Source organism: Ipomoea nil, unplaced genomic scaffold, assembly GCF_001879475.1.
Source record: "Ipomoea nil cultivar Tokyo-kokei standard unplaced genomic scaffold, Asagao_1.1 scaffold2653, whole genome shotgun sequence".
Classification (NCBI taxonomy): domain Eukaryota; kingdom Viridiplantae; phylum Streptophyta; class Magnoliopsida; order Solanales; family Convolvulaceae; genus Ipomoea; species Ipomoea nil.
In genome coordinates, this window is record NW_017619081.1 from 1,184,507 (window position 1) to 1,256,595 (window position 72,089).

The following is a 72,089-nucleotide window of genomic DNA, read 5'->3' on the forward strand; positions in this document are numbered from 1 at the left end:
ACCTATGAAGCAAAAATGTAAGTAACTTGCTAGCAATCCGGGTTGGATGTCCATTGTCACACTTGAGAGTCTTCGTTAAAATGGACGTGGATACCTTGCTAGCACTTAGCTGTTGCTTAAGAAGTCTATGTATCTATACTGACTGTCGAATATTGGGTTAGCACCTAAGCTACTAACGTGGCGAATGTGCTTCGAATATATAAACTTGAATAAGGCTTGCCAATAATACCCATTCTTGCTACCAAAGAAGAATCAATTAGTGGAATAGACGACATGATGTAAATTTTTGAGTTTCATTGACACCTTCAAATAGTACTACCAAATCTTCATAGTGAATGAGGATAAAGAGGTGATAGCATTTGTAACCCTAGATAGGGTATATTGTTACAGGGAGATAACCTTTGGGTAGAAAAACTCAGGGTGGGGGGGGGGGGGGGGGGTATATACATTCACTAAGATGATGATTGAATTGCTCAAGGATTTCTTGGAAACATATGTGAATGATATGCTAGTAGGCCCGGCCCTGAGCAAGTGCAGGCTGGGCCCTTGCCCAGGGCCCACACTTGGAATGGGCCCACCACCTTAGCTATCCAATTACCTTTTATATATACTGTAAATATTTCATATAATAACTTATCATAAACTTTTGTTATTGAAGTGAACCCTTGTTGAGTTGGTAGGGTTTATGGTTTCTATGTGTAAAGTTAAGGGATCAAACCCATTTATATGTGAATTTGTATTAAGATTTCCTTCCTCACTCTTTATTAGATAAATTTGGGATATTATTATATAGTATTAAAATTCAATTTGGGATATTATTATTATTATTATTATTATTATTATTATTATTATTATTATTATTATTATTATTATTATTATTATTATTATTATATAGTATTAAAATTATAACTTATGAAATTTTTGAAATACTCATAATTCTTTATATGGTAGTATTTGTCACCCCAAAGAATCTAAAGCCCCCACCACCAGGGTTTGAACCTACGACCATCTATAAATAATAATAACCGAGATGTCATCACACTACATGATAACTTATGAATTTTATTTGTATTTTAAATTTGTATTTTATTTAATTTAATTTGTAACTTTGTGATTGTTTGTTTTACCTTTCTATAATTATAGTGAGATTTGTGATTAATATCAAATTTTAAACTAATTTCTATTCGAGTAATTTACTACTTATATTTAAAAAATGTGTTATTTTGTGAACTTTATAATGAGTTATTTATATTTCTAATTTGTATTTTTAAAATTTAATTTGTAACTTTGTAATATTTTTTACATTTCTATAATTATATATATTGAGATTTATAATATAGATTGATTTGTGATTAACATCAAAATTTGAATCTATTTCCATTTGAGTAATTTACTACTTATATTTAAAAAAATGTGTTATTTTGTGAACTTTATAATGAGTTATTTATATGTAACATATTTTGTGATTTAATTATGAAAAACATTTTAAAAGATAATTTATTTATTTTTATTATGAATTATCTAGTCAATATCCTTTCAAAAAAGAAATAAAAAAATCTAGTGAATGTAGTTTAGAAGTCCTATTGTGCGTCATCATTCAGATTAATATAGAAAAATTTGAAATTGATCTAACTAAAAGAAAAGAGTATTTATAAATTTGATATCAATACAGAAAATGTGTGATTTATTATGTCTTTTTTATTTGAACTATTTTATTCAATTAATTATGTTTCATATTTTATTATGAATAGTTATCTTTTATCAGGTTTAGAGTATTTTTATTTATTGCTCCCAATAACTAAAATTTATTCTGTATAAGCTCATTTGATTTTAAATTATTTATTCGTTTTTATAAAGTATAATTCCGTATTTATGAAAGCAATGCATCTAGAATTGTTTTCATGTGTATGTATAATTATTAAAAACTTGTGAATTATTTGACATTAGTATTTTTTTCTTATTTAATTTAAATTTTAGTTATAAAAATATATATTACTTTAATATAGGGCCCATTTTTGTTGCTACACCCTGAACCTATAAAATGATAGGACCGGACCTGTATGCTACTAATGAGTAAAGATGATCGGTTCCACTTGAAACACATGTGATGAAGACCAAACCATGCATGAGCCCTTAAACTCTTAAGGTAACTATTTATTGGGTGTGTACAACATTGGTGGACCAGCCATGAAAGCCCAATTAGAGGCCCTATTAATGAAGATGGAACTCTAAGAGTAATTTACATGCATTTAAGGGTCCGTTTAGAAAGCAGAAAAATGACTTTTGGAAAATATTTTCTGGAAAATGAGTTATTTTCCAGAAAATATTTTCCTTTCCTGTGTTTGGATGCACAACAGAAAACAGTCTTTGTGTGTTTGGTTCATTTTCCAGAAAATGAGTAGGAAAATACACTTCAAGATTTTAATGGTTTTAGGGAGTTTCGGTTCCAGAATTTATTTAAAAAACACTAAACATTCGATTGTTTCCTTGCCAGAAACCACAAACAATAAATTTATTTATAAAAAAAAAAAAAAAAAAATTGGATTGTTTCCTTCCCGAAACCAAACAAATAAAATTGGATTGTTTCCTTCCAGAAACCATCGTCGCCGGCAAAATTGGATTATTTCCTTCCAGAAACCAAATCAGTGCACCAGACCACAACACTCGCCGGAAAACTATCTTCGGCAGACTTCGAAGGCCATGGCAAGCACACCGCTTCCATCGTCGCCGGCTCACTGCACCAAGGCGCAAGCCTTTACGGGCTGCTCAACGGTACAACCAGCGGCAGGTGTGTGGACGTGGACACCATCACGACGCTCATTTGATTTGGTGTTCTTCAGGAGCTTCCACCGTGCTCCGGCGTTCATTTGATTTGGTGGATGTGGACACCATGGCGCAAGCCTTTACTGCTAACGTTACAACCCTCTATCCTGCTTGGAAAACCAGCAGCAGAAAATGACTTCCCCTAAAAAAAAGGGGAAGTCATTTTCCTTAAAAATGGGTCTATTTTTCATTGACCAAATTCTATTTTCCATTGACTTGAGCATTTTCCTTCTTGTCAAACACAGAGAAATCATTTTCTGGGTTTCCAAACACACCCTAAGTTGATTTGAATGGTTCCCACATCAGTCGTTATATCGTGCATCGCGGTGCATAATTAATTATGCACCGCGCGTCAAAACGGTGCCGTTTCTGCAGTTATAACGAAGTGATACTATAGTGTGTTTAAATCGACACTGTCTTACGTATTATTTTTATATTATCAAATGAAATTGTAGTTATATCAAAATGATATTGTAGTTGTGGTGAAATGAAACTACAGTATATATAAAATGAAACTGAATAACATTTCACATATTTGAGTGTATGTTGTACAATGAAGCTGTAATTATATTAAAATGATCATGTAGTTGTGTTTTAATGAAACTATAGTGTATATAAAATAAAATTAAATAACATTTTCACATATATGTGTGTATAAATATTGAATGAAACTGTAGTTATATCGAAATGAAATTGTAGTTGTGTTGAACTGAAACTGCAGTGTATACAAAATGAAACTGAAGAACAGTGTTATTTTTTGCGAAAATTCTATTTCTTTTCATTAAATAAACTGACGTCGTTTTAATGCGCGGTGCACGATATAATTTGCGTTCCCACATCATGCCATAATGTGGTCCATATTCCCTAAGTTCACAAGGATTTGAGGCTGTTTTGGAGGTTTCTTGGTCACCACTTCACATTCAAGAAACTGGCAAAAATTATTTCCCACTTAAACTAGGAGGGTGCTTCGTTATTTAAGTTATTATCTTTACTGCTGTTTTAGTTGGACTTTTAGCAATTTTTGTTTTCCCTTTTCCTACCCTATTTGGGATTTTAAACATGCCACTTAGCCCTATATAAGATGTGTGTATTTTTCTATTAGAGGCAAGTTTTTAGATGAGTAAATTGCTTTGAGTTTTCTTTACAATTGTGTAAGAATACTTGTGCTATCGTGAACGTACCGAGTAGTGTTCTTGATTTGTAGACCTATCAAATCAAACCTCCTTCCTAGTGTTGTCAATATGGGCTGGCGGGGCAGGGCAGGCCAAAAAAGCCCGCTCTTTGGCGGGCCTAGGTTTTACTGGCCCAGCCCAGCCCGTCCCCAATCAATCATTATCGTGTGGACCATGGTTCATACAAGTTGTGTGGACTATATTTTGTATACTGTAAAATAATGTATATTCAGTACAAAAATAATGTACATTATATTCAGGGGATGTACATTATTTTTGTACTGAATGTACATTATATAATATAATGTACACTCAGTACAAAAATAATGTACATTTAGTATATTAAAAATATATTTTGTTATGATCCATATAACACTGTGTTGATCATTGTCCATACAATAATTTGCCGAAGTAAGAATGGTCACATGTTTTGTTATAAATTATGCCCTGGAAACGTGTTCACCATGAATGGTGAACACGGGTCCAAACAGCGCCGTTTTTACGTTAAAAAAAAAATAAAAATTCACTAATGTGGTGTTAACAGCGCGCGTTTGGTCAGATTATGAATTTTCTGTTATGAGATTATGAATGTACTGTAAATTCATAATCTCATAATAGAAAATTCATAATCGCATAAAAGAAAAACATTTATTAAATTATGAATTTTCTGTTATGAGATTATGAATTTACTGTAAATTCATAATCTCATAACAGAAAATTCATAATCTCATAACAGAAAATTCATAATTTATGAACGTTGAAGAAGCTTGCGCTACAGAGGAGCAGCCATGGTTTCGGACAGGAATGTGTAGGCATGGTTCCAAAGTGAATGTACAGGCATGGATTCATAATTTATGAATGTCCGAAATCATTGCTCACCTCAAATTAAAGTGAAACCGCAAAATGTGAAAATGAAGAAGAAAAGTCACGCAATTAATTAAGGAAAAAAAAAATAACGGTGCACTAACACCGTTGAGACCGTGTTCACCATGGATGGTGAACACGGTTCCATGGCATAAGGATTGCATGTTTTGTTCGGCCCATGATTTTAATTTCAGAATGTTGGGCTGGACAGAGGTGCCCAAAAGGAAAGCAACTTCAAAATCTTCAAAATGGGCTAGATACTGGTGTCGAGATTCCAAATGAAATGTCCATATTTTTGACGAGAAATCCCACCGTCATTCAGCTAACTAATTGAGCATAAGAGCCCAGTACTTTTCATTTCAATAGTTATGTTATGCAACCGAATGCACCATGCGCATGGTGCATACGATCCAAAATAATGTTGTTTTGATTAAAAATGCACGTTTCACTTTAAAAAAAAAAAATCAGGTTCGATTCTCGGCAATAGCATTATTGTGGATATATAGTTATGAATTTCTGGATATATAGTTATGAATTTCTGGATATTTAGTTCATTCATTGTGGATATTTAGTTCATTCATTCACTGTGGATATATAGTTATGAATTTCTGGACATATAGTTATGAATTTCTAGATATATAGTTATGAATTTATGGATATTTAGTTCATTCATTGTGGATATTTAGTTTTATCATTGTGGATATTTAGTTCATTCATTGTGGATTTTTACTTCATTCATTCACTATGGATATATAGTTGTGGATTTTTACTTCATTCATTCACTGTGGATATATAGTTATGAATTTGTGGATATATAGTTATGAATTTATGGATATATAAAAATCCTATTGCCGAGAATCGAACCTGATTTCTTTTTTAAGTGGGACGCGCATTTTTTTTAACTAAAACGACGTCGTTTTGAACCAAATGCACCATGCGCATGGTGCATTCGGTTGCACAGCATAATTTGCGTTTTCATTTTCCACCTTATACCTGGACTTAAATTAGATTCTTTAGTTAATTAGATTTTATTTTTTCAAAAGATGATAATTGATTTAAAAAAAATTGGCAAACTTTTAACATTAAACTAAGTAGCTTAGTACTCTAATTCTTTATATATTGATGGATATATTGGAAATGACCCAATAATAATAGAAACCCAGGGTCCGGAAATGTATAATTCGAGTTGCCCAAGAAGAGTCTCAAGTTTGGAGCCTGCTTCCAGGCTCGGAATGATGGGCTTTGACTTAGTCTTATAGCTCATCGTATGGGTCTGGCTTAGTCTCGTGGCCCACCACAAATTTAACACTAATTGGTTGAGATTTCCTTGGCATAAATAGGCTTGTAATTTTCTTGTTAAGACATCTTGATCTACCTTGTCTGAACGACAAATCCTTTGTAATAGCTTTGCAATACGAGTTAATACAATATGCAGTCCCCGCAACCTTAAGACATCGTTTTACCTATTTTTCTATTTACGTTCTTAGTCGGTTTTAGTAATTCGGGCTACCCCGGGTTAATTAAATCCATCATATATAAAAAAGAAAAAAAATACGCGGTGGCAATTTCATAGTTTTCTACAACATGTATATTTCGGCGTTGCACTATGTGCTAGTGTGTGGTACACTTATGAGTGCTTTTGTGGTGCACTTTGAGTGATTTATAGTGCACTTTGTATTGCACCACTCAATGAATTTATTGAACCAATGACGTTTTTTCCCTTTTTGGTGTTGCATCACAGATAACTCATAAGTGCACTATACCACCCATAAGTGCACCATCGAAATATATCAAGTTTAATTTTGTGGTGCGCTAAGTACTGGTATGTAGTGCATTTGTGAGTGCTCTCTACTGCACTTTGTATTGCATAGGGATGTCAACGGGACGGGGCGGGGTGGGGGCGGGGGACATGCCCCCATCCCCGCCCCCGACTTTCTTCCCATTCCCCGTCCCCGTCCCCATCCCTACGAGGATTATTCAGGGACGGGGAATTCCCACCCCATTAATAAGTTATAAAAAAAATAAAAATTAAACATTAAAAAACATTTAAATAAATAACGCATATATGTTCATTCCCAACTTAAAGTAGTATTCAATATTTTACAATTAAACATGTTATTTAAATATGCATTTCAAAAGCATGACATACAATGACAAGAATGCTTCTAAAATTATATATATTATATACAAAGTACTACATATGTGTGTGTTGTCTCTCTCTCTCTCTCTCTCTCTCTATATATATATATATATATATATATATATATATATATATATATATATATATATATATATATATATATATATATATATATATATATATATATATATATATATATATATATATATATATATATATATATATCGGGGACAGGGCGAGGCGGGGAGAGTACTTCCCATCCCCGCCTCCGTTCCCGGCGGAGAATTCAAAATTGTCTCGATCCCCATCCCCGATTCTCTATTTCTGTCCCCATTCCCGTCCCCGTAGGAGCGGGAAATCGGGTTCCCCGTCGGGTGCAGGTACAATTGACATCCCTAGTATTGCACCATTCAACGGGTGTATTGAACCTACCGTTTTTTCTTTTTCTTTTTTTTTTTTGGGTTATACACTGCAATTCACTCATCAGTGCACCACATACTAGCACTTAGTGCACCATCGAAATATACATGGTGCACAAAATTACAAAAATGTCACCGTGTTTTTTCCCTTTCTATTGATTTTCAGTCACTTGGTGGTGCACCACATAGCATCAAGTAATGCACCACAAAGCACTCATAAGTGCACCGGTCACTAGAACTTAGTGTACTATCGAAATAATACTTACTCGTTTTTTCCCTCCGTCTAATTTGAGTTCATCCTACGGGTCTAATATGTCTGCATGATCGCATGGGAGAGCATAACCACATACGAACTTGGATTTATATAGGTCTATGCTCGATCTGGTGCGTCGTTGTTCTCCCGTACAGTTGTGCGGACATATCAGAACTGTAGAATAAGTTGAGATAAGATAGATGAAAATCAATAAAGATGAGAAAATACGTGGTTTATAATATATAATTTATTAGTATATATAAATCAATTGGATGTCACATATTGTATATGAGGTCGTTGGCATATTGTCGGAGGAGATAATAATAATGAGTAAAAAAATTAAGTGACGAAGTGATTACTTGCTAATTAATAATGTATTTTATTGTGCAAGTTTGCTTTATAATATTTTTTTTAAAAAAACTATCCTTTTCAACAATATTTTGAAATAATTCACGTCTCTATAAAATATTTCTACATGGATTTGCATATCTTGCATGCTTTAGATTTGATGACCTAACCACAGGGACGGAGTCAGAAATTATGTTGGGAGGGGGGGGGGGGCAAGTAGGGATAGATTCAAAATTTTTTTCCAGTAAAGACGAAACATTAAAACAAAAGAGATAATTTTTAAAAAATAAATAAATTACCTAAGAAATATAGTTGTATAAAATATGAAACATACGAAGTAATTAATTTGATAAAATAATTTGAATAGAAAACACATTATAAATTACAAATCTCATTATTAATATAAAAGAATGTTATATATACGTGTGTTGAAGCCATAAGGAAGGAGTCAAAAAAACTGTAAAAATATGTTAATGCCAAAGGATTCAAACCCTTGACCTTTATTATAACCAAACATATGCTCTACCAACTAATCTAACTCATTTCTTGTTGACATTTAGTAGACTAGTAGTTGCACATGTGCGATGCACCGCCATATATATAGTATATGGAATATACCGTGTAAAAAATAGTAATTGAAAATATAATAAATTTGAAAAGAAACAAATTGAAATTTTATTACACATTGTTGAAGACTTCTTTGTACAAAATATTTTTTGTCTTACTTAGACATGTATCATTTTCGCCACAAATCAATATTTTTAAAAACCTTGGATTACTAACTCTTGAAACAGCTACGTACATTTGACCATGGTTAAAGACGGGTCTTTTTAAAAACAATCTCACTTTTGAAAGAGTTTGTCCTTGGCTTTTGTTTATTGTCATGGCATAGGATAGCATCAAAGGAAATTGCTTTCGTTGGAATTTGAAAGGCAATCTTGGATTTGACGGTGTAAGTGACATTCTGGGAATCAATACTCTAGTACCTGCATTTGTACCGCACCTAATCTTTCCAAAACGTGATCAACTAACCTTGTTACAATTAATCTTGTACCGTTGCATAAGCCAAGAGTGTGATCAATATTTCTCAAAGCATAACCGGTGACCCAACTTTCGAAGTCAAAGCATGATTGGGTACTCAAGAACATCGCAGACCATTCAAGAATTCAGGAGTGTGCAAATCCGCTAACATATCGGTATTTGAATCTGATTTACAAACTGAATCACAACTCAAGTAAGTCCTACCCTCAGCTGGATTATGATCATTCATGTATTTGTTAATGCTATCTACCACATCCAATGTTGGAGCCAATATAGCACTATGCTTAAGATATGACAGATCCTCATTACCACGTCCAAAGCTAGGGAAGATGTTATCAACAATTGTAGCAATAGGATCATCATCAGACCTGAGCAAAAACTCATCTGGAATTGTAAAATCTGCTTCACCATCACTTGAATTACCAAGTGTACCGTCACCTATATTAGCTATCCAGTTTGCAAACTCTTCAATTTGTTTAGCCTCAATCGGTGATTATACACTTCTTAGGTGTAGATTCTTAGTTAGCCTAAATACTTTACAGGATCTCCAAAGATATGACGAATTTATGCTCGCCCCAACAATATCTTGTCTTGTGCCTTTTGGAATTACTTGTAGAATTGCCTAAAATCACCACACAAAATAACCGTTTTACCACCAAATGTCATATCATAACTATTTGGATTTCTAGAGCGCAACAAATCCCTCATAGTTCTATCTAGGGCTTCAAAACAAAATTTGTGCATCATTGGAGCTTCATCCCATATGATCAACTTGCTTTGCATAATAAGCTCAGCCAATGGGGTTTTCCCGTGTTACGACCCCTAAGATCAATTAAATCATTTAATCAATTACCCAAAAGAAAGAATTAAATCACAATAATTAATTAGGAAGGCCCACCATAGTCCACGGGCCCTTATCCCTAAACCCAATCCTTAGTCCCAAAAGAAATAGAACTAGCAAGCCCATAATATTAGTTCCTAACTAGGACTCCTAAATATATAAATAGGGACTTAAGAGGCACCTAGAAACCCCCCACAAGAATAACGCCCCACCTCCCCAAAGAGCTCCAAGAATCCCCCTAGAAGAAATCAAGAAAACAAGAAAGCTTAAAGAAAGACCCTTCATAGCCAAGGAATTAATTAAGGCTAAGAGGTAACCCATGTCTCAACAAAACCTATTTTCATAGCTATGATTTCCCCCGTAGGATCCCCCCATATTATTGTGTATTGATGATTTGTGATGTTATTATTGATGATTGATGGGATAATTCCATGGGTGATCTTGATATCGGGAGATTCTTGATAATTATGGTGTTCTTAACGATTACGTGGAGTTCTTGATAATTATATGTTGTTCTTGATAATTGTATGGCGTTCTTGATACTTATGTGTTATTTGTACCGAATCTTGTAATTAGAAGACGAATCGTATTCTTGTTGGCATAAAAGTGATTAGAACCCTAGGTTGTATCGTATGGAATTATTCTTGGTATATTGGGTGGGAATTCGCATGATTGGGTGTTTATTACGTTTAGAAAAGCATGATAGGTTAGGTGCCAATTGTTTCCTGATTTTGATCCGTTAATTGTCTACGTGTGTTATCAATTGCGTTTGAAAGTGTCCAAGCATGGTTTCGGGTTCCACAAAGGTTCCCGGGGCGTTTCTTGATGAAAAGAGTCAGTGGGGGGTAGGTGGGGGTAGGGGACCCGCCACCTACCCGCGGCCTCCTTGGGCAACGCCGGCAGCGGGCAGCCGGCGGGCGGGCAGCTGCCTGCCGGGCACCCGCTGCCCGGTTTTGTTACCGCCGGCGGGTGATCCCTCACCCACCGGCTACTCGCTGGTTTGCACCCCAATTGGGGATTTCGGCTTCCCCGTTTGATGTTTCCCCGACCCCCGTGGTGTCCCAACGGACTCCGTCTATCGTGCCTATGTCTAGTCTGATATTTCGGGTACCGTTCGTAGGTTGTATGAGTCTTATATATTGCATGCTAGTTGAATTGGTACCCCGCTGACCTAGGTGAAAGGAGTATGAACCCTTTAGGACTATTCTTAGCATGTGAAGGATCACGCATAGGTTTTGTTATACGTTTCCTCCCCTTCCCAATATGTTTATGTGGGTTGCATGTGCTTGCTACGTGTTATGTGTGCGTGCCACCCCGAATTGGTTGAGATCAATCAGGCTATACGGGCAGTCGGGTGGGCTGAGAACCATACCGGCTGTTAACCAGGCTGGTAGAGACCGGTCAGGTATATAAATATTATATAGGACTAAGTTCCACTATACGGGCAGTCGGGTGGGCTGAGAACCATACCGGCTGTTAACCAGGCTGGTAGAGACCGGTCAGGTATATAAATATTATATAGGACAAAGGTCCACTATACGGGCAGTTGAATGGGCTGAGAACCATCCCAACTGTTAACCAGGCTGGTAAAGACCGGTCAGGTATATAAATACTATGTAGGACAAAGGTCCATCAGTCGGTTGCGATCGGCTCCTCCGTAAGGTGAGACGGGGCAGGGTGTTGCGGGGCCGTGTCAGAGCTATATGCGCTGACCCTCATGTATGGGCATGCGATTGGTCCTGTGGCGCCAACAAAGTGTGCTATGTGATGAGATATGGAGGAGTTGTGTTTATGAGTATATTGGGGGACGTGACTAAGGGATTTATGCTGGGGATTGTTTACATTGGGTTATGATTATTAATTGTGCTCAGCTTTATCTGTCTTGCCTGTTGAGAATTGTATACGCCTGTTATAACTGTTGCTTGGGTCTAGCCTTATCTGTCGAGTCATTCCCGGTTTTAAAAGCTAGAGTCTCGTAGGATATATCTCCATGCTTCAAAATGATTTTCGTATATCTATATGTATTGTATTTCAACGCGTTGGAGTGGGTTACCAGCATCTCTCGCTGAACAGATATATTTGGCTTTCAGGCACAGAAGAATAGGTCACCGGAGCGCGCTAGAACTTGGAACGTAGAAGTAGATAGTTTCCCCTTCGGCTTGCATGCCATGGTTATGCATTTACATTACTAAGGATATTAGATAGTTAGCCTGTGCACCTGGGTTCTCTAGCTCAGGTGTGGCATAGCACCCCGTACTCTTGTATTATGTTTTGAGATTTAATGGGATTCCACCTTTATTTTATAAGTTTTAAATATCTTGAAAATCTGGGGTGTTACAGGGGTGCCCTAACTTATGTTGCAAGTGGAATCTTCATTGACAGATATAGGTATGGCGAACCGAGAATGTGCAGTCCTGCCACCTGGTAATATGTTGATTAAAATGATGTGAAATCATATTTGTTACTCATCTATTGTGACTGAAAATGTAAATTACATGATCTTATAGGCAATGATTGCAGATTTGTTAATTTGCATCATCTCCAAATTATGTGTCTGTAAATTTTTGTATGATTTATTCAAGTTGAGATCTTAGATGTTCATTAATTATAGTTGTCAAAAAACTTTTCACTTCAAAAGTTATCTGGAAAACAGTTTATTCTTTATTGAACTTGCTATGACTGTTGCTATTTAATTTCTTCTTTAAATAATGGTGTTCAGAACTGAGTAATGATGTAGATTCTTTATTGATTATTTCTGAACAAATTACTATCATTTTTGTTCCCAGAATCTGGCCAATGATGAAAAAGATTTCTGATGCACAAAAGTTGTTTAATTTCTATTTGTACATCTTTTTAAGATCAAAGCATTTGTGGTGTATTAATAGACTTCAGCTATTGTAAAAATGCTTTTTGAAAGCACTTTGTAGTATATTCTTATAATTTAGTCATCTCGACAAGTGTTTATTTCCCAAACTTTTTCCCCCTTTTGCAGCTATAATTGTTCACTTCAGAAAATAAAGCCCTAAAATTTCAACACTACAAATTAATGTAAAAATTATAAGTTTTAAAAATTCTCAAAACTCATTTTTATATATGTCAACAAACTTCCATTTAACAAAATCCAACTTTTTAAACATTCATAATGAACTGGATATATAATTAGAGAAACTTGTTTGGTTCATTAAGTGCCATTCCAATTCAATACTTTAGTTCCAAAAGAATAAAGAATTAGTATTTTACAATTTCTAATACACAGTGGAGTGCTTATAACCTAGTCAGAAAACTACAATCCTGCTAATACACATTCTAATATAAGTTTTACAATTATTAAAAACTCATTTAATTCCAGCACCCAACCCGGGTTGTCAACAACACCTGACCTGGCATCGCATGAAAAGCCAACGGGCAGAACTCCAACGGACAGAATACCAACGGATGGAAACGTTACAATGAGACATTTACTACGCTCATTCAAGACAAGGAAATAATTGCTCAGCTCCTCATTATAATATAGCTGTTACGTACCGTTAGTAGACATGTATAAGTAGATGATTCTTGGATGAGGAGGGGGGACACTAAATTCTGTACTGAAAATTTGCAATACAACTATTGTTATTCTCATATTATATTTCCGGTAGCATACTTACCATCATTGGTGCTTTGGTAATCATAGTCCGCCCAGGTTATTTGCTTATATCTTTGAATAGTATCTTGTAATCATGGTCCGCCCATGTTATCTACTGAAACAAGTTCGTTATCACCGTTTACAAAGCGAAAGCGTGTTCAAAAAAAAAACAAAAACAAAAAAAAAAAAACAACAACAACAACAAGCGAGGGCCGAGGACTGCCTCGGCCTCGGCCCACGCCTCGGCCAGAGCTAAAGCCCATCTCGGCCTGTATATATATATAAAAAAAAAACAAAAAAACAAAAAACAAAAAATCAAAGGCGTAGGACGAAGTGCCAAATAACGAATCTATTTCGAATTAATTTCAAAGTGTGCGAAAGTAATTGTCTGACAACGGTATTTCAAGCATAAAATCAAGCATAACAAAATAAGAGGATAATAGTCACATTATTCCAAGCAAGCTAAAGAGAGGGACTACTCCTTGTCCGTAAGATCCTCGTTCACAATCTGCTCAAGAGGAGCAAAGGGAACGCCGCTGATGTCGACACCAAGGAACTCGTCCAGAGGGGTACACTCACGGGTAGCATCCTTCTCGGCAGACAGGCCTTCAGCTGCATCATTCTTCGCATCAGGATCAGGATTTTCTTCTATCACAGGCAAGCCGAGGACCACTAGATCGAAACCTGGAATCTTTTCGCGCAGCATTGGGAATATTTGTTGTTGCTTTGCGTACATCCCAACCTCGAAAGCAACTTGCGCCTCGGCTTCGATCGCTTCCCGGCGAGCTTCAGTGTTGAAGAATTCACGGACAGCTTCAGGGTTGCTCATGTAGCTCATCACATCCTCCTTATACTTGGTGGACCGCTTATAAATCTCTCCCGCCTCGCGAAGGGCAGCGACATGGGTAGCGCGAGTCTTCTCATGATCCTCCTGCTCCTTCTTCAACGCTTCCTACTCCTTCCTCAAAGCAACTATAAGTGCTTTGTGTTCCTTCCTTAGTATCCCTAGCTCACCTTCCATATTGCTTAGAGCTCCTTCCCAGGCCAACAGCAGGTCCTTGAGGCTTTTATTGTCCGCACCGAGGCCTTTAACATCCTCGACAAGTGTGTCCGTCACTCATAGGCGCTGGGCATGAATGACTTGTCCCTCCAGCATAGTCTGCAATACTGCACAAAGTGAGATATGCCAAAACAAGGAAGACGCAACCTAGAGTGGGAGAAAACTAACCTCAAAAATATGTCGAAGATACCGCTCTTGTAGTAAATTCACATCCATGGCAGCGAGGTAATCAACATCCGCAGTAGGCGCAATACAAGAGGCATACTCAACCGCATTCAGACTACTCTTTATTATGGACGCTCCTGGAGGCACATCCGCCCCCCGCCGGATCAAATTGGTCCGGACACGTGAACTCTGTTCCACGGAAGCTTCTCCCAGCTCGGGGGGCTGAGGATACGGGGCGACAGCCTTAGGCGGGGTAGGAGTAATGGCCTTCGACGCGGCAGGAGTTGCAGTCGGTGGCGGCGGCATCCTCACCTCCTCAACAGCCACAACCTGGCCCTTCTTCCCCTTCCCACGAGAATTGTCAGCCATACTATTCTCTGTCTTACTCTTCTTGGATGGAGGCTGTTGTAACCGCACATGTACCGATCAGTTCTCGAAGTCATGACACCTGCAGCAAAGGGAAACAAGTTAGAGTTAGTAATCAACACGTATAGCCGGGAGGCGACAGAAGGGTACCCATAGGTGCAAGGGCAGCCAGTTGAACTCTCACAAAACCCAAACTTTCAAACTTCCACTCGGTGGTGTAATCAGCAATCTTTAAGGAACCATCCCTCATCAGCTCATTTACAGCATGGCTAACAGACGGACTACTATCCATGAGAGGGAGGCAACGTAGTTGAGATCCCCACTTAATCTTGAGGGACGAAGAGCCAACAATAGAAATAAAATAGAACTTGGGTTTCCAATCCTTATTGTAAGAAGAACGGTCATTAAAAAGTTTCTGGTACGGCCTACTAGAAACGATAACGAATCCCTTAGCCTCTCCAGATGACCTACCGACTACGAACATAACCTGGAAAAGACTCAACGTGAGTTCTATTTTTCTCTCCTGACACACTGAAAGAAAGCCAGCAATGGCTTGGTGGCCATTGGGGACAAGTTGGCCAGGAACTATCTCGTAATAATTAAGGAATTCTACAAGGAAACGATGAAGGGGAAATCGAAGCCCAAGTTGCAAAGATAAAAGATGGACCCCAAAATACTTAACGTGAGGGAGATTGGCAATACTAGCATCGAGCTCAGGAGGGAGGGCTAGGACATTGGGACCAATGAGACCTTTGAAGTCCTCCTAGTCTTGGGATTCCAGCTGAGGTCGCGTGGACAGGACAAGAGAGTTATCGAGAGGGGAGAACGAGGCCCTGCGCCTTTTTTTTTTTTTTTTTTTTTTTTTTTTTCCGGACGAGTTTCAGGTGTTGACGAATTGGATGGGTCAGCATCATAAGGAACTGGGGGAAAATCCTCATACATGGGAGAGTCAGTGTCATAGGGAAGGTACTCCTCATCACCGTACAGAGGGAAATTCATCATCATCAATAGAATGTACGATATCTCTAAAAAAAAGACACTAACCTGGTCTACAAGTAGGCCCGCAATACTCAAGGACAGGACTGTCCTGCCAAAAAATAGACAAAAATACGAATATGCATGTTTAAAAAAAAATAGTTGCGAAGGCCGAGGACCGCCTCGGCCACAATCGGCCGAGGCGTGCGCCTCGGCAACAGTCGGCCAAGGCGCACGCCTTGGCCAGAAACTGGCCAAGGAGCATAGGCCCAAGCCCGTCTCGGCCGGCATAAAAAAAAAAATTAGGTCGAAGCCCGTCTCGGCCGAGGCGCACGCCTTGACCATGATCAGCCGAGGCGCATGCCTCGGCCACAGTCGGCCGAGAGCGCCTCGGCCACAATCGGCCGAGGCGCGCACCTCGACCAACCTAGGCCGAAGCCCGTCTCGGCCAGCAGAAAAAAGAAAAAAAATAGAAATGTAAAAATAAAAATAGAGTGCGAAAACTTACAAAAGTGGTGACAAGAGTTGGTAGAAGAGGTGCCCAAACTGCTCTGAGGGCTAAGGTTTATATTGCATGGATGCACGCGATAAAAAAGTAAAGTAAATATTTTAGATGCAAAGAAGGCTTTGGAAACTACAATCATATATGGTTTGGAAAATAAGATCATATATTCTAGATTGTCTAGAATTCTATACAGTGTCAGAATGATTCAGTTTTACTCTCAAGCAAACTCAAACGCCTGCCAGACTTGGGAGTAGGGGGGCTGGTGACAGAGTAATGGTGCCAGCACCCAACCCGGGTTGTCAACAGCACCTGACCCGGCACCGCATGGAAAGTCAACGGGCAGAACTCCACGGACAGAATACCAACGGATGAAAACGTTACAATGAGACATTTACTATGCTCATTCAAGACAAGGAAATAATGGCTTAACTCATTATAATATAGCTGTTACGTACCGTTAATAGACATGTATAAGTAGATGATTCTTGGATGAGGAGGGGGACGCTGAATTCTGTACTGAAAACTTGCAATACAACTATTGTTATTCTCATATTATATTTCCGGTAACATACTTACCGTCACTCCTCTTTAACACTTGTCACCTCTTATTAATTTAAAACTATTTTTTAGTTCAAGTTCAATTCAGGCATCAGATTATAATAAAATCTTATGCATTATTTATAAACTTTCATGACCTGAAGTATTTTTTTTAAGTATTTGCATATATGAGTAATTAGTCCAACCAAAGTGAATGCCATTTTGAACTGATTGTGACTATAACCTTACAAATGATTCTCTAATTTTTTTAATGTCAATTTTGACTTTTAACTTTTTTTTTTTTTTGATGTGGTTTGGTTACAGAACTCTGTAAGAGAAGGTTTATTCTGAGCAAACATTTTATATTATTCTATAGTTAGTTATGTTAATTTGTGGATTTGTTAAATTATCTGATGCCTACTTTGATTATTATATCCTAATTTTGTACAGTTTTTAAAAATGTTAAGTCATTTTTGGGAGTTGGATTGTTTTTGTTTGCCATTTATCTTATAAAATGCAACTGTTTATGTTAGATAAGAACTGTTTGTTTGTTTTTTTTTTTTTTAAGTCATTGTCCAAGCTGGAATGATATCCTTATTTTTTTTTTCTTAGGTTTGTAATATATCATTTCCAAGTTATATAGGCATTAGACAGACAAAACACTTAAATTAGGTAACATAATGTGAGTAAAACACACCTAGTACATTATATCTCAAAATTGAGTACCTTATAAGTTATATTTTCAGTGAATTAGAACTACAATTCACTGAACTTAGGTTACATTTTTTTAGACAAACAAAATGGCTTTAAAGCCTTCTCATTGTCTATACATACCAAGACACATTCTAAGTACTATAATTCCAGATGTTTGTCTTCAAGCCATTCCAGCTCCAGGTAGCTCTGATTGTACTCATGAAACTTGCCATAAACACCATTGAAGTAAACATCCTAAAAGCATTGTTAAACACAAAAAAAAAAAAAAAAAAAAAAAAAAAAAAACCAGCTAATAATAGCAACACATGTAAAATAAGATAACAAAAAACAAAATATAAAATAGGATCACAGAATAATAACCTAGGTAAATAACCAACAAACAGTTAAGATGTAGATAAAAAACCATTGAAGTTTCTGTCCTGAAAACATAGTTAAACATAAAAGAAAACATAGACAATAATAGCAACCAAAAACAAAGTATTTAACAGGACCACATAATCATAAAATCCAACAGATAGATTGTCTTTACAGTTTTGTTTCAACAAAACAGTAAAGGGGATGTCAAAAAAAAAAAAAAAAAAAAAAAAAAAAAAAAAAAAAAAAAACTAAGCATAGTTCAAAGTGCTTAAAATGTTCTTCACAAATCTTTATCAAATACTTCAATTCATTTTTTCCTTCGTAATGTCTGTCCCCTTAGACCTTTTGCTCCATTTTGATGATGAAAACTGATCCAGCAGTGACCTTTTCGTAGTAGGTGAGTCAGCTTTAGCATTCCCTTGGATTTGTGATGGATGTGTATTAACAGGACTATTGACATCTTCTTCTTTAGATGCTTCCTGCAAAACATTAGGGAATAAATTAAAATTTCTTTTCCCAATGACTATGATGTATAACAAATAATATATGTATTTGAACTAAAAGTAGGTCAACAAAATTCACCTCTGAATGTTCAGTAGTGTTCTCATCCTCTTTTATCTGCTATGACATGAGATCTTTGTCTTGATCTTCAAACAATCTGGCACAGTACGCGGATAATAAATCCTCATCCCTTTGGACCCTCATTACATTGAAAACTGGATTAGTCCCTTTCATTTGATCTCTTTTAATCCGCACTTTAAACACCATTTTTAAACCAATCAGTACTTACAGCTCAGTGGGGATGTCAAAATCAGCCTGATAAGTAATAGGATTAGTGAAAATAGAATTTATATTCTAGAAAGTTTATACAATTTTTAGAAGATTAGAAAGTACATTTTTGTACTTATCATACAAAAGAGCAGCGGGATTGCCAACCAATTCTGCTACTTCCCTATCCCAGAGCAGGAAAGGGGCATCTATAGTTTTGTCTAAGGCTCTAACCAACACTTTTTATCTAGATGTACCTTCCTCATAGAGTTTTTCACACTTTTCACAGATTAGGGACCCTTCAGTATTTTTAAGCTTCTTGTTACAGCCATGTGTCATGCAAGCCATGTAGTACCACTCCCCTCTTGAAGCCTCTATAGCCATAATTTCAGCAGGCACATAGTAATCCTCATCCTGAAAATTTAGTTAGATAAAATAAGTTAAATATAACATCATAGATTTCAAAGAAAGAATGCATAATGGAAAACTAACCCCTTGCAGCTTATAGAGATCAAAGATTGTTGAGACAATTCTTTCACCCTTTTGGAAACTATCAATCCCTGTGGACCGTGAATGAAGAGTGACAGTGCTCAGACTTTTAATAGGAGTCTCTTGAACTTTTAACCTGCAAAAAAAAAAAAATAAAAAAATTCAGAATATTTAAGTTGTTTAGAAGTGATAAATTGAAGTAAGTATATGCAGTATATATACTAACTTTGATCTGAAGTCCTTGAACTCATCAAACTCAGCATTAAACCATAGCTTTGTTGCATCATATGAAGATGTTATTCTCTCCTCACCTATAAAAAAGTATGTAAAAAAAAAAAAACATAGCATTGTTGACATAGTAATGCAAAATAAGAAATATGTTTAAGGTTAGAAAACTCACCACTCACCACCTTGGCTCTACAACATTGAATAACTACAATGACTGGTTCCTTCGAATTTGAATTGTAGTATGGCAGTAGAGAGTCAACATGAGAATCCCACAAGGTACACATCAAGTAATTGTCACTGTTTTTGGTAGGTATAAAGTTTACTAAATAAGTTAAGTAAATACATGAAATATACAAGTAGGATTTAGGCTAAACTTAATTAATCTACAAAGAATTAGTTTTGACATGATTCAAAATAAAACATACACATTATCACAGATTTGAAAGTCAATCAGTCTTGTTGCTTTCCCACCCACAATCTTGTCAACAGGATTATAGATCTCCACCACACGACCTATAACATCTGCAAAATATTCAAAGAATATAAGCAGTTATTATAAGATTAAGCAGTTCTAATAGTAAGAGTAGAAGTGTATTACCAATGAGCTTCTTGTCATTAACTTCCTTGGGATCTTTCAAAGAGACAAAACTGGTTAACCGAAACATAAGAAGGGGAAAGCCTATAGAATTTATCTGTTTGACTTCGATTTTATAATTGAACTTGAGCATATATTTGTGTTGTGTGACCTTGTACAAGTAATAATTTGTAAGAGCATAGAAGTTCTTGATCTCATAAAGCTGCCCTTCTTTTATAACTTCTTTGTATTTGACAACATCTTTGTTCTGAATATTGACATGTATATAATCTCCCTGCAAAAAAGTAAACTAATACAGTATATAATCAATAGCATGGAGTATTTGCCTATGTACTTAAATATGTTTTTCTTGCATCTGTTTTGCAGAATGAAGTAATAGAGATGTAAACATGCTTTTGTTTTACAATGCAGTAAATAAAAAAACTATAAAAGGCTACCTGGTCATCATGAAGCAGACACTCCATACTCTTGATGGTACTCCCTCCTCCCCTCATTTCAGGCACGTCATAGACCCTTACACAACGTACTTTAATGCCTCTCAGCTTGTGGACAGGGTGGATATCTTTTATAGCAATAAACAGGGAAGACATTTTAGAACTGTTTTGAAGATACTTAATGGTGATGGCCAGAACAGGTTCATTATGGCCGAAATCAAAATCTGAAGGTAGCCTTTTATAGGCACAAATCAGAGATTTACATTACTAATATCGAAGAGTTTTCATAATGAGGTAGTCTTGGAACACCACCATGTTATTAAATGTTGGTGTTCATTTAAATTTAAATTCTTTATCTTTATAATCTGAGCATTTTTTATCTACTTTGTATTATTCCAATGAATTTGTAATAATTTGCCGGTGCACTTGATATTATTTCAGATTTTTTATTTTTTTTTATTTAGATTTAGATTTAGATTTTTTTTTTGAAGGTCAATCTTGCGATTGTATTAATGAATCAAAGCCGAAATAGCGTCAGGTGGGATAGCATCCCAGTACATAGCTTGATCCTGTGTAAATGCTAACGTAGCTAAAGTATGCGCATGTAAATTAACCTGTCTAGAGATGTAATCCAAAGTAATACGATTAAATAAAGACATAAACGTTCTGCACTGGTCAATCGTGACCCCAACGTACGAATGGATCGGCGTGTGATGGTGTCGGATAATCGTAGCCAATTCCATGCAATCCGTGAGTAAACTTATTGATGTGTTGTTTCGTTCAACTAGCCAGGATAGTGCTTCCTTGTATGCCTGGGCCTCCGCCATAAGTGGTGAAAAACAAATCGGTAAATTGCCATTCCTTGCTGCCACAAAAGATCCATCTGGCGCTATTATTATCATGCCGTACGTAGCCTCGCCCGTGTCGTGCCGGAAACCCGCGTCTACATAACACCTTAGACCGCCCTCCCCTATACCGTTCAAGTGCTCCGATGCCGCTGCCAGCTCGGTTCGGCGGACATGGGCAGCGCCATATGCCTGTAGTGCTACGGTGGCTGCTCTGACTAATTGGGCAGGCCGCATCATTGATCCCTTCCAGACAGCTGAATTCCGGGTTCTCCAAATATAATATAATATTGCTACCATTAACCGGGTCTGCTCCTCCGTTAAGACCGCCATAGCCCCTTTTAGCCATGTTGTAAAAGAGTCTGCAATAATATTAGTAATAGGCAATTGTGTTATATTCCAAACAAGTCTAGAATATTCACAGAGTACTAAAGCATGCATCACATCTTCATGATCTAAACCACACATTGGGCATGTTGGGTCCACCTCCACCCTTTTAAATATCAAGTTAAGGGTTGTTGGCAAAATGTCACATATGGCTCTCCACAAGAAAGTTTTCCACTTGGGGGGACTTTTATTTTCCACATTGCAACCCATTTATCAAAATTTGCTGGATTATTCACATAATCACCCACAATATGCCTATAGGCATTCTTTACTGTATATGTCCCCTTGGGGTCACTCATCCAATACCATGAGTCCTCATACTCAGGATTCACAGGGATCATATTTATTCGCTCCACATCTTCAGGAATAAATAAGTCAGACAAGATATGTGGATCCCAGGTATTAGTCTGTAAATCAATTAATCCTGCAACTCGTGCCTCTCTCAATTGCTGTGGCATTTTTGTTTGAATCAACGGGCTAGGATTATCTCGTAACCACGGATGTCCCCATATTAAAGTTGTCTGCCCATTCCCAATTCTCCTTCGCACCCCTGAGACTACCATTGCATGAGCTGCCATTATACTTCTCCAACAGTAACTTGGGCAATTACCAATAGTTGCATCTGTAAAACTGGTTGTGGGATAATACCTTGCCTTATAAATTTTAGCCACGAGTGATCCTGGGTCCGTTAAAAAATGCCATGCCTGTTTACCCAGCATAGCTAGATTAAAATCCCTTAGTTCTTTAAAACCCAGACCACCATACTTCTTTGGTATGCACAACCTGTCCCATGCCTTCCAATGTATACCCCTTTCTCTTCCATTCCCCCACCAATATTTATTCATAGTTCGCTCAATTGACTGACAAACTGTCTCAGGTAACAAAAAAACACTCATCGAATAGGTAGGCATAGATTGCGCTACACTTTTCAATAACACTTCCTTACCAGCCTGAGAAAGTAACTTTTTACTCCACGAACCAATTCGTTGCCTGATCTTTTCCTCCACATACGAAAAAACAGCTCTCTTATTTCTCCCAACAAAGGAAGGTAGGCCCAAATATTTTCCAAAATTGGGTGCTTGCACCACCCCAGACAATCCGCTATCTGCACCCTGTCAGCCTCCTAGGTATTTCTGCTAAAACATATATTTGATTTATTATAATTCACCACCTGGCCTGACAATTTCTCATACCTTGCAAGGCACTGCCTTATAACTCCCGCCTCCTGGATATTTGCTTTAAAAAATAGGAGACTATCATCCGCAAAAAATAGGTGCGATACAGGTGGAGCCCCCCTTGCAACTCTGCACCCATGTATTGAGCCTGCCAACTGTTCATACTGTAATACCATCGAGAGAGCCTCTGCACAAATAATAAATAAATACGGAGAGAGAGGGTCTCCCTGCCTGAGTCCCCTGGTTGGTTTTACGTGCCCCCTGCTATACCATTTACCATTACAGTATAATTAACAGTCTTTACACACAGCATAATGAGCTTTATCCACTTCTCACTAAAACCCATAACAGTCAGCATCCTTTCAAGAAAGTTCCACTCCATTCTGTCATAGGCTTTTGACATATCTAACTTTAAAGCACTCCACCCCACTCTACCACATTGCTTTCTATTCAGATAATGCCCCACCTCTGCTGCTACTAGAATGTTGTCAGTGATTAGCCTTCCCGGGATAAAAGCACTCTGGGATTCTGATATTAATCCTCCCATTAGTGTTTTCATCCTATTTGCTATCATCTTGGCCATAATTCTGTAAATGACATTACTCAACACAATCGACCTTAAATCTGCAACTGTCTCAGGCAACTCCTTCTTCGGTATCAAAACAATGTTAGTATCATTCAATCCGTCGGGGAATACACAGGAATTCAAAGCATTCGTTATAAAGCCAGATACATCTTCTCCCACTATCCCCCAAAACTGCTGGTAAAAACCCGGGTTTAACCCATCCGGACCCGGTGCCTTATCCGGATACATTGAAAAGAGAGCCTCTTTAACCTCATTAGTTTCAAAAGGGCAGTCAAGCATCGCATTCTGTTCTAACGTTACTCGTGGGGCTAGGACCCCAAAAAGTGGATCATCACAACTCAATCCACTAGAGGCAAAAATATTGTCAAAATAATTTTGTATAGCAGCATGCATATCATCCCCCTCCACCCAGTTACCAGCATTACATTTAATACTAGAAATAAAATTCTTTTTCCTACGTGCAGAGGCATACCTGTGATAAAATTTTGTATTCGTATCAGCCCCGCGTAGCCAGTGCTGCTTAGCTCGCTGCCTCCAGAACACATCCTCATGGGCCTCGATTCGTTTCAGGGAATTCTCAATCTGTTGGTACTCAGCTAGCGCTACCAAATCTCGTCTATCTCGTATGGCATCCTGCCTCTGCTGTAGCTGGTTAATTCGTTTCCCGAATTTATGAAACTGGTCACCCCCCCCACCGCATTAATTTTTCTCCACGCAACTGCTGGCAATGCAGCAATCCCTCCGTCTTCCCCTCCTGCCAGGCCGTTTCTATTACTTCTTTGCACCCCTCATCTAATAGCCAAGCCATTTCAAACCTGAATCTCCGCGGCCCCCTTCCCCTTGGCATGCAAATTGCATTAATACTGAGGAAAAGGATCGAGTGATCCGAGGCCCGGGTTCGAATATTCTCCAACCATGCATTCTCATTGAGCAGGCCCCAATCATTCGTTATTAAAGCCTTGTCCAACCTTTCCTCTATCCAATTCGGCGTCCCCTTTCCCTTCTGCCACGTAAATTGGTGGCCCCTCATTGGCATTTGAATCAAACCACAGTCATCCACAGCATCTCCGAAACCCCGTAACAGACTATTAGGATACGGATTTCCCCCCTTCCTCTCATGCTGATATAGGAGATTATTAAAGTCTCCTATCACCACCCAGGGCAATAAGGATCTAGTCTTCAGACTACCAAGCAAATCCCATGTCTCCTCCCGCCTACCACGCTCGGGGATACCATAGATACATGTCATGCGCCATAACTTATTAAACAAGCTTACTTCCACTTCAATATGACTCTGCGAGTAGCTTAAAAGCCTCACCGTATTATTCTTCTTCCATAAAAGCTCCATTCTTCCACTCAAACCATCGTTATCAACATAAAACAAACATTCATACCCAAGCGTAACCCGGATCCGTTCTGCATGTATCCGTGGTACCTTGGTCTCCATCAAGAACACAAAATCGGCTTCTTACTGGACGCTAGGCCCACAATCTGTCGAACTGTGCGTGGATTGCCCAAGCCACGACAGTTCCAGCTCAAAGTACTCATGATGATGGGCGGGGCTGAACACCAGCTCCCGCCATGGACAAGTTTTTTGAACCAGCCGCAATTGTTACCTCATCGTTTCCACTATCTTCTCCCCCCTCCGTCCCATGCCTGTGTCGCTTTGCCGTAGCCACCACCACCTCATCCTCAGACATACTCGTGGGTGTGACACCCCCACTTCCTTGTCCCCCATCTACCACACGTAGCTTGACTCCCAATGGTCGTGGTTTCCCGCCAACCGGAACAAGCCAGCTATCCCCAACCGCTCTAGGAGCACTCCGGGATCCAACAGCTCGCATATCCGGGCCGTACAGGTACCTTTCCACCGGAATTCCAGCCTCCCTAGCGTGTATACAGAAAGTATGCAAGTGACCCATACAACCACAAAAGTAGCAAAACTTATGCAGCCGTTCATACCGAAAATTTACCCATGCTGTAGTCTCATCTCTCTTCATCAACCTCATCCTTCTTCTGAGTGGCCTATCAACTGAGATTGACACCCGAATACGGTGAAACGTTAGCCATGGCGCCCCTTCAAATCGGTCATCATGTTTAACAAAAGAGCCCAAAAAATTCCCTGCCTGTTCTAGAATTGTATGCGACGTGTACCCCTTTGGCATATCATGCAACTGTACCCACATGTCAATCATATCCAACTCTACATCCACAGGATTTACCCCATCCAACACCTCTCGACACACAAGAGCATTATTCTCAAAAGCCCAGGGTCCCCCATTCAGCACGTATTCCATATCCGTCTTATGGAAAAAAACAAATAAGAACAAACCCCTTTGAATCTCCGTTACCTGTACTCCACGTACCGGTTGCCAAACAGACGCCAGAACCTGCCTCATAAAGTCCAGTTTTATCAGCTTCTGCGTCAAAAACCGCCCGACAATCCTCCATGTCTCCTCCTCCTCCTCCCCATCACCCTCTACCACCGCATCTCCACCCTCCGGCATAAACACCGCCCCCTCCTCCTCCATCAACGCCATCTCCGCCCATCTATCCGTCAACTCTGCCACACCCCCCCACCACCCCTTGCTGCCGTGTAGACCCCCCATCCCCCCTCCCATGCTGAACCGTCCCCATTCTGCCTCTATTCCCTCCTCTACCCACACTGCCTACATCAGCCCCTTCTAAACCGCCCACGCCACCCCCATGCAAGCCGCCTGAGTCACCTGCCAACACACCTCCCCCACGCCTCAAGCCTCTGCCACGTTCCCCCCTACCACTACCTTCCCGAAACTCGGCTGTCGACTGCAATCCAGAATTCACTCCGTATTCCCTCCCTACTTGCCCCCAATCAGCAATTCGCCTTGGCTCATGCATTCCTTCCATCATCCGGCGCATCTCAACACCATCCGTTAAACCCTTATCTCGCGCTTCTTCCATCTCGGCCAGCCCCTCATCACGTCGGTTGACCTCGCCATCCATAACAACATCATCGGCCATCTTTCAGGGAGGATTAGAACAAAAATTGTCTGAAAACCTAGAAAAACCCTAGTAGGTCTGCAAAAACCCTAGAGAGAATTCTAGAGAGAGAATTTTTTAAAACTCTATAAAATGCATAATATAGTATGGCGATTTAGATTTAGATTAGTTTTAGTTATAGATTATAGATTTATTATTATACAGCAGCTACACACACACACACATATATATATATGTATACATATATATATATATATATATATATATATATATATATATATATATATATATATGTATATGTATATATATATATATATATATATATATATATATATATATATATATATATATTACATTGAGTACATTATATGATTACCGTATTTTGTAATTGTCAGATATACGTATACATATATGTATATTTATATATCAATATATGTAGTGCTTGACAATCTATTTTGAATTATATTGTGGTTAAGAAAGGCCACTAGCATATAATTAATCTGACGGTATTGATAACAGAAACGGGTTTATATGAATAGAATCTAGGAATCTGTAACTTTAAGGGAACAACATTAATTATGTGGGCGGCAAAACGGAATATGCAGTAAGTCACAGTAAAATGGCGTCCTATTAGAGCAACCTCATCAGTTGGGGTTATTTATGAGTTATTTGTGGGTCTCAACATCCAACTCATCCTCTATTATTTCACTCAATCACAAAAAACTCTTCTCCACATCAGTTTTAAGTTTTCTATGAGTTATTTGTGGTCCTACCATTTATTTGAATTATAAATTTATAATTATGAAAATTAATTAAAACAAACACACCTACATTTAATTAAAATAATAATTGTACATATATAAATTAATTTTTGTTGTTACTTTATTTATTTTAATCATTTTTATTTTAATTGTAATTAAATTATTCAAAATTTAATAAAAAATATACTCCGTATATTATATAATTGAAATTTGTGAAAATTTTAATATATAAATAATAAAACAATAAAAAACAAACAAATCAAATATTAAAAGAAAAAATGATGTTGCGCTGCATGCCTGACAAGTTAACAATAACACTTTTAGAAAAATAAAAATAAAAACAAAGAAAGATTGCTGGCAACCACTCTCAATCTCCCACACTGACTGCTTTCTTTTCTTATTATTTTTTTTATTTTATTTTTCTGACATTATTTGGTTACTTGCAGGAGGATTATCTTCCTATTATTTCACTCCCACATCAGTGATAATCTTTACTATGAGATAGTTCTTGTACAATAACTCCTTTATGATCCTTTAGTGTGGATGCTCTTAGGTTGGCGGGAAAAGGAACCCCCCCCCCCCCCCTCCACACACACACACACACACACACACACACACATATAGTATAGTATATATACTAACTAGTAATTCACCCGCGCGATGCACGGGAAAAAAAATTATATTATTATAAATATAAATAAAAAATAGAAAAAATAAAAATATTTTAAATTGTTCACCCGCGCGATACACGGAGAAAAAATTATGTTATTATAAATATAAATAAAAAATAGAAAAAAATAAAAATATTTTAAATTGTTTAATATAATAATATTTGTGAGCTTCCATTGGTCAAGTATTTATTATTTTTTATAGAATACAAAATTATAATTAAAATTTTGTATGGTTAATATAATCTCTAATTATGTATATATTCAAATAAACTTATAAAGAGAATTTACATAATTACATTGATTTATTCTTAATTGTATTTCATCTATATTATAATTTTCACAATACGAATAATAACTAAGATAATTACATTTAGAAAGCAAATTTCAAATTTTGTATGAGTAAATTTAAACTCTAATTGAACACATTTTTTTATATGATTATATAATATATTCTTTATGCACATGGCATTTCATAAACTCAAATGTCATTTTATAAGTCCAAGACCACTTTTTGTGGAGATAATTCAAATGTATTTTTTTTCTTTTAAAAGTCCTAAGTTTAGACATCCAGAAAAACATTAAAGACACATACGATATATACATTTATATATATATATATTTAAATTTTTATTTATGGCTTAAATGATTTTTTTTATTCTGAAGTCCAATAATAGACCCACAGCCCGCAACATTTGCTTTCTTCATCCCTTCTCGCTTCTGCCATTTCTTTGAAGCATTTGAGAGGGAGAAAAATTATATGTAGAGGCTTTCATTAATTGCATTGTTTCAGATATCGAATAGGCTTTCATCAAAAATTTAATTAATATTGTAATCCCAAGAACCACCATAAATAACAAAAGTATATCAAATAGACTTTCATGGTAAAACCAGATATTTAATTAATATTGCATCGTTTCATATTTTCTATTAATCGGGAATCGGAATCCTTAATCCTAATATCATAACATTTAATAACTCCATTAATTCAATATATGTAATCCTTTGTTATGGGCGAGAAAAAAAAAATAGCTATTTTATTTTTCAAATGTTGTGCTTTTTTTTTTTTTTTTTGTTTTATAGTAAAAGATGTTGTGGCTATTTTATATTTATAGCTAGTAATAATAATAATGTTGGTAATTAATTGTAACATTATTATAACATTAATTACCTCCCAACCATATAGCTTTATTATATGTAAGATAAGAGCCCAAGAGAGTTAGGCCTATAATGGGTAGAAAAAATGGCAGTCAAATTTTTTAATCAAATGAATGGCTCAGATTAATCAGATTTTAATTTTTCCTTAGGATTTCCTAATTTATCCTTAATGAATATGATTATCCGTTAACTTTTCCGTTAAATATTATCTTTTCCGTTAGTTTCTGTTAATTCACCATTAACTTACTCATTGATTTCAATAAGAAAGGTCTTAGGTTCGAACCTCATCCTAATCAAAGTTGGCATAATTAGTACTCTATTTTACTCTTATTAAATTAAAAATAATAATTTAGTAGCTACAACAAAAAATAATACATATGCATTTCTTTATTTTAGAATTATGTGTCTACAATGTCTTTATTAAAAAAATATTAATTTCAATAAATTAAATAAGAGAAATAATTTCATTAGTTATATTGTCTTTATTTTTATCCAATATAAAAATTATTTACATTCAAATTCATCAATTGATTATATTCGCTACATTGTCCCTATAATGTCTTTATTAAAAAAAATATTCATTATCAATAAATTAATTAAGAGAAATAATTTTATTAGTTATATTGTCTTTATATTTCTCCAATGTAAAAATTCTTTACATTCAAATTCATCAATTAATTATATTCACTACATTGTCTATTATCTTTTCTGTGCACTATTTTTTAATTAAATATCAAAGTTATAATACAAAATAATGCTATATATTTATTTACCAAGTATTTTATTAATACCATGAAAAAATTAAAGAAAAATATAATTAATAAAGCCAATCATATTAACTACTTGACGGATTTGTTGACAAATAGAATATTCAAATCACACAACAAATTGAAGTAAGAACTACCTCGCAATATCCTTGTTTAACAATCAGGAGTTAGCAGTTAGCGTTCGGATTATATTAGCGGATTTGACCAGCGAATTATATCCACGGTTGGTAAAAATATATTTGAAAAAATTAAATTAACATGTAAAATGACATAAGGGTATAATAATAATAATAATAATAATAATAATAATAATAATAATAATAATAATTATTATTATTATTATTATTATTATTATTATTATTATTATTATTATTATTATTATTATTTTAAAAAATAAAAAATATATAATTATGCCAATCATATTCAAATCACACAACAAATTGGAGTGGGAAACTGTCTCGTAATGTCCTTGTTTGGCAATCAGCAGTTAGCTCTTCAATATTAGTATATATTTAATATTTTATGCCCTAATTTTTATTTGCTCTCCCTTATGTCCCGTATTTGGTTTCAACCATACCTATACAATTATTTTATTGACAATTATAATTAATATTGACTATATTATCTTGCATTTGTAAACTTAGAATTACCTATTTAAATACGCAAATTCAACATTCAATTATCTATGCATGAACAATTCTCATATAATCTTGCCTGATATACTTTAAAGTACTTATTAAAAAAAAAATATTGGGCATTATCCCAATCGCGCAATGCGCGTAGAAAACTAGTGTGTGTATATATATATATATATATATATATATATATATATATATATATATATATATATATATATATATATATATATATATATATATATATATATATATATATACACACACGAAGGTTATATATGGGGTCGAGGTGGGGTGAGGGGGGTAGCTGCCCCACCTTTGGCTCCGTCTCTGCTTAATCACATTTACATAATCCGAATGTCGTTTTGCACCCGAATCTACAATGCAAGATAGTTCCTATAATATGGTGTAACGATTATATTGCACAATACCTTCAGACACACCTAACCAATAAAAGTAAACAAATAATGTTTCATTCAGGGACGGAGCCAGAAAATTATTTGAGTGGGGGCGAAGTTTAAACGACGTTAGAAAGGTCAATTACATAATACCAAACAACCATAATAAGGTTAAAATACAAAATATATTATAAATTAAAATAGAATGTTTTTGATAGATTACATAATAGTTAGAGTCGAAATCAAAAATATACTTGAGTGTGGTGAAAATGTGAAAATATTTATAAAAAATATGAAACATAATCAATTAGATAAAATAATTTGAATAACACTATATTCATAAATACTTTGTAATTTTATTTTTATTTTAGTTAGATCAACTTTAAGTTTTTCTAAATTAATTCGAATACAATGAAGTATAATATAAACTTGTATACTACATTAATTAAATAGAAAAGGGTCAAATATGCCCCTAAACTTTACCCCAAAGATCAGTTAGGCCCCTAAATTTTAAAAAAGTGCAATTAAACCCTCAAACATGTCAAATTGGGTCAATGAAGCCCAAAAATCGGTAAATGACCTGTTATTACATGTCATTTCAATTCTAGCGACGGATTCCGGTGACGAATTTCAGCCACCGTCGTCAGATTCCGGCTGTCCGGTCGTCTTGCACTGGAGAAGAAGACCGGACGGTCGGAATCTGACAACGGTGGCCGGATTTTGTCGCCGGTGGCCGAAATTCGTCGTTGGAATCGAAATGACTTCTAATAACAGGCCATTTACTAGTTTTTGGATTCATTGACTCAATTTGACATGTGTGAGGGTTTAATTGTATTTTTTAAAAGTTTAGGGGCCTAATTGACCTTTGGAATAAAGTTTAGGGGCCTATTTGACAATTTTCTCTTAATTAAATGATTCATAAAAAGTAGACTAAAAAGTGTATTTAATTTGTTAATTAAATGATTTATAAAAGTAAACTAAAAAAATATTTAATTTATCTTGGGAAAGAATGAAAGAGATAAAATAAGTGCAAATAAGAAAAATGTTATTAATAAGATTTGAACTTGTGACCATACATTTTTTAAGCTCAAATTTGAAATTCAACCAATTAAGCTACTCAAACTACTAACAATTTAAACATAAATATAAATTTTATATACCATTTAATGTTATATATACATATATACATACATATATGATATATATAAAGGGGTGGGGTGGGAGAGTGGAGACAACTGCCCCCACTGCCCCATGCTAGCTTTGTCCTTGGTTTCATTATTGGTCCTTCTAAAATCTAAATGATAAAGACAACAAAAGAATAGAGGAAGATCCTTTCAAAAAAAAAAAAAAAAGAAGAAAAAAGAGTAGAGGAAGATGAAGTAAGTCAAATGATACATAGAGAACTATATATAGAAACAATGCAGTGGGCAGAAGGTAGGTGAGATCAGAGAAGAGTGCAGAGAAACAAAAAATAAAAATTAAAGAAAGATGAAGGAGAGGTTGGGGATGATGGTGGTGTTAATGGTAGTGGTGTGTTTGGAAGTAGGAATGAATACACTCAACAAAGCTGCCACCACAAGAGGGATGAATAACTTCATCTTCGTTATGTATTCTAATGCCTTGGCTTTACTTTTCCTTCTTCCTTCAACTATTCTCCATCTCAGGTATCTTCTACTTTTATGTGTTGTCATCTATCATAGGTAGATGTTTCAATGAGAACCCTTTCTTCTGTAAAAACTTATAAATTTGTACATAAATACACACAAATGTCTATATAAATGCATACAATCTTAGATTTAAAGGCACAATAAACGAAATCTACCCTAGTATAGTTTTTGAGCATTTTTGTAAACTATGTTGTGCATTCATGTTGGTTCAGAGGTTCTCATAAAATGAGAGGTTCTAATTTGATCGTTAATATATATATATATATATATATATATATATATATATATATATATATATATATATATATATATAGGGAAGGGCTCCCGTGCATTTACTCCTTCCTGTGAAAAATGAGGTTGAATCTAAGCCTCACGTAGCTCTTGATCGAACGAATCAGATTAACAGCAAAAATTAAGCGCGAATTGCTCATTAAGGGCATTTTTGTCCTTTTGATTATATTAAAAAAAAAAGAAAAAATCTGTTCTTCTTCTTCTTCGAGCGTTTTCAAAATTCACCATTGATTCCTAATCTTCGATATTTCCTAATCTCAGACGAATTTACGATCTCTACGGAATTGACAATAAGATCTATTCTCTTCGTCGTTCAATATCATATTCGTTAAAATAAACCCTAAACCCCTCAAAAACGTCAACCGAACAACAATTAATTTTATCTGCACTTGTATTGGCATCATTCTTGTCTTAATTACACGCACATTAAGCATTACATGCATGCAACTTAACCACCGAATTTCTGAGCTACTTTAATTAATCCGAGCCTAGAGCCTTACACACGTAGATGATGAGGTAGCCGCATGATAATTTTTAAAATGCACATGTTACTGTTTGCCTCACACATGTTATCCGTTGAGCACACGCACATTAATTCCTTTCCAGACGCATGTTATGTTACTGGACTGTCTGACGCACGTTAAGTAATGACATAATATTTTAACAAACACTCACGCATGTTAACTGTTCAACATACGCACGTTAACTATTACCCTGAAGCACGTTAATTTCTCACTTGCCGCACATACTCTTGTATTTTATAAATCTGCCATATTGATAATGATCTGATTAACTTAACGCATATTAAGTGTTCACATTACGCACGTAGAGGCTTGCAAAAACATAATCATAACTTCATGCTTATACGTTACAGTTCCCAGTTTACTTTCAATCTACCAACAACCCCAGTTTGAGTCCCAGCAGCAGCAGCAATGGTCATACATTGACCATATCTCCTGGAATGACACAGTATTGGATTCCTCATTGTGAAGATGAAATCAAACCAGCAGTAGACATGATTTTTAAAACATTGGATGCTGGTATTGAATTCTACAATCATTATGCTGCCAAAGTCGGGTTTCACACGAGGTCTAGTTCCGTCGTTACAGCACGTGACGGGACAAAAACTCAAAAGCAAATCGTTTGCAATAGAGAAGGATTTAAGAATATAGGAGCTCAACACTGTCACTCGCAGTCAAGTGCAGATGCAGGGGAAGGTCCTTCCCATCCAAAGCAGCGAAGGGTCATTCCGTACATTGGAGCAGCTGGGTACCAAGTTACAACTTTTATTGAAAAACATAATCACAGCATGTCTTCGGTTCTGGCAAGGCAGTTTCTAAAGGGAAATAGAAACATCTCCAGTGTTCACCAGAAGTTTATACTCGATTGCGCTAAAGCAAATATTGGAGCATCAAAATCACACGGTTTATACAGTCATATTGTGGGGGATTACTCTGAAGTTGGGGTGACTGTAGTTGACTTTAAGAATGTTAGAAGGGATCTCAGAGCATACATATTGGGAGCTGATGCACAAATACTGGTGCATAATCTTATTAAGAAACAAGAGATGTGCCCTGCATTTGCTTTTGACTACGAAGTTGATGAAGATGAGCAGATGAGCAGACTGTTTTGGGCAGATCCAATGTCAAAAAAGAATTTTGCTGCATTTGGAGATGTTGTCTCTTTTGATGCCACATACTCAACAAACAGGTATATATTATTCTATTCACATTCTTGCGTACGTTTCATTAATTAATCCACATTTAGCATTGCCTGATCTGTTGAGCCATGTTAAGATTTAGACACGTTCACTGTTTTATTGAAAAAAGAGTTGAAATATAAATAACCGCACATTTTCGTTTTATACCATGCATTTTAAACACTACTGTCTCGCATATTAATGCGGAATATCCAGAATTAGACTTTAATTACATATGTGTGCTATTTTAATACTTAATGTGCGTTACTATAATTCTCTAAGTGCGGCAGTTTGACACCTGTATACTGTGATGACGCTTTTTGTCTTGTAGGTACAATCTGGTTTTTACACCCTTCACCGGAGTTGATAACCATAAAAAATGTATAACATTCGGTGCTGGACTACTGTTGAAAGAAGACATTGAGTCTTATGTTTGGCTCTTTGAAAAATTTAAAAAGGCAATGAGTATAGAACCAAGAATAATTGTCACCGATCAAGATCCAGCTATGAAAGTGGCGATTCCAACAGTTTTCAACCAAGCCAGGCATCGTTATTGCATGTGGCACATCATGTGTAAAGTTGGGGAAAAGGTGGGTCCTACGCTGAACAAAGATGAGGAATTCAGGAACAAACTGAACTCAATCGTTTGGACGTCATTTTTGGAACCTCCTGATTTTGAGAAGCAGTGGAGAGAGCTCATGGAAAAGTACAACTTAATCGAGCACAATTGGTTTTCAACTATGTTTGAGGCTAGAAAGCATTGGATCCCAGCGTATTTTAGAGATGGCTTTATGGGGGGTCTACTTAGGACAACATCTCGTTCCGAAAGTGAGAACTACACGTACAGCCGTTTTACTGGTCCCCAATCAAGCCTAGTTGAATTCATGATGAACTTTGACAATGCTCTTAAATCACAACGTAACACAAATGCAAAGCTCAACAGTGACAATGAAGGCTACAATCCAGATATGAAGACGCCTCTGGGGATTGAAAAACATGCTTCAATCGTCTACACCATTACTGTTTTCTATCAAGTTCAGGAAGAAATATGTGCCTCCTGTTTCAAATGTATGGTGTTGAGTGTTAGAGAAGACGGTGGAATGTTGCACTATGATATTATGGATGGAAAGAACAAAAGATTTACTGTGGTGCACAATGTAAATGACCATGAGGCCAAATGCAGTTGCAAGATGTTTGAGATGGTTGGACTATTGTGTAGACACATATTTGTGGTCTTTAGAGACCTTGAAAAAATCCCTCTGAAGTATGTGGTTAACCGGTGGACTAAGGATGCATCTTTAAAAGCTACATTTGAAATAGATGGTGTCATTTATGATCAGAATGGACCAAAGGATGAAAAGAAGATGTTGTTGAACAAAGTGTGGTCTGATATACACTGTTGTATGGATCTGGAAGGTTCAAACATGGAGCAATTGACTGCATTTTCCCAAGTGATTAATGAACAGAAACAGCTGCTACTGTCAGGAAAGGAGAAATTGTCCCCTCAGCACAGCAGGAGGACTGTTATAGAATCATATTGTGGATCAACAGAAATTTCAGAGATCCACATACTTCCACCGAAACATGCAAAGAACAAGGGCAGCGACAAGCGTATCAAAAGCAGCAAGGAGTTGGCAATGGAAAAACAAGAGGTCAGGAGGTGCAATTTTTGTGGTGTTAGAGGAGATCACCATGACACCAAGACTTGCCCACTTAACCCCAAAAATAAGGACAAGCAAAAGGGTAAGAAAAAGGCATAGCAGACTATTTTTTCAACGCCTTTACAGTCAAGAACGAAAATAGATAGCAAATATGAAACACAAATACTTAGTTAACTCATTTCAGAATGCTTTTTACAGTTGAGATACTTGAATTTAATGTCCAGCTATTACTAGTTTTTGTTTTTATCACTGATTTGTGTTTAACAATCACTGCTACTAGCTTAATGTGCGTGTTATTACTACTTTACCTGCGTGCAGTTAATTCTTAATATGTGTTGATTACACTTTTAACGTGCGCTACATTAAACCTTAATATGCGTAATACAGAAACAGAATGTGCGTTGGTTTATGTATAGAAACTTTGGTCCGTGGTAAATGCCAACGTCTTTACATGCGTCGAATAACATTTAACTTGCGCGACATTAAAGCTTAATATGCGTACAAAGGCAATATTTAACACTTTCTTTCTCTAATATGCGTTTAATTATTAGTTAATATACGATGCGTTAAAGATAAGTCTAATATGCGCGACTGCAAAACTTAAAGTGCGTTTATTTGATTATGAAATAATTTGCAGACAAAATGATACATACATAAACGATTGCACATATTTATTTCTACTAGTACTTTGAAGACATTTCTTCTGGTTCTGGCAGCATCCGACACATCACCAGCCACCCACAAATGCTCAACTCTCAGCCTTTGGATGTTGTTTGGAAACTAAATGATGAGCTTGAAGCTGAGAATAACAAATGATGCTTCAGGTTTAGAATGTGTTGTTTTTGTAGTTAGTTACAATCACTACAAGCTGGAGGGCGAGGAAGATGAAAATGACAGATAAGATGAGGAATAATTGAAGAGGATTCTTCTGTACGTGCGGAAAAGTGAGAGATAGCCATTTCAATAACCTGATGCTCAGTTGTGTGTTGTTCCTTCTAATTTATATATAGGTGAATAACTTGGTCACATGCACTGATTTGAGATTTGAATGTTGCGTGATTTACAGACACATTAGATTTTTCAAGATTTCCTTTAATGGGTGCGTTTTTTAAGGCATTGAATGACCATTCAATGTTATCCGTTTCCCCAACCAACTACAAATGCCTTAAAGTTCTGACATCAAATATCTTTGAATATTACGTGGATTGGTATAAAAGACTTAATGTGCTTTGCTTTGCTCTGTTACATGCGCGAGCTACAAGAACAACATGCGTGTAAATATAAATTTAATTAATTTGCATCGAAATAAATGATTTTTTAAAGCCAAAAGTTTAATGTGCGTCGTGAAACCAATTAAAGTGCGCGAAATATAGTCTAATATGCGTTTATTATATATTATTAATAAATCCAAAAGTTTAATGTGTGTCGGGAAATAATTAAAGTGCGCGAAATATCATTATAAGATGCGTTTATTATATTTTATTAATAAATACAAAAGTTTAATGTGCGTCGGGAAACCAATTAAAGTGCGTGATATATCATTCTAAGATGCGTTTATTATATTTTATTAAAAAAACAAGTAAAATATAATAAAAAGATCAAGTATTTATGGGGGTTCGATCGTGAGCGGAATCAGTTTAATGAAATAATTTGCATATAAAATGACACATACATGCTTCGAATTTAACATGCGCGACATATCAATTTAAAATGCGTGATATTGGAACACAATGGTAATAAACAGTTTGGCAATCTCATAAAAACAGTAATTAAAACTTATAAAATATCACAAAAACTAAAGTTGAATAATTATCACAGCACAGGATTAGAAAATGTCAAAATAGTCAATAGGTCTGGACAGTAACAGGGTCACAACATTCACAAACAATCATTTGCAGTACTACATTTTTTCCTTTCTGATCTCTGATTCCTTCAACTTCTTCATACTTTTGGATGATGAACACTCATCCAAAAGTGACCTTTTAATAGCTCCAGAGTTGTCGGCACTGTCATTTCCTTCCTTTTGTGAGGGGTGGACAGATGCAGGACTATTAACCTCCACTCCACTAGAGTCTTCCTGTTATTAACAAAAGGAGTAAACCAAATTAGTCACCCTCATAATAAAAAAAAAAAAAAACATTTTTAAGACGGTTGGTTTGAAATTCTTACTTCAGAATTTGCATCAGTGTTAGTTTCCTCCTCAATCATCGTAGACATTAAGTCTTGATGCTCCACAAACCTGTCAACATAAGTTTTCAGCAAGTGTTCTTCCATGACCACCCTCACAACATTGAATGGGTAATTGGGACCCCTCTTTAGAGCCAGCTTAAAATTGATCTTAAAGAGCATCTTCATTCCAACTATAGCATCCAACTCATGTGGCACTTCAACATCAACCTGTTTAGGTAGGTGATAAAATACTAAATTACAAACTGCATTAAAAAGTATAGACTAAATTTTGTATAGGCAAAAAGAAAAATTTACCTCCTTGTATTTTGCATACAAAATCGAAGCAGGAATACCCACAAGTTCTGCCACTTCTCTATCCCAAAGCAATAGTGGAGCATCTCCACTTTTGTCAATAGCAATTACAACAACTTCATATCTAACTATACCCATCATACAAGGCTTGTGACACTTAGTACAAATCAGTGATCCTTCTTGTTCTTTTAGTTTCTTATTACATCCCAATGCCAGGCATGATAAATAGTACCAACCATCCTCAAACTCTAACCCCAAAATCTTAGCAGCCACATAGTATTCCCCATCCTATAGTATACACATCATTTTATAAGCATATATAACAATTAACCAAATCAGTGAACTAAAATAAAAGTAAGAAGAGCTAGCAGAGTGTGTGGATTACCTCTTTAACCTTCTTAAGATCATGGCAGTTAGTGACAATAACAGAAGCATTTTTAAACTCACTAATGCCTGTAGAGTTTGAATGTAGGGTGCCAGTACTAAGACTTCTCATTGGAGTATTTTCAGCTTTCAACCTTCATAAATATTAGAAACTTTTATACAATCTCAATGCACATACTTTTACTTGACTAAAACACAAAAACAGATGTGTTTAAACAACTTATTAGCCTTATTTACTTTGCTGAAAATAGCTATCAAATTTTATGATTAGTAATTTGCTAAAGTTGGAAAAATATATACAGTATACAGCATGCTACTAAAGTCACAAATTTAGATTACAGTATATATAGAATTTTAGATAATATCTTTTTTTTTTCTAGAACACAGTAAACAGTAGTTAAAATAACAATTTTGTTTTTCTAAAATCTGTAATACATAATAGAGCATACATTATTACAGATGAATCTTACAAATAGGACAAATAATAAAAAAGATGAACTTACTTTGACCTAAACTCTTGGAATTCCTCAAAATCCTCATTGAACCAAAGCTTCGTAGCATCATATGAATGGGTTATTCTAACCTCACCTGCAAAAAAAAAACAATATACAGATATATATTAGTCTAAAAGCTGGATTGATTAATAGATATTAAACAGAAAAGTATAGATAAACTCACCACTAACAACTTTAGCCCGACAGCACTGAATGACTACAATCAGTGGTTCTTTCGAATCACTATTGTAATAAGGAATAAGGGAATATACATGTTCATTCCAAAGTGTACATGTCAGGGTGTTGTCACTGGATTCCAAACAGGAAAAAAAAAAGTATTACATTAAAAAAATCACATCATCAGTTTATAATTGATTCAAAGTTCATTTTTAAAAACTTACGCATTGTCTTCAATTTGAAAGTCAATGAATTTGGTTGCCTTTCCACCTATAATCTTGTCCATAGGATTATAAATCACATTGACCCTTCCAATCACATCTGCCAATTTACCAAAAGATTAGAAAAAAGTACAGAAAAATGCTAGGAATATATTAGCAGTCAAGTTTAGTAAGATAGTAACAAATATAAGAAAAGTAAAGTTAGTACCAATCAGTTCCTTGTCATTAACATCTGCAGGATTTTTCAAAGCAATGAAACTCTTTAAGCGAAACATTTTGAAAGGAAACCCGTTAGAATGTATCTCCTTCACTTGTGTTCTATAGTTGAATTTGATCAGGAAGTCATGTTCTGTAATCTTGTAGACATAGTAATTTGTAGAAGCCATGAAGTTTTTTATTTCAAAAACTTTCCCTTCTTGTAATATTTCTCTATATTTTATAATGTATTTTTTCCTAATGTTGGCATGAATGTAGTCTCCCTGCCAATCAAAAAAAAAATTATACACATTGAAAGACCATTAGATTAGGAGATAGCATGAATATGATTTTTTGAAAGAAAAAAACTGTACCTCTTCATCATGGAACAATACTTCCATGCTCTTACTAGCCTGGCCCTCTCTCCTTTTCTCAGGCACTTCGTATACCCGTACTGCTCTCACCCTGATTGCCCTGAGCTGGTGTTCCGGCTTGATGTTTTTGACAGCAATGAACATGGAAGGCATCTTGAAAGACCAACACTGATTCGAAATGGTAGTAAAGTGACATGGATTTGGGAAGGGTTTTTGGCATGAAGAAGCCGGCTATTTATACAGATTGAATATTCAAATAAACCAAGAGATAACCAGCAGCCACTGTCTTGGAAATCGAACATCTCATTCAATGTTTATATGCAGATTTAAACTCTGCATATTCTATGTAATATATATATTTTTCTTGTTAATTTACTGCATGCATCTCATAACATGTAGACCGGAGGCCTTCCTTATGCGTTGATATTAATCATTTTGTTTATACTACCAAGAGTTCTACATTAAATGAACTCCTTGGGAACCAAGGATAGTATGATACTTTAATACGAATACTTGCCTTTCAAAACGGCTAGGCATATTCCCAATGTGTAATCACATTACACGCGCAAAATAAAAATAACAAAGAATCGCTAAATATTAGTCTATATATAACTTAACATGCGTGTGAGTGTATATATAACTTAACATGTGTAAGCACATTAACTTAACATGTGCAGCACATATAATATTGACTTGTCACTTATTTCCAATGCCAAGTACAAATCTATCAGACCACCTTAGTCCCAATAAAAAAAAAAAAAAAAGACTTAATGTGCTTTGCTTTGCTCTATTACATGCGCGAGCTACAATAACAACATGCGTGTAAATATAAATTTAATTAATTTGCATCGAAATAAGAGATTTTTTAAATCCAAAAGTTTAATGTGCGTCGGGAAACCAATTAAAGTGCGCGAAATATCATTATAAGATGTGTTTATTATATTTTATTAATAAATCCAAAAGTTTAATGTGTGTCGGGAAACCAATTAAAGTGCGCGAAATATCATTCTAAGATGCGTTTATTATATTTTATTAAAAAAAGCAACTAAAATATAATAAAAATATCAAGTCTTTATAGGGGTTCGATTCTGAGCGAAATCAATTTAATCAAAGACTTCTACCATTTCACCATTGGGCTCATCCATTACTTTGATTATAATATATTAATAATAACAACAACAGAGGCAGACATGAGAGCTTGTTTATGTATAAAAACGTAATGTGCGTTGGTTTATGTATAAAAATGTAATGTGCGTTGGTTTAATCAAAGACTTCTGCATTAATGTGCGTTGGTTTATGTATAAAAACGTAATTATTCAGTCATTGCGTTGAAAATTAGTCTAGTATGCGCGATTGCAAAACTTAAAGTGCGTTTGTTTGATTATGAAATAATTTGCATATAAAATGACACATACATGCTTTGAATGTAACATGCGTGATATTGGAACACAATGAGCGTTGGTTTCTATATTAATAAAAATAATAATTTACACTATAATACATTAGTATTTGTAAACGTAAATACACATTGAAACAACACCAATAACATTCAGTGCATCTTTTCTAGTACTTTGAAGACATTTCTTCTAGTTCCGGCATCATCCAACATGCTGCCAGCCTGCCACAATGCTCAACTCTAAGCCTTGGATGATGTTTGATGAGCTTGCAGCTGAGCTTACAAGCTCGATTTGGACATGAGCAAGGAGTGTGGATGCATGTAGGCTCGTGGTCTCTAAGCTTGCTATATATGATAGATTCCTGGCAGCCGTAGGTGTTATTTGGGATGTCGGATGCTCAACTCTCTCAGCCTTGAATGATGTTTGGTTGCGGCATGACTACTTGCAGCTGAGGATGACGAGTGTTCTTTCAGGTTTAAAATGTGTTGTCTTTGTATTTATTTACAATCACTACAATCTGGAGGGCGAGGGGGGTGAAGAGGACATGCAAGATGAGGAATAAAAGAAGATGGCTCTTCTGTACGTGCGGGCACGTGAGAGGTAGCCATTTCAATGAAAACTGATGCTCAGTTGTGTGTTGTTCTTTCCAATTTATAGGCGAATAACTTGGTCCCATGCACTGATTTGAAGATTTCAATGTTGCGTGAATTGACGCGTTTTTAAGGCATTGAATGACCATTCAATGTTATCCGTCTCCCCAACTACAAATGCCTTAAAGTTCTGACATCAAATATCTTTGAATATTACGTGGATTGTTATAAAACACTCAATGTGCTATGGATGAGTGAAAACAAATTATCGTTAAACTGAACTCTGAGAAGATACAGGAATACAAAAGAGGATTAGAGTCCTACCTAACTACACCTAGTCAATAGCTAATAGTTATAGGACTAATTCAACTCTAATGTTACATAATAATTAAATGGGAAATATAACTTGACTAACACTCCCCCTCAAGCTGTAGGTGGTGTGGACACAACACAAAACTTGTCTCGTAGAGTGGCAAAGCGAGCTGACGGAAGAGGTTTGGTGAAGACGTCGGCCAGCTGATCTTTGGTGGAAATGAAATTAACCAAAAAATCCCCAGAGGCTACCTTATCCCTGACGAAATGGTAGTCGATCTCAACATGCTTAGTCCGCGCATGAAAAACTGGATTAGCGCACATGTAAGTGGCTCCCAAGTTGTCACACCATAGAGTCGCCGGAGCCCCTGAATGTAGACCAAGTTCCTGAAGAAGAGACACAACCCAAGTAACTTCGGCTGCGACATCGGCTAGCCCCTTGTACTCAGCCTCGGTGGAAGACCTAGCTACCGTGCGTTGCTTGCGAGATACCCAAGAGACAAGATTCGACCCCAGGAACACGGCATAACCACTTGTGGATTTGCGATCTATCGGACACCCAGCCCAGTCGGAGTCCGAGTAAGCATGGATGGCAGCCGAAGGTGAAGCGGATAGTTTAAGCCCAAATTCCTGTGTACCCTTTACATACCGTAGAACCCGTTTGAGTAAACCCCAGTGCTCATCAGTTGGGGTCTGCATGAATTGACAGAGCCTATTCACGGCATAAGACAAGTTTGGGCGTGTAATGGTCAAATACTGAAGTGCACCGGCTAACCGACGATACTGAGTCGGGTTCTCGTACGGGCTCGTTACTGGAGATATGGCTTGCGTGACTGCTGCTGGAGTGGATAGAGGCTTGCAATCGGTCATTCCTGCTCGCGTTAAGATATCGGCCATGTAGCGACGTTGTGAAAGTAGAACACCATCTTTCACTGGAATTGTCTCAATGCCGAGGAAGAAAGTTGGAGTACCCAAATCACGGATTTTAAAGGTGGTAGACAGCTGACTCAGGAGGGAAACCAACAATTCGGAGTCATTGCCCAGCATGATGATGTCGTCCACGTAGACAAGTAGATAGACTCGTGACGTGCCTCGTGTGTAGTAAAAGAGAGATACGTCAGTTTTGGACGCCACAAAACCTGCAGTCAGTAAGTAATCATGTAACCGCTTAAACCAGGCACGTGGGGCCTGTTTAAGACCATAGAGGGACCGCTGCAAACGGCACACGTAATCTGGATGAGTGGGGTCTTCATAACCCGGTGGCTGACGCATATGAACAGTCTCGGTGAGATGCCCATTTAAGAAAGCATTATGGACATCTAGTTGCCGCATAGTCCAGTCCTGTGATATAGCTAGGGCGAGCAATATGCGAACCGTGGTCGGTTTGACCACTGGACTATAGGTTTCAAAAAAGTCCTCTCCAGCGACTTGATTGAACCCCTTGGCAACCAACCGGGCTTTGTAGCGCTCGATGGTACCATCGGCCTTCCGTTTGGTGCGATAGACCCACTTGCAGCCCACTACATTCATACCGGGCTTGGCCGGAGTGAGACACCATGTATTGTTGTGTAGCAATGCATTAAATTCCTGGTCCATAGCATCCCTCCACTGTGGGTGTGCTACGGCCTGAGTATAGCAAGTTGGATCAGTTGAGGCGGTTAGAGCCTGAAAGGGCTCATCCGTGTCTCGGGTCATGCGCCGGAGCCGCATGGTGAGAGGTTGAACTGGTGGCATGACCCGAACCTGGTTCGACGTCGTGGTGCCACAGTGGTGACTGACTCATGCTGTATGGCTAACGGTGGCTCTTGAACTGCCAGCGGTAACTCATTCAGAGGTTCAACCTGAGATTGTGTGATGATGGGGCTTGACGCCCACGGTACACCGCTTTGAGTGTCCGTACCGCTACTCTGCTCATGTGAACCTGTAGCATAGGGAAACACACTTTCGTCAAACCTGACATGTCGGCAAATAAAGGTTTTCCCAGTTGATGGGTCCATGCATCGGTACCCCCTATATGACGTAGGATATCCTAAAAAGACACAGGGTGTAGAACGGTACTCTATCTTATGGCGATTGTAGGGCCGCAGATAAGGGTAACATCTACACCCGAATACTCGTAGGAACGTGTATGGTGGGATTTTGTTATAAACAGACTCGTAGGGACTAACAAAGTTTTTAAGTGCAGATGATGGTAAACAGTTTATAAGATAGGAAGCTGTTTCAAACGCGGCATCCCAGTGTTTGACAGGGACAGAGCTGTGCGCGAGTAAAGCCAACCCGATTTCGACAATGTGTCTGTTCCGGCGTTCTACTCGGCCATTTTGCTCATGCGTGTAGGCGCAAGACTGCCTATGCACGATGCCAAGGGACTGAAAAATAGAGTGGAGACGGCGATACTCGCCTCCGAGATCGGATTGAACAGACTTGATAGAACGCGAAAACTGGCGTTCTACCATGACACGAAAAGACTCGAAGATATTATAAATGTCTGATTTTAACCGCATAGGGTAAAACCAGCAAAAACGTGTGTGGTCATCCACAAAAAGTACAAAGTATCTAAAACCCCCGGCAGAAACAACGGGTGCCGGGCCCCAAATATCTGTGTACAGCAAGTCAAGTACATTATTACTACTAGAAAAAACCCTATCTAGCGGGAATCGAGACGATTTCCTGAGCTGACACGATGAACACAACTTCGACATACTGGACTTTGATTGAGTGACCGGGCATTTTTGTAAGACTCGATTTTGGGCACGTTCATGCGGATGTCCAAGCCTGCGATGCCAAACATCAGGTGGAGCACGAGCCGTTATTAACGCAACATGTGACCGTGACATGGGTAGCTTGTACAAACCCCCCGTGGAAGGACCCCTAAGGAGCACCGCCTTGGTGTGACAGTCCTTCACAACAAAATGATCATGATGAAATTCAAAATATACAGCATTATCAATTGTAAAACGATTAACTGATAACAACGGTAAGGAAAGACGGGGGACATGCAGAATATTGTTTAATTTAAGAGTTCTAGACATAGAGTTTAATGATGCATGGCCAACACTGGTTATACCCAAACCTGATCCGTTGCCTACGCGGAGCACATCACCGCCGGAGTAGGGATCTGATTGCGCCATCATCGTCTGATCAGGCGTGGCATGCAACGACGCCCCGGTGTCCGGGTACCATGCGTCTGCCACAACCGCCGCCTCGTCTCCGGGAACTGCCGCATGGGCTTGCGGTTGCGGTGCGCCGGAGTAGCGCTTGAAGCAGTGGAGCGCCGAATGCCCATGAGACCGGCAGATTTGGCATCTCGGTCCTCCGCCACGCCCTCTGCCTTGTCCACCCCGACCACGGCCGCCTCTGCCGCGCCACTGCTGGCCGGAACCAGCATGCCGAGGTCCACCGCCAGCGACCTGATTTTGTCCGTAGCCTCGGCCAGCGATCAACGCAGTGTGCCCGGAGGAAGCGCCGGCAGTGGAGAATTCATCTGCCCAGATGAATTCTTGGGCCTGGAGATAGTCCGAAAGTTGCGGGAGGAAGCCATCGACTGGAATTCGGGGCGGAGTCCTCGGAAAGCCCAGAGGTTTTGTTCATCAAGCGAGACCGGACGGCCGGCCAACGCTAAATCTTCCACCAGTAATTGCGCGTGGCCGAGATACTCGGCGGGTGTACTGTCGCCTTGCCTGAGCGATTGGAATTGCGCCAAGAGATTAAGGCATCTCGCCCGTGTGGAGGAACCAAGCGCCGCTGTGATGGATGTCCAGACCTCCTGCGACATGGTGCGGCCGACGGCGAGATATAACACTTCGTCCGCCATCGAGGATACAAGCAGCGACAGAATGCTTTGGTCCTGCTGTATCCAGACGCCATGAGCAGGATTCGGAGAGGTGGTGGACGTGGTGCCGGAAGCAACTTCGCCGGAAACCGGCGTGTCCAGCGTCGCCGGCGGGCACGGCGTATCGCTGGTGACAAACCCGAGGAGCCCCTGTCCACGGAGGAATGGAACAAGTTGAGTGCGCCAGAATAGGAAATTCTTGGTGGTTAACTTCATAGAGATGAAGTGGTGAGCCGAAGAAAGGGTGTTTGGGGTGGTGGTGGTCGACGGTGTAGCGGCGGTGACAGTCCGTTCGCTAGAATTAGTCGACATATTCGGAGAGGGAGAGAAAAAAGGTTCACCTAGCTTACTGATACCAGATGAGTGAAAACAGATTATCGTTAAACTGAACTCTGAGAAGATACAGGAATACAAAAGAGGATTAGAGTCCTACCTAACTACACCTAGTCAATAGCTAATAGTTATAGGACTAATTCAACTCTAATGTTACATAATAATTAAATGGGAAATATAACATGACTAACACTTTGCTTTGCTCTGTTACATGCGCGGACGACAAGAACAATATGCGTTTAAATATACATTTAATTAACTTTTATCGAAATACGATATTTTTTGAAGCCAAAAGTTTAAAGTGCGTCGGGAAACCAATTAAAGAGCGTGAAATATCACCTTAACATGCGTTTATTATATTTTATTAAACGAAAAACAAATAAACTATAATAAAAAAATCAAGCCTTTATGGGGGTTCAATCCTAAGCAAAATCAATTTGATCAAAGACTTCTACCATTTCACCAGTGGGCTCATCCATTATATTAATTATATTAAAAAAATGTTAAAGAGCAATTCCTGAAAATTAAAAACAAGCAAAAAGCTTGACATGCGCAATACGTACGCTCAATATGCGTAATACTGCAACAAAATTTGCGTTTTGTTATCTATTTAAACTATAGTCCGTGGCAAATAAAAAAAAGCTTAACATGCGCAATACAGTAACATAATGTACATTAGAAAATATGTGAGTCTGGGGTATTCTTAAAAGAATATGCTTCAATTTATTCTCTAATATGCGGACGTTAACATGTTATTATGCGCATCTTTCATTCTTAATGTGCATGAGATTGTAAAGTCACTGACTTAGACCCGATAAAAAATAAAAATTAAATAAATAAAAAAAATCAATGGGTGCGTTTTTTATTTTATTTTATTTTATTTTATTTACGTATTGAATGACCAGTCAACTTTAGAAGACTTTATTATTCATTAATATGCGCATGTTAACACTTTATAGTGTGTATCTAACATTCTTAATGTGCATGAGATTGTACACTCACTTTATTATGCGTATCTATCATTATCTATTAATATGACAATGTGCGATGGGGTGTTCTTAAAAGAAGATGCGTCAATAATGACATAATATATCACCATAATAAACATAATAAACATAATATATCATTCAAATTAAAATTGTTGGAGTACAATAATACGAAATAACAAATAACATGAAAAACATAAAATGTTCACACATTCATCGTTATTCATCCTTACGCAGCCTCCTCCTTATTTCAATCCTCATTAGACAAATTTACAACTGTCGCGCCGGGCACCTGTTGATCCATAAAATCGTGAAAGTTATGAAACTGTAAATACATCAATAAAATTATATAAAAAAATGTAAGTATGCAATAGGTCACCTATTCGTCGAAATTGTATTCTTCTACATCATAAACATATGTTGGCAACTCTTCATCTCTCAGCACTCCTGCGCGAGTTTTATCACAATACACCAACATATACCTGAGAGGCGAAGTTTTGTTTCTATAGGTGTTGTACGCCACGTCAAACCTATTGATTATATATGCTTTGCTTACTTCAAATTTGTTGAAGCACTTTTGAACATGCACTTGTGGAATGTGCATGTGTACAATAGTTCCCTGAAATTATTAAAAAAAAAATGCATCAACAGTAAATTTTAGAAATATAAAATATTAAGATTTATAATACGGTAAATAAAAAAAATACCTCAAAATCATGCTACACACACTCTATAGACTTGATGTTTTCAGAACCTTTTGATTCTGGCAGACGAACAACACGAACCACTCGGACCTTCGTGTAATTCCACCGCAGTGCTATCCGAAGTTCGTTACCAACAATTCCAGAGTGAAGTTCAGCGGCCATTGAAAATTTGCCTAAAAGGGAAAATACAAATGCAAAATGTGTTTGTAAGTGACAAATTTGAGACTAGCAGAATGGTGGGTTTAAATAGCAAAATGCGTCGATTCATTCACTCATATGCACACCTAAACACGTTAATATGCGTGTCTTTCATCTTAATGTGCATGATATTGTACGCTCACTAACTTAGACCCAATAAAAAAAAATTCAATGGTTGCGTCTAGGGGTGGGCATTTCGGTTTTCGGTTCGGTTTTCTTCGGTTTCGGTTTTTCGGTTTTAGAAAAGTCAAACCATTCGGTTTAATATTATAGTTCGGTTCGGCTTCGGTTCGGTTTCAATCGGTTCGGTTTTAATTCGGTTCGGATTTCGGTTCGGATTTAAGACTTTATAATCCCCAAATTTTAACATTTCCTAATTTTCAAAACATACTACCAAACAATACTATTCACAAAATCCACATCTAAAATCTAAACGTTATATAACAAAATAACAATTCAAAGTTTAAACATACTAATAGCAATCTAATTACCAAAACAACACATACTTAGAATCCAAAGTTCAAAGTTCAAAGTTCAAAGGCTTAAAATATTACAAACATGAAACATAACATAGTTCAAACTTCAAATCCAATGTTTAAAGATTACAAACATAAAACATCAAATAACCCAAATCCAAAGTCTAATCAAACACAATCAACATAGTAATCCAAATTCCAAACTCATATGTTGATAAATTGTTCATCCATCATCACGGATCAATATGAAGTTGCCCTGCTGATTTGCGAATCTCTGTACAACAAAACAAAAGGTTCAAAAAGAAGTTAAAATAATAAAATATTGAAGCATAAACTAATATAGTATATATTATACATAAATTCATAATAAAATATAGAATTGTCAATTACCTTCTGTAAGCATATCCATAAACTGAGTTTCTTCTAATATCTGAGCCAGGCTTACTGTTGCATCAGATTGGAGTGAAGACCGCAACCAATCTTGTGTCAAAATCAATGCCTCTACCATATACGGTGTCAAAGAACTCCGATATTGGTCTAAAATACGACCTGAAGTGCTAAAGGCAAACTCTGATGCAACACTAGAAACTGGAATTGCAAGAACATCACCTGCCATTTGTGACAAGATTGGGAATTTCATACTTTCTTTCCTCCACCATGACAAAATATCAAATTGCATACCCAATCTATTAGGAGCTGGCATTTCAACCTTTTCCTTCAAGTATATATCCAACTCATTTGATGTTTGTTGCACATCTCCTTTTTCACATACCAAATTGGTGGTATACATGTTAAAAATACTCCCAACCGGTGCAAAATCACCAACAGCACCAACATTTAAAACCAATTCACTAGTCACACAAGATTGAATTACACTCTCACATCCACTTTCACTTCCACCACCACTTTGACTTGTAGTTGCACTTGGTTTAGCATAAAATGCACTGTATACCTCATACAACTTACGCATGACATCCACTACTGCTTCTTTCATTTCACTACACTTTGGTGTATCTTTGCCATACAATTTTTCAAAACAAATTGTCACAAAACTCATCTTGCTCCTCGGATCCAACACACTACTAACAATCAACAATTTAATTATCTCAGACCCCTCCCAATACTTATCAAACTTTTTCTTCATTTCCAAAGCCATGCCACTCATATTCACATCTTTACTAGTACTGAAAACATTCAAATTAACTTCAATTGTGCATATATCATCAAAACAATGACTAGATGTCACAGTTTTGTATGAAGAAAAAGACAAAGTGGCATCATAAAAGATTTTTAAAAATTGTACCAATCGCTGAACATTCTCCCAATCAATTGATGATGGCGGCCCAACCCTTCTCTTTCCATTTTCATCCTCTTTAAAGTAAGCATCATACAACTTGTCTTCATTAGCCATTCGATCAAATGCTGCCTTATACTTGAGAGCTGCAGTCAACATGAGGTAAGTAGAATTCCATCTAGTATTGCAATCCAAAATCAAACTCCCTCTACTTAAGTTATCTTGCTCTGCACGAATTTGAAATGCTTGAAATCTAGAATTGGATGATCTCACATACTTCACTGCATTACGAACACTAACGACACTATTACCCACCGCTGCCAAACCATCCTTCACAATCAAATTTAAAATATGTGCACAACAACGCACATGCAAAAACTCTCCACCCAGTATCAAAGGATCCTCTCTCCAACACCTCACTTTAGTTTTGAAAATCCTAAGTGCACTATCATTAGCAGATGCATTGTCAACTGTGATAGTAAAAACTTTGGTAATACCCCAATCAATCAAACAATTCTCAAGTTCTTTTGCAATTGTTTCACCTTTATGATCAGAAATTGGTTTAAAACTGATAATTTTTCTGTGCAACTGCCAGTTCACATCAACATAATGAGCAGTGATAACCATATAACTGATAGTAGTAGTACTTGCAGTCCATATATCAGTAGTTAAAGAAACCCTTGAGTCACTAATCACACTCTTCAATAACGCTTTTTCTGTCATGAACAATTCAACTACGTCTCTTGTGATTGTTCTTCGTGAAGGGATAATGAACTTTGGACAAGCAACACTACAGAATTGTTTAAACCCATCCCCATCCACAAAAGAAAATGGCAATTCATCTAAAATAATTATCTTAACAGTTGCCCTCCTACAAGCCTCTTGATTAAATCCAACCGCCACAAGCTGACTACTACCACCTTTAACAACACTTGCACTTTCATGTATTGTTAGATTTTTTTGGGTTGCACTATCAAGATTATCCTTAAATGCAGCACATTTTTGATTATGTGTCCTCAAACCTCTAGTGCCACTCTTTGTTGGACACTTAAATTCTTTAAAGCAGTAATTCCATTTACATTTATCCTTGTCGTCCTCCAATTTAGTAAAGTGATTCCATACCTCGGACCTTGGAGCACTTGGTTTCGGTGGAAGTCCACTGGTTGTACGTTTTCTTTTTTGTCCCACCGATTCTTCAATTGGCTCAGTTGGAGTGCTACTTGGAGTGTCACTTGAAATGTTTCCTTGATGCGAAGATAAAGAATCATCCATCTAAAATGTAAACGGGACTGTAAGTGACTAATGTATATATATATATATATAACAATTTAGTAAAGTGAACCGGAATGCATTCCAGTGAACTGCAGTTCACTGGAATGCATTCCAGTGAACTGGAATTTAATTCCAGTGAACTGGAATGGGTATTCCAGCGAACTGGAATTAAATTCCAGTTCACTGGAATACTCTTCCAGTTCACTGGAATTGTTCCAGTGAACTGGAATTAAAATGGTTCCATTATTTTCGTACATATTTAACTATTTTAGAACTGGAATTTAAATGGGATGAGATTAAGTCTAAATAAAATTGAAATAAAGTGTACTAAACCTAATGAAATTGATATACAACATTACAACTTAACACAATGAACTTGAAATTCTAGAACACTAAGTCTAAATAAAAGCCCTAATTCAAAATTCAAGACTATTCAAATTGAAATAAGAAATCGAGAAAAATGTATAAAGTATAAACTATAAAGTATAAACTATAAAATTAAAAAATATAACATAGAAAAGCCAAACATTACCTTGGTCGCGGTTGTTCTTCAGGCTTCACTCTTCAACTATGGCGCGGTGGCAGAGGCGTGGCGCGGTAGCGGAGGAGTGGCGCGGTGGCGATCTAGCGGAGGCGTGGCGCGGTGGCGGAGGGCGAGAGTGCGAGGGGTGAGAGTGTGAGACGGTGAGTGGCGAGACGAGGAATTAGGGTTAGTGTCTTAGTGAGTATCGAAGAACTGAAGAACTGAAGTATTAGATTTTTAGTTTATTAATTATTATATATAAAAAAAAAATTTATTTAAAAAACCGATCGGTTATCGGTTCGGTTCGGTTTTTAATCGAACCGAACCGAACCGAACCGATCGGTTTCACCTAAACTACTACCGAACGGTTTTTCGGGTAGAAACCGAACCGGTTCGGTTCGGTTCGGTTAGGGTAACCCGAACCGATTTGCCCAGCCCTAGTTGCGTCTTTTTAAAATATTGAATGACCATTCAACTTCGAAAGATTACCATTATGGGAAATATAAAAATCGCTGACACCAAAATTGACTTCTCACTTATTTTCAGTGCCAAGTACAAATCTATCGGAACTTATTGCTCTAATATGCGTTACATTTACACTTAACATGCGTGTACGTGTATGTACAACATAAAATCCACGGAACAAATATAATTCAAAATGCGTCTATTGCTATTACAATGTGCGTTGCGATATTCTTAAAAGGATATGAGTCAATTTATTTATTATTATGCGCACATTTATACTTTATTTATTCGTTTATTTCAGTCTAAAAATGCATTACATTGACTACTAACTGCTTAGTCCCAATAAAAAAAAAATATCAAATGGGTGCGTCTTTTTAAATATTGAATGACCATTCAACTTCGAAAGATTACCATTAATAGGTGCGTTTTTTTATAAGTTGAATGACCATTCAACTTTAACAGATTTCCTTTATGAGAAATGAAAAAACTGCTGACAATGAAATACAGTTGTCACTTATTTTAACATATTTCATTTAACATGCACCCGTTCATCTGCCGGTAATATGTTGAAGAGCCTATATAAAGAATGGATCATCCACCACACCTTATCATCTCAAAACAAAGATGGAAAAAACAAAAAATGCTGAGAAAGACAATCAGTCCAACCAACCCCGAAAACCACTTTCCCTAATACCAAAACAACATCTACCAGCATTGAAAAAGGATCTAAACGATCCAACTTTCAAAGAAAGGTTCGAAGCATTTATTGACGACTTCCCTGCTGAGAACACCTCTGATGATTCCACAGGAACAAAAGTGTCTTACAACACATAGAAAACGGAGGCTCTTGCCTACCTAGCTGCTGAGGACGCTACTGAAGAGGAAGAAGTCGACTCAAAGAAGGGGCTAATCTTCGTGAAGAAATAAATGACAGGTTAAGCTTGATTACACATGTTATGATGGACACACGTTATTAGTATTACGTTTTGATGTAATAAGTGTCCACTCTTTAATGTTTTAATTAATAATATCAAGTTTATTATGGTGAAGTTGGTAGTTTTCACGATGCTTACAGATGCGTTGATAAGCCATTTAACTTGCGCAGCATTAAACCAACAAATGCGATAGAATTTTGTTCACGTGTTCATCCATGCATCTTTATGTTCATCCATTAAAGCTTAACATGCGCAATACAGTAACATAATGAACTTTACAAAATACGTATGTCTGAGTGTTTTTTTCCAGAGATATTAATATACGTAGAATTTGGTCTTAATGTGCGTTGATTGAATTTTGTCTAATGGTACTCGGATTTGCATGTTTATTTACCCAATATGAAAAATAACCAATTCACCAAAAATGAATAAATTGCAAAGGGATTTATTATTTACATTGCAATAATTTACATTTTGAACTGCTACTTCTACAAATATAATAATATTAATAATAATAACAATAACAACATACCAAGACTATGTGGTCTAATGGTACCCGGGTTGGACTTCCATTTGGAAGGTTGTGAGTTTGAGCCTCAGTGGAGGTGTTATTGGTTTTTTTGTGTTTTAGTAGGTTGAGAAAGTATATGAACAGATACTACAATGTAATAGAGCCAGTAGCATTCAAAAAAAAAAAATACAACATTAATAATAAAGGAAAAATCCCACTTATTATCAACCAACAAACAGGAAACAATACAACATTAATAATAAAGGAAAAATCCCACTTATTATCAACCAACAAACAGGAAACATCCCACTTATTATCAAACAACAAACAGGAAACATCCCACTTATTATCAACCAACAAAAAATACAACATTAATGATAAAGCAACTTATTATCAACCAACAAAAATAAAGTTATTATCAACCAACAAACAGGAAACATCCCACTTATTATCAACCAACAAACAGGAAACAGCCCACTTATTATCAACCAACAAACAACATCCCACTTATTATCAACCAACAAACAACATCCCACTTATTATCAACCAACAAATAGGAAACATCCCACTTATTATCAACCAACAAACAGGAAACATCCCACTTATTATCAACCAACAAACAGGAAACATCCCACTTATTATCAACCAACAAACACAATAAAGAAGACATGAGAGCTTATTTTAAATAACAGAAAAAAAAAACCCAGGCAAACGACAGGATCCATCTATACCTTTTGAAGATATTTATTTTGGTTAAGACTGCATTAAGGTACCAAAAGATATATCTCCAAAAGGAGTAGAGGATCCTGTCGTATGTCTGGGCTAAATTAACACATTCTAAACCTGAAAAGATCGACATTTGTGAAACTAAAATATAACCGATCCAACACATCCAAATCAGTTAGCGTTTAGCTCCACAGAAGAAGATCTTCTCAGGCTTAGAATGTGATGTTTTAGATGAAAACAACTAAAATATGTGCTCTACTCGAAGAACGTCTGCTTCGCTCATATCTCCTGTACCTCCTCGTATAAACTTCCAGGGTTGTGGTATTTTGTATTTGATACATGGGATGTTTAGAATGAGTTGTTATTGTTATCAACTACATTGACAAACAAATAGAAGGAGAGCGAGTAAGATAAGAATATGTAAACATCGTTATGAATGGTCTGTAAAACTCAAATTACAACGTTTCAATATATATACAGTATGGTAATGAGATACTCCACTATTATAGGCGAATAACTTGAATGCGTACGTTTATTAACAAGTGGATTGCTTATTCGAAGCCTAATAACACGCACCCATTGAAGAATTCGTTTCCTATTATAATAAAGGGTATTATTATTCAAATAAATTTTTATTTTTTTCCGTTTTCAATTTATATTATTTCACATATTGAAATATTTTTCTTCCATTTTTAAATACCTTTCCATTATTATATAGCGTATGCATGTATTACTTAACATGTGCAGCAATATATTTTAAAATGCGCACGTTAACGCGTTATTGTGCGTGTCTTTCATGCTTAATGTGCGAGAGATTATATACTCATTGACTTGGACAAAATAAAAATAAAGATTAAAAAAACAAAAAAACAAAAATTCAATGCGTACGTTTTTTTAAAGATTGAATGACTAGACAACTTTAAAATATTCCCATTATGGGAAATATAAAAAATTGCTGACAGCAACATTGACTTGTCACTCGTTTCCAAAATACCAAGTACATACCTATCGAACGTTATTGCTCTAATATGCGTTACATTTACAATTACCATGCGTGTGCGTGTATGTATAACTTAAAATGTGTAACAAGTATACTTTAAAATGTGTATACTTACATTTGAATATGCGTTGGGAGATTTTTAAACGAATATGATATAATTTATTCATTAATATGCGCATGTTGACACTTTATTATGCGTATCTATCATTCTTAGTGTGCGTGTGACTTAACATGCGTGTGGTTTATGTATAACTTAACATATATTTTTTAGAAGAAAAAAAATTAAAATGTGTCTATTAATATTACAGTTTGCTTTGGGGTTATCTTAAAAGGATATTTGTCAATTTATTCGTTAATATGCGCACTTTTATACTTTAATATTCGTGTATTTCAAACAAAGTATGCATTGACTGTATGCTAACTGACTTAGACCCAATAAAAATAAAAAATGCGTTGATAAACCATTAAACTTGCGCAACATTAAACCTTATCTACGTTAAAAAAGGAAGACAATATGCCTATATTAAACTCTTTATATGTGTTGAATTGTATAACACGTGTATATATATATATATATATATATATATATATATATATATATATATATATATATATATATATATATATATATATATATATGTGTGTGTGTGTGTGTGTGTGTGTGTGTGTGTGTGTGTGTGTGTATTTAATTGGCGGAACATTAATGCTTAATATGCGTAACAAATAAACAATATGCGAGTTGGCTTGTGTATTAAAACTTTACTTTATTAATAAATTTATCCAATGAAAATACATGTGTTACATAACATCTAACATGCGCAAACTGCCGAGATACAATATTCTCCACGTTCTTAATCAAAAACACAAAAAAAAAAAAACATAAATAAAAAAAAAACACCACATTCATGTCCTCTGCGAACTTGTAAGTTTCTTTGATCTGCTCTGAATGGGTGGGGGGACCACGTCTTTCAGACTGGAATCGGTGCCAGAGAACATCCCAAACTTCCATCAATCTCAGGTTGGAAGTTTGCATTAAGTGATGTTTGATTTCAGGTTTAGAATGTGTTGTTATTGAAATCAATTACAACGACAACAAAAAGGAGAAGGAGGGCGAATATGATGAGGAGGGTATACATTGTAAAGAATGTACATAATACGATGATGAAGGACTGATGGTGGTTGTGGTAATGGAGTGAAAGACTCAAACAATGCCATTACGACGTATGCTTTCTTGACGAGTGTTCCTCCCCTTTTATAGGCGAATAACTAGATTAAATTGAATAATTTGACAAATACAGTGTTACAAGGTTCATAAAATAAATAATATATTCTTTCCATCTTTAATTTACCTATAATTGGTGTTGTATACAGTTACTGATATAATCAAATATTATCCTTCCAAAAATCATAATATGTGCACAAAAAAATTATTTAAAATGCGTATGTTAATATTTCAATGTGCGTGAGTAATTTTTAACACTATATTATAATGTCTGTCCATGAAAAAAATTAATGTGCGTGACCAAATATATTAACATGCGTGAATGCACACACCATTGACGCTACGCCAATACTTTAACAAGCGTGCGTGATTTTCATCTCTAACATGTGCACAGAAATAATTTATAATTTATTATGCGTAAGGTCAGGTCTTAGTGTGCGAACAAATGATCAAAGACAATTTGCCTTATTGATTAGTAATACTCTGAATTTCTTTATTTGAATAAAAAAAATTAAAGTCTTATGGTGAGGGAAGGTTCGATCCTAAACAAAATCGATAAGGACAAAGACTTCTACCACTTCGCCATTAGGCTCATCCATCTATTTATTGTATCCCAAAACATATGTAACCTTTCAACTGATCACAAATTAAAAAGCGTGTGTGAAACGCACATTATGGCCTTAATGTGTTTTATAGACTAACTTAATGTGCGTCTCCAACCACATTAACATGTGTGTTGTGTGCGTGTGAATGCTTCATTATACAGTTGTAATATTATATTTTAACGAATATGCGTTAAGTTAGTTCTTAATATGCGAACAGTAATATTTTGACATTTAATAATTTACGTATGCAACATTGTATTCTTATTGCATGCATTTAAAACACCAAATCAACGCATATTACGGATTTTGCACCACTCACGTTCAAAAAAGGGTATTACTCCTACTGTGTGGATAATAATAATAATAATAATAATAATAATATAACAATAACAATGCGCGTTTGATTTTTGTTTGTTTATTTAATGACTATCAAGTAAATAAACAGAAAAAATATATAACAGCCAAACAAAGATTTATTATTTACATTGAACTAATTTATACATTGATCTGCTACTACCACTCACATAATGAAAATAATAATAAAAAACATCCCCCTAACGATCTAAATCAACACCAACCAACATAACAATTCAAATCAAAGGCCCGATGATAGCTTATTTAATTGATAAAGAACCCCAGACAAACGACAGGATCCGTCTACACCTTTTGGAGATATTTCTTTCGCTTAAGCCTGCATTAAGGTACCAAAGGATATATCTCCACGAGGAGTAGAGGATCCTGCCGTATGTCTGGGCTAAAACAACACATTATAAACCTGAGAAGATTGACTCCAATGAATGTAAACCACAACATCGGGATTTGTTACGGTTTAGACCCATAAAAGAACCTTCTCAGGTTTAGACTGTGCCGTCTTAGTTGATAACCACACGCTCCCCCACGGCTATCACCGCCGAGCTCTACTCAAAGGATGTCGAAGCATAGCAGTAAGCACTCGGTCACGTATAGATGACGGGAAGTGGGGAAAGATGGGGCATCTGGGGACGACTGAATTATTGTGGTGTTGTATTTCATTAAGGGGATGTTTATTCTCAGGTTTAGAATGTGTTGTTTTTGTAACTAATTACAATCACAACCAGAAGAAGGGGGGCGAGTATGAAGAACATGAGGGTAAATATTATGAACAACAAGAAGAACACGACGAGGAAGAAATGATGCTTGCTGTTGAGATGGAGTGGGTAACTCAATTAATGTCATTTCAACATATAAAAATATAAAGAAAACCCTTGATACTCGGTCGTTGGGTGTTCCTTCCTTTTTATAGGTGAAATACTTGTTCACATTCCCTGACTTGACACATTTTATTTTGACATTTCATAAACATTGAAATGAAATGGAGTTCACACATTTAATGTGCTTCAGATAGATTTATAAAGTGCGCCAAATACTAGTACTGCATGCGTGAAAAAAATGATGTCCGTTTTTTTAGTCCTTTAAAGCATTGAATGACCACTACAAAATACTGTCCGTTTCGCCAACTACACATGCATAGTTAATAGTCATAAATGACAATTCAATGTTGAAAGGTTCCCTTTATGGGAAATAGGTAAAATACTGACAACGATTAGTCTTTTCACCTACCTTGCCCATACGACTGGTAATTGAATAGTGACGGTGTCCAACAATTTTTAATGTGCTTTAATTTCCTGCGCGAATAAACACTACAATGTGCGTGTTGATAATAATTTATAATGTGAGATGATATCAAAAAAGTTACATTTACCAAGATTTTCTTTCATTCAATTTTGAAAAGATTTCCTTTATGGGAAATAGATAAATTGCTGACAACGATTAGTCTTGTCACCTGACCACGCAACCCCACCGTATGGGTGTGTGGTGAGGGAGGATTTATAGGGGTGAAGTGGTTAATTTGCCTATGCATGACAATTTTATTCTTTGACGCACGCTGTATTATTTAGAAACGCACATAAGCAACTAAGTAAGCGCATATTAAAATATGATGATCTATAACCACGAAAGTAATGTCCCCCACCCACACCCCGTACCATGTTATTATTAGCCTATAAAAGGGAGGTAAGATGCTACAATCCAACATCAAAATTTATTACCTATATATCGTCTAATTGTTTAATACTCCTACTTGGTTTCTTTGCAATACATGGATATCCACAATGCCGTATGATGACTCTTTCTCACCCACGCTGGATCCTTCATCTTTTCTTCATCTCCTTCTTATTCTTCGAAATCTTTATCCTGCTCATATTAACCACCCCCCACCCTCTCTTATTGTTTTCAACATAATTAATAACTAGAGCAACACATTCTAAACCTGAAACAACTGACCTGAACAAAGAAGCCCAGGTGACGGTTTTCCCTACCCGACAACGCTGGATTGTTCAAGTTGTGGATGGGGATATCCACATCCCATTTTCGGAATTCAGCTTCCCAGGTATGAAGCATGCTTCGAGGGGCTATGATTACAAGATGGCTATCGGGGAAGAGCTTCATAAACGACTGGAGAAACACTATCGTGAGCGCGGGTTTTCCCAGTACTAGGCGCGTGCGAGCTTATGCATCCCTTCCCACAATCAGACTGCAGCTTTTTTCAGAATCTCGATGTGAGTATCCCCACCAATGTTTCAGCACAAGAACTCAAACCCCTCGCGTTGATGAGGATACATTGTTCCTTTAGTTCCCGGAGGAAGAATGTCCCACACTGTCATTCCACCATGCATTGAATTACAATGATTTCCAGAACCACCATCCAATCATTATACAACTTTATATGCGTCTTGATACTTTGACAAATTGAAAACAAAACTATATACCTGCATTTAGTTGTTTATGTGCGTTAGATTATTCTATCAATGCCTTTTAACAAAATCATTAAAAAATTCGGTTACTTTCATTTATATTCGTCCAATTATCTCAATCGTAAAATGTGCCCTTATGTATAACTTAATGAGCGTATCCACATGGATTAACATGCGTAACACTTCGCGTGTCCAAATAGATTAATGTGCATGTACACATGGATTACATGCGCAAGTACACACACCATTGAACATGCGCGAGTACTTTAACGAGTGTGCGTGAATTTAATCTTTATTATGCGCACACTAATACTTTAATATGATTATATTCTGTTCTTGCTGTGCGAACAAACGGCCAGAAAAATTTTTAAGTCTTTTAGGGGGATTCAATCCTAGGCGGAGTCGATGTGTTCAAAGGCTTCTACCATTTCGCCAGTGAGCTCATCCATTTATTCCTTGTATACCGAAATATATGTTGCCCTGCCAACTGTTCACAAATCTACAAGAAAACAACATGCCTATATTTACTTATTTATGTGCGTTAGATTATTCATTCATTGCGTTTTAACAAAATCATTAAAAAATAAATTCCTTTTATTTAAATTCGTCCAATTATCTCAACCGTAGATTAGAATTCCGGTCAATTCAATTCAATTTCGTGCGATGTCAACAGAAATTAACTAAAATACCACCCCGGGTATTAATTTTAGAAAAAAAAAAAAGGAAACAAAATACGCAAATCTTTCTTCTTCCCCACGACCGGTTAGAAACTCATTATCAGAGCTTCTTACCTTTAACACCGCGATTTCCAATTTGTTTCACATTCAGGCAGCAACCTTTACAAGCTTTTAGTACTTCGACAGTGCTTAACTACCAACACCTTGCGTCGCGGACAGTTTTATTATCAACTCCTTCGAGTTACTAAAAGCATATATGGCGTCTGAAGAACATGCAATCCACACGACTGAATCCAGCCAACAGCCACCTTCTAGAAAAGGTAAATTTCATACATTCATATCACATGCGCAGTTTACAGATTAATTTCACGCACGTTAGGTCTTGTATGTATAATTTTTAGATTTCAGTTTCTCACGCATTGTGATTTTAGTTGACAATCCCTAATAAATTCGAATTCAGGAATATTATTTTGTTGTATGTATACTTCACGTGGATTCATCTTAAAAGGTTTTTTTTTGCCGCACATTGTTTACTATTTATACGCATATTCTATTTCTATGTTTTCTGATTAACCCCAAAAATTATGAAATTGTTGTACGCATTTTGTTTTCATGCTTTAACACACCCAAACTTGTAGACTGACGCACATAAATTATAAACTCGCATACCTTCGAACAATGTACACACATTCTGCATTTAGTCTCTTTTGCAGTTTAAAAGAGCAAAAGTTTGTCTTTGTTTGCAAATATAGGTTCCAAACGCAAGAGGGAACGTAATATGCAGATAGTTGCAGCTCCAGTGGATGATGGGCCTATTCAGTCTTCAAAAAAGACTCGATCACGAAAGCCTAAATCTGATGACATTCTTGAAAAATTTAAAGAAGTTCAGAACAGGGGGTCATCCTCAATGTTGGTTAATGCCATTGCAAAATTTAGTCCAGAACAAAAAAATGCAGTTCGGAGATGGGATTTGGAAGTCTTTTAAATCTGACAATCAAAGAGTTCCCGAACCACCTATGCTACTGGATCCTAACACACTATGACGGCATGGCAGGCAAGCTGACTCTACGTTCAAAAGAAACTTTGGACGTAACTGAAGATGATGTGGAAGCTGTTTTAGGCTTCCCTAGGGGACCCCTTGAGATTAAATACAAAGGAGACAGGATCTCCTCTAGTAATGCATTGTTCAACGAGTGGAAGAATAATATTGTGGCAAAAAAACTATCGTCCGTGAAGTATTCGGAGGCTGTTAAAGCAATGCTTGCCTGCACTGATGGAGGGAAATGGTTCAAATTTCATTTTATTCTTCTATTCAACTCCATGTACATCGAAAGTACAAAAAATGGGTATATTAAGCCACATATTCTGGAAGTTGTGGACAATGTAGACAAAATTCCCCATTTCAATTGGTGCAGATTCACCCTCCAAACCTTGAGTGCTGCAGCTGTCAGTTGGCGGAAAATATATACGGGATATTTCCCGGTTGCATGTTGTTTATGCTTGTAAGTTTTGAAGCATATTGAATTTCTGCAAAAAAAATAAAAAGGCAAAATGTGGCAGATATTTATTTTAACGATCTTTTCATTTGTATTCAGGTACATTATGTTGATAGGGTGATTGTCCGCTTCAATCGACCTGTCAAGAGGTTTATTCTGGCATTCGTAGGATGGACAACTCCACTTCTAAAGAAACGGCAGAAGACTGAAGCTGAGGCTGGTGGTTTTGGACATAGAAGAGTCGAGCCACGCAATCCAGAATATATACCAACCCAACCAGCTTCTCACATTCCTGCTATTGATGCTCAGAGTCTCCCTGAGATAGAGGATGTTACGATTGATGCTGAGGAGGTATGTTCATTTTTTATCTTTTTTTAAACGCATATTATGCTATAATCATATGCACGTTTAGTATTTTTATCACGCACGTTAGGATTTACTGTGACGCACACTAGTTGATAATCCTTTGCATATTACCACGGTTATATACATATTGGTTGAAAGCACATTAACACAATACAGGACGCACATTAAGGTCTGTTAGATGTAATTAACATTGATACACATCATGTAATAATCATACAAACGTTCATTTCCCACACAGGAATACTGCACTGCATATGAACAGAGTTTAAAAAACTTCTGTGATGAGGTGAACAATCTTATTCAATACAACAGCAGATCATCCTCCGTCATCTACAACAAAGATAGGGTCAGGAATCTGAAATCGCTTGCACACAAAGCACTTGCTGCTGCAATTCCAGGGGTGGAATCAACTCTCTCCCAAGAGGAAAGAAGTGCATTTGACCCTGAAACATGTACTGCAATTGAATTTGCAATACAGAATAAGCTGAAATATATTAGGGAATCTTGTGATATCCCTGCTGAAAAAGAAGTGAGCAGGTTACGTCTGTTGCCAGAGAATCTAATGCAGGCGTTGAAGAACGAACTGGAGTTGATGAGGTTGAGAGTGAGCAGTTTAATGCTGTTGCCAGGGAAGCTCTTGCAAACGTTGCACAACAAATTAGAGCCGAGGAAGTTGATAGTGAGCACATTAAGGTTGTTGCCAGTGAAGCTCGTGCAGACGTTGCAGAAAACACTAGACTTAAGGAGGTTGAGCAAGCTGAGCTTCCAGAACAAGTTTCACTGCTAGATAGTGTTACACATGCTGATGATGAGTCTGAGAAAACTATAGCTGCTGGAAATGAAGAGCACCTAAGAGACACACAAGACATTTCAGTATATGACATAGAGCAAGGTGAGATTGAAATAAATCTTCCAGTGTCACCTATTGATGTCGGGGCGAATGCGAAGGATGCTGAGCATGCAGTATGTCTTTCAGAACTTGTAAGCATACCAAAACCGTGTCCAAGTGTTCAAGCAGCTCATCTTCCTCTCGATGCAGTGCCTCCTAGTGTTCAAGTAGACATAGTCCCAGAAGCAGCAGCTTCGAAGAAAGCTGGAAAGGCTATATCAGAGCCTGCTCAAGATCATCAGTAGAGAGGACGAAGAACACGAAAACGGTCAAAAACATTGAAATCCCCATTCTTTTTAAGACAGGTGCAACTCTCATCACCAATCACTACTGCTGAGAAAGCACTTAAAGTTTGGATTGAACAGGCAGACGAATCGACTCAGTAAGTTATACCTAAGATCCCTATTAAGTTTTTTTTGCTAATTGATCCTGCTAATATCTTGAATTTTTTATTTTATTATTTTTTTGTTTTTTCTAATCTTTACATTAAATATTTTTATCTTCATATTTGTAGCTATGATAAAGTGTTTGAGAATGGTGAAAAACTCCTATTCTTGATCAATATGAAATCACTGCTAAAGAAAGAGAGTGTTGAGTCGGCAGTGTTAGACACATGGAGTTTGATCCTAAACTACTTGGAGTATAACTGCAGTTCCAAAGACTCAATTAAGAGATTCTTTTTTACGACAAATCCAGTGGTAAGTTATTTTTTGAATCAGTTATACTTTCATGCACATTTAATAACATATTGAAGCATATATAGGATTGAAACTGTAATTGTAAACTTTTTCATTTAGGCATGCACATGATAACATATGGTTTCACAGGCTTTGATTTCAAAAAAAAAAAAGATATATAAAATAACATCACTTATTAATGAAATGTATAATTAATATCTAAACGTCATGATTTTGTAGATAAATTGTATTGTGAATGCACCAACAGAAGAGATCACTGATAAATTCTACTATAAGTTCGAAAAAGATGTGGATGGGGAGCTTGAAGCTTATGATAATCCTTTTACCCGCCGTTTGGTATATTATATTCCAAATTCTTTACATAAGATTTGTATTTATTGTTTCTCTGTGCTAACACATTTATAACAAATTCCAACTTGCAGTTCTTTTTTCCAGTCATCCAATTTGATCACATCTATGTAATATGCATTGATATATTCCATGGGTATACACGGATTGATATACTTGACAATTCCTCCGTTGGTGGTACTAGCACAGACAAATATGGCAATCTACCTCGTACATTGGTAAGTATTGACTCACACATTTTAAGTCATTATACAAACTTTAGCATTTTATTATAATTTTTTTTTAAATAATTTTCTATTTTATTGCAGCAATAATATTTTGCGCGATATTTGAACAGTAGGATGCTGCACACTTCTTCAGAGACACTTAAAAAAGCTCCAATAAAAAGAATGGATATGAGATGTCGAGATTCAACAAACAAGGATGATGTGGTGTATTTACAATGCGCCACATGGAAACATACATGGGCACTGGATCGAACGATTGGGACTGTGGCATCAGGAAGGAAAAGAAAAAAGATCTTGATGATCTCAGGATCAAGTACATTGCAGCGATTTTAAATGCTGAAAATAACCAATTGTCCATTGAGAACAACAAAAACGCTGGTCTTGAAAACAAATAGCCCACTTAGTATTAGTTTATGTAATTAGCAAACATTAATATATTTTTGTTATATAAAAATCCTTTTTATACGTTAAGCAAATTATGTTATATTTTAGCGCACATTACAACTTGCGTGACTGCATATCTTAATGTGAGTTCATTTGCATACTAAAAATAACATGGAAAATAATAATTATTAAGAACAAAGAAAAAAAAAACCAAGTAAATTAATGTGCGTTCATATTCATCATTACGTGCGAGTTACTAACGAACAACGTGCGGGACCTCATATCTTAATGTGCGTTCGTTTGAGTGCCAATTGAGATAAATCATTTCTCTCATTACTTTTTTAATATGCGTATCATATCTCTTTAATATGCGTCTCGAATATCTTTAATAAGCGTCTCGTATATCTTTAATATGCGTCTCGTATATCCTTAATGTGTGTATCATATCTCTTTGATGTGCGTCCGTTAGAATAATACTTCGGTATGCTTTTGTGTTAGTTTATTTCGCGCATTCAACTTAAAAATATCACTGCTCTATCATTTCAAACAAATTTTGCGCACTCCGGTTCTAAGACAACTGAATTAGTACTCCAGAGAAATCTTCCTACCTTCGCGTTCTTCAGATTCCAATATCATTTTTCAAAAATTTTACAGATTATAGTCGTCATTCTCCATTCCAAACTTTTTTTAACAACATCGCACGCATGGCGTCGCCGGGAAATGCTCCACAATCTGATAAATATACTCAAATAGAAGCTACTGTGCAAGGTAAATTCGACCCCTGTTCATCCCAATAATATTGTTTACTGATTAATTTCACGCACGGTATGATTTCCATGTTTATCTCAGAATGATACAAAAAAAAAATAAAGTTTAGATGCAAACACAACGTCATACTACTTCAACCATGCTATGAGCTAAATTGTTGCAATATATATACATATATATACTCATTGACGCATACTAGTATCTAATTGTACAAACATGTTTTTTCAACGAATTGAACTTCAAATTGATACATTAGGTTTTTATTAAACACACACATTAAGTAATGTTTGTATTCAATTTACTTTACGACTTAACGCACAATAAGTACTACAATAGCGCATAACCTGTACTCACCTAACGCACATTAAATTTCAGACTCACTGAATAAGTTATACTTACACGCATATAAAGAACTATCCTAACGCACATTAACTTTCAAAACTCTCATATCTTTATGTTACATAATTTATGTTGTTTTCCTTGTGCAAACTACATTCAACTTACTGCACATTGATCATGCATTTACCCATCCTTGCATTTATTTATTTTTTTGAAAAAAAAAACAATAGGTAAAAAACGGAAAAGCCAGCAGAAATTAGATATGGTTATTGCTACATCATCTGGGGGAGCTGTACAGGTTGGAAAACAAAGACAGCGATCAAAAAATAGAAACCAAGGAATTTATGACGGTGTGCCTGAAGTTAAGAACCGGGGATCATCAGCTAAGTTGGTTGATGCAATGAAAGATTTTATCCCTGAACAACGAGCTGCAGTCAATGATATAGGTTTTGGGAGTATCCTTAGCCTGCAGATTACTGAATTCCCAATACGGCTGAGCTATTGGATACTCCATAACTACGATCCAATGGACGGAACCTTAACATTGCACTCTGGTTCCAAGCTTGATGTGACAGAAGATGACGTTGAATCTGCCTTGGGCTTCCCAAGGGGACCAATTGAAATTGCATATGAGAAAGATAGGTTGTCTCCTACTCTCCCACTTTTCTTGTATTGGAAAGCCAAGATTCAACCAAAGAACCCAACCAAAGTCCTGTATGGTGAGGCTATTAAAGCAATGATGGAGTGCACTGATGGAGGAGAATGGTTCAAGATCCACTCCATGGTGATACTAAGCTCTATGTACATCGATGGCCCTAAGAGTGGCTATGTTGGTCCACGCATCTTAGAGGCATTAAATGATATCACCAAAATCCATGAATTCAATTGGTGCCGCTTCCTATTGCAGCGATTGAATAGTGCAGTACTTGCTTGGCAACCAACCCCGACTGGTTATTTCCCAGGGTCCCTCCTGTTCATGCTTGTAAGTCTTACATATGTATTTGTTCTATTTAAAATACAAAACATAGTACCTTATGTTGCTAACATTTGTCATTTGTATTCAGGTACACTATGTTGATCGTGTTCTGTTACAATTCCATAGACTTGTTAAAAGAGCTATTCCAGCTTTAATAGGATGGACAACTAAACATTTAAAAGACCGAGAGTTGGAAGAGTTTAAGTCTGGGGCTTTTGGAAGAGGCAGAATTCATAAACGTAATCCCAGTTTGTGCCCACTCAAACGTATTCAGAAGAATTTGATTGTACTAATCAACCGGAAATGGAAGCTTTTCCTGCTGTCAACGGTCAAAAACAGACTGAAGTACAACCTGTGCCACTTGAAAGAGTGAAGGTGTGTTATTCATTCTATGACGTTTTTTGTTTATTTTTATTCAAACTACTTTCACTTATATTACTGTATAATTGTAAAGCACATTATGTTTTATCATAACACACACAATAATTCATGTGCTTGCAAATTTAAAGATCCTATTCTACGCACATTATGACATAATCGTACGCACATTAATTCTTACAACAGGAATTCTGCACTGGTTATGCACAGTCTCTGCAAAGGTTTTCTGGTGAGATGGTAACCCTGATTGACTAATCAAAAAATTCACCAGCCATGTTTGAAAACAATGAGAATCTAAAAAACCTGCATTCAATGGCTATAAAGGCACTCAGTCCTGTAGTTCAAGGTGTGCAATCATGTCTCTCTCAAGAAGAGCGGGAAGCATTTAGCAGCCAAGACTCCTTTTGGGGCGATCCACAAACATATATTGCAATTGACCTTGCAATACAAAAAAGGAAAGAATATTTGGAATAACAGATGTATGAAATTCCTAGTTTCAACCTTTTAAAAACACCAACCCCAAGCCCCACTTGCAGCAATGCTGATAGTGCTACAGTGACCCCCGTTGCCACTTCCAATCCAAAGGAGGCACAGACAGAAACCAGCATCTCAGATGACGTTTTAAATATTGCTGCTTGCTACGTTGTTGATGATCTTCAGCAGACTACTTCGAATGGGAACAAGAATTACCAGTTTAAGTCTCGTGACGAAGAGAACCATGCTGACAGTACAAATAAAGAATATGTTGAAAAACATGCTCTTGCCACGAAATTTGAAACACATAAGACTCAGAATACAAACAAGACAAATGTTAAAGAAGCTGCAAAAGAAGCATCAACACCTGTTGAGGAGAGACTACAAACACACCGTGTGCAAATCAAAAAGATATATGCGATGGACTATCCATGCCTTACAATGAACCTGAACTTCACTGCACCGCACACTCCGAATGAAATCATGCTCAACAACTGGGTTTATACCTCCAATAATACAAATAAGTAAGTTACATTTGAAATTCCTATATGTAAAATGAGTTTCATAACAGGTTAGTGTTTCCTGTGTGCTTATTAAATGTTAGTGATGTGTGTGAGTTTTATATTTAATATGCCTGAAATTTCTGCTTAATGTGCGTCTATGTAATGCTTAATGTGCGTCTATGTAATGCTTAATGTGCGTCTATGTAATGCTTAATGTGAGTCTATGTAATGCTTAATGTGAGTCTATGTAATGCTTAATGTGCGTGTGTATTTACTTACTGATTTTTTTACTTCATATCTGAAAATTTTTGTAGGTGTGAATTTGTTTTTAAACATGGAGACAAACGTTTACTGATGATTGAGTTGAGGTCATTGAGGAAGGGTGAACATGTGGAAGCTGGTGTTTTGGACACTTGGGGCTTAATTCTAAATAACATGGAGATCTACACCTTTAAGTATTGTAACAAAAGACGATTCTTTTTCTCAACGACACCAGTTGTAAGTTATTTTATTATTGATTTATGATTTCATGCACATTAACAAATGTCTTGAAGCACATACTGCAATGCTAACAAGATTATCATACTCCTGTAGGCATCTTCTATTGTGTATAAACCACCTGGATACAGTACTGATCAGCTGTATGAAAAGTTTCGAGAAAGTGTTAATTATGACATTGACACTGCTACTGGTGACCCTATGAACTGTCGTTTGGTAAATTAAATTCTACATACTTACATTACATTTGTATTTATAATTTCTCCGAACTAAAAGTGTACAAAATGCAGTTCTTTTTCCCAGTGATTGCAGCTGATCAAATATATGTCATATGCATTGATATGGATGTCTATCATACATGCATACACATACTTGACAATTTTTCTGCTGATGTTGCTGGTATTGCCAAATATGGTCAAATACAATTTCTTTTGGTGAGTACTAATTAACACATTATAAAACATGTTATGAAGTCTAGTTTTTTCTGTATTTAATGCTTTTCTATTTATTTGCAGAAAGACTACTTTGTAAGATATTTGAACGAAATGGATTCATACAGTGCTGCAAACAGACTTAGAAAGGCTACACCTGAAAGAATTCTAATCGAATGGAGTGGTACCGAGAAGAAAGGTGATTGTGGTGTATTCACAATGTGCCGCATGCAAACATACATTGGGGGTGGAGTGATTGGTTTTCAAATTGACAGCAGTGAAATTAACCTATCAGATCTTGCAGACCTCAGGGTCAAATACATTACAGCAATTTTAACTGCTAAAATCAATGAACTGTCTGGAAAAAACATGGAAAATGCTGGTATTAAGTACGAAAAATAATGAATATTTTTTATTGTTAAAGGTTTTATTAATTTACATTAGTTCAGCATCTTGATGTAAACTCCTTTGGTTTTGAAACACATTAATATATATTTTCACGCATCTTGTATGTTGCATGAACGCATATTAAAAATCAGCTTATTAATTCATACAATTTATATTCTTAATATGCGTCCACTTAACCTTGAACGTGGTTTTAAAAAATTTTAATGTGCGTTCATTTTTGTGATAAATAAAAAGTTGAAATAAAAAAGAAAAAAAATGCAAAATCTTAACATTTTTTTAAACCACGGTTGATATGTGTTGATATTCGGTATTAAAAATTACATTACACATTGCTTAAGTTCATATATTAATGAGCGTTCTTTTGCATACTAAAATAACATGGAAAATAATTATTATTAAAAACAACTATAAAAAAAAAAAAAGAATATAAATTCAAATAAATTAATGTGCGTTCAAAAACACCATTACGTGCGAATTATTAAAGTACAACGTGCGGGACCTCAGTTCTTGATTTCCGTACGTTTGAGTACCAATTAAAATAAATCATTTCGCAAAACTCTTTAATATGCATCTCATATCTCCTTAATATGCGTCTCAAATCTCTTTGATATGCTTCTCATATATCTTTAATATGCGTCTCATATCTCTTTAATTATGCGTCTCATATCTCTTTAATATGCGTCTCGTAACTCTTTAATATGCGTCTAATATCTCTTTAAAATGCATCTCTTATAGCTAGAATCAAATGAGGACAGGGTCCCCTATAAACCTGAGGAGCAATCCCAACCACTCATCCAGAGAGTTTTAGTATAAAAAAAAACACGGGGTCAATTTTATAATTATTAAAAATTTTAAGAGTGAGTTGATTTTATAATTATTGCAAATTTGAAAGTTTAGTAATGATAAGATCCTAGCCTTTGATTTTATCAAGATGAAGGGTATGGATGTGTCCACACATTTTATACAGGACGTGTTCTCACCTGAACCCTCCCCTATATATGTGAGTGTGTGTGTTGAAAAATTAGCTATTTTTTTTGCATGTAAAATTACTATTTTTAGACATAGTTTTGAGTGATCTACTTTCAATTTAGATTGGGTCAAAGTGAATTCGAGGTCTTCTAATGGAAATGTTTAATTCGATATATAATACACTCAAAACGAATAATTGGTGAATGAGAAATTATTTCTTAAAATATATCAATTTGAGAAATGAAAAAATAAAATTGTGAAGGCTTTGCAGGAGCCTTTGCAAAGTTATGCTGTGAAAACGTGTTCACCATGTGCAAGGTGAACACAGGGGTACATCCATAATTTCTATACTGTAGATTCATAAC

At 36.3% G+C, this 72,089-nt stretch overlaps 6 protein-coding genes across 6 annotated transcripts; 1 reads left to right on the forward strand and 5 right to left on the reverse strand.

Moving 5' to 3' along the window:
* Nucleotides 1–9,157: 9,157 nt before the first annotated feature.
* On the reverse strand, nucleotides 9,158–9,768 carry LOC109154690. Its single transcript, XM_019302424.1, has 2 exons — nucleotides 9,714–9,768; nucleotides 9,158–9,507 (listed from the first exon to the last, which is right to left on the reverse strand). The coding sequence occupies exons 1-2, from the start codon at nucleotides 9,766–9,768 to the stop codon at nucleotides 9,158–9,160; spliced, it is 405 nt and encodes a 134-aa protein (XP_019157969.1).
* A 16,494-nt stretch (nucleotides 9,769–26,262) lies between these two features.
* Nucleotides 26,263–26,712, reverse strand: LOC109154691 (glycine-rich protein DOT1-like). Its single transcript, XM_019302425.1, has one exon. It carries the CDS (start codon nucleotides 26,710–26,712, stop codon nucleotides 26,263–26,265), a length of 450 nt encoding a protein of 149 aa, XP_019157970.1.
* Nucleotides 26,713–32,566: 5,854 nt separating this feature from the next.
* LOC109154692 (protein FAR1-RELATED SEQUENCE 5-like) lies at nucleotides 32,567–37,212 on the forward strand. The gene is made up of 6 exons (XM_019302427.1): nucleotides 32,567–32,602; nucleotides 33,911–34,746; nucleotides 35,067–35,076; nucleotides 35,194–36,478; nucleotides 36,595–36,682; nucleotides 37,113–37,212. Exons 1-6 carry the CDS (start codon nucleotides 32,567–32,569, stop codon nucleotides 37,210–37,212), a joined length of 2,355 nt encoding a protein of 784 aa, XP_019157972.1.
* A 1,084-nt stretch (nucleotides 37,213–38,296) lies between these two features.
* On the reverse strand, nucleotides 38,297–40,875 carry LOC109154693. The gene is made up of 9 exons (XM_019302428.1): nucleotides 40,723–40,875; nucleotides 40,362–40,632; nucleotides 40,157–40,253; nucleotides 39,940–40,064; nucleotides 39,765–39,849; nucleotides 39,263–39,395; nucleotides 38,881–39,165; nucleotides 38,566–38,793; nucleotides 38,297–38,473 (listed from the first exon to the last, which is right to left on the reverse strand). Exons 1-9 carry the CDS (start codon nucleotides 40,873–40,875, stop codon nucleotides 38,297–38,299), a joined length of 1,554 nt encoding a protein of 517 aa, XP_019157973.1.
* Nucleotides 40,876–46,460: 5,585 nt separating this feature from the next.
* LOC109154694 lies at nucleotides 46,461–47,165 on the reverse strand. Its single transcript, XM_019302429.1, has one exon. The coding sequence runs from the start codon at nucleotides 47,163–47,165 to the stop codon at nucleotides 46,461–46,463; it is 705 nt and encodes a 234-aa protein (XP_019157974.1).
* Nucleotides 47,166–48,551: 1,386 nt separating this feature from the next.
* LOC109154695 (zinc finger BED domain-containing protein RICESLEEPER 2-like) lies at nucleotides 48,552–52,116 on the reverse strand. The gene is made up of 3 exons (XM_019302430.1): nucleotides 49,941–52,116; nucleotides 48,927–49,049; nucleotides 48,552–48,619 (listed from the first exon to the last, which is right to left on the reverse strand). Exons 1-3 carry the CDS (start codon nucleotides 52,114–52,116, stop codon nucleotides 48,552–48,554), a joined length of 2,367 nt encoding a protein of 788 aa, XP_019157975.1.
* Nucleotides 52,117–72,089: the final 19,973 nt, after the last annotated feature.

Coding starts and splice junctions, on each gene's coding strand:
- LOC109154692 (XM_019302427.1), top strand. CDS start 32,567: ATGAAGGAGAGGTTGGGGATGATGGTGGTGTTAATG. Junction 32,603..33,910: donor GGATGATGGTGGTGTTAATG/GTAGTGGTGTGT, acceptor TATACGTTACAG/TTCCCAGTTTACTTTCAATC. Junction 36,683..37,112: donor ATCACTGCTACTAGCTTAAT/GTGCGTGTTATT, acceptor TGGTTCTGGCAG/CATCCGACACATCACCAGCC.
- LOC109154693 (XM_019302428.1), bottom strand. CDS start 40,875: ATGCCTTCCATGTTCATTGCTGTCAAAAACATCAAGCCGGAACACCAG. Junction 40,065..40,156: donor TTTCAAATTGAAGACAATGC/GTAAGTTTTTAA, acceptor TTTGGAATCCAG/TGACAACACCCTGACATGTA. Junction 39,396..39,764: donor TTCCAAGAGTTTAGGTCAAA/GTAAGTTCATCT, acceptor ATATTTATGAAG/GTTGAAAGCTGAAAATACTC.
- LOC109154695 (XM_019302430.1), bottom strand. CDS start 52,116: ATGGATGATTCTTTATCTTCGCATCAAGGAAACATTTCAAGTGACACT. Junction 49,050..49,940: donor TATGGATATGCTTACAGAAG/GTAATTGACAAT, acceptor TTTCCCTTTTAG/GCAAATTTTCAATGGCCGCT. Junction 48,620..48,926: donor TCGTCTGCCAGAATCAAAAG/GTTCTGAAAACA, acceptor AAACTCGCGCAG/GAGTGCTGAGAGATGAAGAG.
- LOC109154694 (XM_019302429.1), bottom strand. CDS start 47,165: ATGTCGACTAATTCTAGCGAACGGACTGTCACCGCCGCTACACCGTCG.
- LOC109154690 (XM_019302424.1), bottom strand. CDS start 9,768: ATGAGGGATTTGTTGCGCTCTAGAAATCCAAATAGTTATGATATGACA. Junction 9,508..9,713: donor TTATGATATGACATTTGGTG/GTAAAACGGTTA, acceptor CAAACTGGATAG/CTAATATAGGTGACGGTACA.
- LOC109154691 (XM_019302425.1), bottom strand. CDS start 26,712: ATGGCCGATGATGTTGTTATGGATGGCGAGGTCAACCGACGTGATGAG.